Genomic DNA, 72,089 nt, shown 5'->3' on the forward strand with positions numbered 1-72,089 from the left:
TCGCAAACGTCATACTTATTTCGATTCGATTTGTGTAGCCCCATTATGAAAATTTATGTGCCTACAGCGTTTTTAATGAATATTTGAAAAGGATACTACAAAATTTGTGGTGGCATTTGGTAAGCAATGCACTCATTAAGTTAAGCAGCAGATTATAGTTTAGAGGTTTTTGAATTGAACACTAAACTAAACTCGATAGTCGTAGATTGGGACTGATGACACGTCACAGTTCAGGTGGAAAAAAAGAAGATTTTTTAATTAGTTTATTTTTTCATGCGGTTAAGGAATTTTATTCTGTTGTTGTTTGTTATTTGTAATTGTAATTCTTTAGTGTTGTAACATCAATTTGTGCAGCAATGAATGGGCTCTAAAATTTGCGATTAAAGTTTAGTTTTCATAGAACCTTTAAGTCGATAGCGTGGTTTCGGTTTTGCTTATAGGAAATCCTCTATTTCTCGTGAAACATTTGAAAACTGGACACTGGCCGAAAATGATTAAGGAATTTTTCGAGGATCGTGAAATATTTTTGACTGGAGGATCGGGTGTGTTTACCTAATTGAATGATACTCATTAAAACAAACAGAAGGATATCTTGTGTCAGAGATTTTGAAGATAAACTTAAATTTCAAGCCAAGAGACTTTGAACGAACTACGATTCCCAATTGAAATGAGCTGAAAAATATGCTATTTATTGGCCTGTTATATTCAAATATCCTAACTAGACTTTTGTGGCTTATGTAGAGAATGATCCCTACGAAATAATTTTAGGAAAAATCAAAAACAATACTGGTTCTTTGTTCATTTCTATGGTGGACACTAAACACCTCAGGGTGGCAATTGTGTTAACTATCTTGAATATTCATTTAGGTAGTTTTTGTAGTTCTTCAACTATAGTAACATGGTTAATGAGTTTGATCAGTAACCCGTTTTCGTAGAAAATATTAAAATTCCCAGAACAGACGAAGAAATAGAAAAAACGACCCCTTAATGTTGATGATCTCCTCAAACAAATGAAGGATCATTATTAGCAAATCTGCACTTGGAATTTCCGAAATTTATATAAAAAAGCTGCAGTATACACTCAGAAAAATACTTATCGTAAATGTGGAATAATAACATAATTCACGTTAGTTCATGATATTTACTCACGTTTAATTAGAAATTCGTAAGTGGTTAGAAAATTAACTTTGTACAAATAAAACGAACTATTTATGAGTATAGACGAAATAGCTAAAAACTCAGGTGGTGTTAGTAATTTTACTTAAACTTATTTCGTTGGAGTGAGCAAGCACTTTACCAAACATGGGTAAAGCATAGTATCGTCGACAATACCTCCTCTGAAATGTATAACTCAATGAACTACTCAAAGAAATTTGGAATTTTAGTTCAATATAGATAACTAAAATGTTAATAATTTGTATTACTTCAGTTGACAATAACATGTTCGGAAGTAGGCATAATTTAATAACTGTTAGTTAGTGTTGAACTAAAATTGAATTTTTTTTGTCAACTCCAAAAATATATTTTATTATACCCTCCACCGTAGGAAGGGGGTATACCAATTACGTCGTCCCGTCGAAGTTTTGATCTGAGACCCAACAAAGTATAGAAATTCTTGATCGTCTTATCATTTTGAGTTGATTTAGCCATGTCCGTCTGTCTGTTCGTCCATCTGTCAGTCTGTCTGTCTTTATTTTTAGTATTTTATTATCCCCCCACGGTAGGATGGGGGTATACTTATTACGTCGTCCCGTCGAAGTTTTGATCTGAGACCCAACGAAGTGTAGATATTCTTGACCGTCTTGACATTTTGAGTCGTTTTAGCCATGTCCGTCTGTCTGTCCGTCCGTCCGTCTGTCTGTCCATCTGTCTGTCCGTCCGTCCGTCTGTCCGTCCGTCTGTCCGTCCGTCCTTCCGTCTGTTCGTCCATCTGTCTGTCCGTCTGTCCGTCAGTCTGTCCGTCCGTCCGTCTGTCCGTCCGTCTGTCCGTCCGTCTGTCCCTCCGTCTGTCCCTCCGTCTGTCCGTCCGTCTGTCCGTCCGTCCTTCCGTCTGTTCGTCCATCTGTCTGTCCGTCTGTCCGTCAGTCTGTCCCTCCGTCTGTCCCTCCGTCTGTCCGTCCGTCTATCCGTCCGTCCTTCCGTCTGTTCGTCCATCTGTCTGTCCGTCTGTCCGTCAGTCTGTCCGTCCGTCTGTCCGTCCGTCTGTCCGTCCGTCTGTCCGTCCGTCTGTCCGTCCGTCTGTCCGTCCGTCTGTCCATCCGTCTGTCCGTCTGTCCGTCCGTCCGTCTGTCCGTCCGTCTGTCCGTCCGTCTGTCCGTCCGTCTGTCCGTCGTCTGTCCGTCCGTCCGTCCGTCCGTCTGTCCGTCCGTCTGTCCGTCCGTCTGTTCGTCCGTCTGTCCGTCCGTCTGTCAGTCCATCTATCCGTCTATCCGTCTGTCTGTCTGTCCGTCTGTCGAAAGCACGTAAACTTTCAAAGTAGTAAAGCTTGGACAATGAAATTTTGCATAAATACTTGCTATTAGTGCAGGTTGGTTGTGATTGTAAATGGGCGAAATCGGTCCATGTCTTGTTATTGCTGCCATATAAACTGATCTCGGATCTTGACTTCTTGAATATTAAGAGGGCATAATTTGTATGCGATTTGGCTGAAATTTCGAACCAAGTGATTTATTTTGACTTCTAATAACTCTGCCAAGTATGGTTCAAATCGGTTCATAAACTGATATAACTCCCATATTAACCAATTTCGGATCTTTACTTCTTGAGCCGCTAGAGGGCGCAAGTAGTATCTGATTTGGCTGAAATTTTGCTTGAAGTGGTTTGGTTTGACCACCAAACACTGCGCCAAATATGACTCAAAACGGTGCATAACCTGATAAAACTCCCATATAAACCGATTTCGGCTCTTGACTTCTTGAGCCGCTAGAGGGCGCAAGTATTATCCGATTTGACTGAAATTTAGCATGAAGTGGTTTGGTTTGACCACCAAACACTGCGCCAAGTATGGCTCAAATCGGTGCATAACCTGCTATAACTGCAATATAAACCGATTTCGGCTCTTGACTTCTTAAGCCAAATCGGTCCATGTTTTGGTATAGCTGCCATATAAACCGATCTCGGATCTTGACTTCTTGAATATCTAGAGGGAACCATTTTTAAGCGATTTGGTTGAAAGTGATTTATTTTGACTTCCAATAACTCTGCAATGTATGGTTAAAATCGGTTCATAATACCTTGAGCCGTTAGAGGGCGCAATTAGTATCCGATTTGTCTGAAATGTAGCATGAAGTGTTTTGGTTTGACCATCAACAACGGTACCAAGTATGGTTTAAATCGGTTCATAACCTGATGTAGCTCCCATATAAACCGATCTCGGATTTTGACTTCTGGAGCCGCTAGAGGGCGTAATTATTATCCAATTTGGCTGCTATTTTGCACGAAGTGCTTTTTTTAACTTTAAACAACTGCGCCAAGTATGGCCTAAATTGGTTCATAACCTGATATAGCTCCCATATAATCCGATCCGGGATTTTGAATTCGTGAGCCTCTAGGGAGCGCAATTTTTACCCGATTTGGCTGACATTTTGCACGAAGTATTTTGGTACGACCATGAACATCTAAGCTAAGTATGGCCCAAATTGGTTCACAACTAGATATAGCTCCGATGTAAACCGATTATAGTTTTTCAGGCTCTAGAGGGATCTATTCTTCTCCTATTTGGCTGAAACTTTGCAAAACGACATCTTGTATGACCTTTAACATAAGTGTTATGGACTGAATCGGTCCCAATTTTATTTTAAAGTATGAAATAATTTTGGGCGCCCCGGTTGGTAACGTGTTTGGATTACCAGTGCAGAGGTCGTGGGTTTGATTCCCGCCAGAAGCCTTGGTCTGTCGCTACTGTGCTATCACAATGGACTTAAAATTGTCTAAGTGAGTCTGTAAAGGACTGCCACTCTTACCTAACCTATGAAATAATTAAAAATCATTGTTGGTTCCAGACTCGAACTTGGGACCTTTGAATCGAGAAGCAGAATGACATATTCTGTGTCACAGAAGCTTCAACACATTTTTTGGCTAAATATTATGTTAAGTTTTTTTCACTTCCACTGCTGACAACATTGTGTCCATAGAATATGTCAAACCTAACAAGTAAAAGCGTGCTAAGTTCGGCCGTACCGAACCTTAGGAACCCACCACCATGGATTCTGCTAAAAATTTATACAAAATAAATTTAGTTGAAGGGCATAATTTTTCAAATCAGCAAAAATTAAAGCTTCTAGGAACCGAAAAATGATGATCGAGAGACCGCTTTAAATAGGAGCTGTATATGGTTATAGACTGATTTGGTCCGTATTTGGCACAAATGTTGGAAGTCATAACAGAACACCGCATGCAAAATTTCAGCCAAATCGGACAAAAATTGCGGCTTGTAAGAACTCAAGAAATCGAATCGGGATATCGATTTATATGAGAGCTATATCAGGTTATAGACCAATTTGGACCTACTAGGCACAGTTATCGGAAGTCATAACAGAACATTACATGCAAAATTTCAAGCCAAATCGGGCAAAAATTGCGGCTTGTAAGTGCTCAAGAAGTCAAATCGGGAGATTGGTTTATATGGGAGCTATATCAGTTAATAGACCCATACGGACCGCACTTGGCAAAGTTATTGAAAGTAATAACGAACACCACACACAAAATTGCAGCCAAATCGGACAAACATTGCGGCTTCCAGGGGCTCAAGAAGTCAAATCGGGAGATCACTTTATATGGGAGCTATATCTAACTCTGGACCGATATGATCCATTTGCAATCCCCTATGACCTACATCTATAATAGGTATTTGTGCATATTTTCAAGCGGATAGCTTCACCGTTATGGTGATTTCAAGAACGATGATCAGAACGTCGAGACGATCAAGAATATTTGTACTTTATGTGGTCTTAAAAGGAATATTTCGAGGTGTTACAAACGGAATAACTAAATTAGCATAACCCCATCCTATGGTGGTGGGTATATTTGGTCTGTAAAAGGTTTTCGGTTTTTCGGTGCTAAAGGGTTTTTAGTTACATTCAATAATACTACGTTTATGGCTAAAGTCTGATATGTTGAACCGAAACGTTACACGGTTACAATAAAAGCAAAACTTTGTTATAAAAGTATTTTGTTTGTAGCAGAAATTTCCCAAACGTTTTATTTTTTGCGTGTGTGTGTCGGCGTCAAAGGCGGATATGCTTATAGCCTCCAAAACCGTGTCCACCCTCAAAATCTACCTGCGGGAAAAGAATTAGCACAGCTAATTGTGACTTCCATCCAGCAAAGTTTCAAATCATGGCATGGTGAAAAACGTACGATCTGTCACTCCACTCGACTGATGCAATTGCATTAAGAAAGCTCTCTCTCTCTCTCTCTCTCTTGTCCCAAATCGAAGCAGGGCAAAATAATTCACTACTCCATAGAATATGGCGTGACACAATAAAAATACCCCCTTAATATATTCTATGGTAATGGATATTCAAATCATATTCCAAGGATTTCTTTACATTCATCGGCTAGTTTCTAAAATAACAATCATTTTTAATAAGAAACAAAATTATTCATTACAGGCGTCGTGGGAAAGGCTCTAGTTGAAAAACTATTACGATCGTGCAATGTGCGCAAAATATATTTGCTGCTCCGACCCAAGAAAGGTTTAACCATAGAGGAACGTTTGGACAAACTTAAAAAAGATCTGGTGAGTATGAGTTTTTATATGGAACAAGTAAAAGCGTTTTAAGTTCGACTGGGCCTAATTTTTTAATCTTAATAGGCAGAATCTCAAATAAATAGATTCTGCGAAACGAACCTTCTTCGGTGCTTGCCTTCTTGCATAGCTTGAGTCAATCAAGGAAACTACCTACTCGTTACCGCCTAGAAGAATTTTGAAAATTTTATCATTTCTTGATATAACTTTATACGGTCCATCGGGAGTTGCAAAGGTTTCTTGACAGCATCGCACCGCAAAAACTCTATTGACACGAATTCAGTTGATCACCCCCGTATTCTCTGTTGCTAGAATGATGTCTAGTGACTAATGGCTTAAGGTGAGAACAGAATTAAAGAGCGTCATGGTGAAAAATGCAACTCTGCAAATAAATGTTAAACAATCAACCCGTTAGGGTTTAACAATTTTTAACTTAGACGACTAAAAAAACACATACACATGTGGCAGCACAGAATGACTCTCGGTTTCAAGCGTTCAATGTGGAATTTTCAAACTTGTTTTGGAATTTTTTTATTTTTTGACGCTTCAACAGAAATGTTATCAAGCACTATTTTTTCTCGATTAATATGTAAAATTTTGTTTACTTTATAAATTTTCTTTGGAAAAAATGCGATTTTCGATTTTTGACATTTTATAGGGCTATGTTTATTTAGCACAATTTATGCATTTATTTGGGCTCCCATGCTTTGAATGACTCGTTTTTATGGCAAACGGGTCGAATTTTAAAGGAAAAAATGAGTCGATCGATTCGTTTGCTCAAAACGGCTTTGATCTGAACATAGCATAAGGTTAGGCTAGGTTGAAAAGAAGGTGCGGATATTAGTCCGCCCACGCCACTATGAACATACATCTAAGCACGTCTGTCTGTCTGTATGTCTGTCTGTTCGTCTGTCTGTCCGGCTGTCTGCCTGTCCGCCTGTGTGTCTGTCCGTCTGTCTGTCCTTTTGTCTGTCCGTCCGTCTGTATGTCCGTCTGTCTGTCAGTCTGTCCGTCAGTCTGTCCGTCTGTCTGTCCGTCCGTCCGTCCGTCTGTCCATCTGTCTGTCCGTCTGTGTGTCCGTCCGTCTGTCCGTCTGTATGTCCGTCTGTGTGTCCGTCTGTCTGTCCGTCTGTCTGTCCGTCTGTCTGTCTGTCCGTCTGTCTGTCCGTCTGTCTGTCCGTCTGTCTGTCCGTCTGTCTGTCCGTCTGTCTGTCCGTCTGTCTGTCCGTCTGTCTGTCCGTCTGTCTGTCCGTCTGTCTGTCCGTCTGTCTGTCCGTCTGTCTGTCCGTCTGTCTGTCCGTCTGTCTGTCCGTCTGTCTGTCCGTCTGTCTGTCCGTCTGTCTGTCCGTCTGTCTGTCCGTCTGTCTGTCCGCCTGTCTGTCCGTCTGTCTGTCCGTCAGTCTGTCCGTCTGTCTTTCCGTCTATCTGTCCGTCTGTCTGTCCGTTTGTCTGTCCGTCCATCCGCCTGTTGAAACATGCTACACTCTTTAGAAAGGAAGAAATTGAGCTGAACTTTCCACAGGTTATTTCTTTGTCCATAGGCAGTTTAAGTTCAAAGATGGGCTATATAAGACTACATCTTGATATAGCCCCCATATTAAGCCCCCGATTTAAGGTCTTAGGCCCATAAAAGCTACATTTATAATCTGATATTGCTGAAATTTGGGACAGTGAGTTATGTTAGGACCTTTTACATATTTTTTCACTTTTCACCCAGATCGGTTCAGATTTGGATATAGCTGCCATATAGTCCTTGCTTTCGAATTAAGGTCTTGGTCCCATAGAAGGCGCTTTTTTTGTGCGATTTCAATTTATTTAGGACCGTGAGTTGTGTTAGTCCGCTCGATATGCTTCCTGAAGATAGCCCAGAACTGCCCAGATTTGGATATAGCTGCCATATATACCGATCTCTCGGCTTAAGGTCTTGGGCCATTAGAAGGCGTATATTGTCCGATTTCGCCGAAATTTTTTTCAGTGAGTTGTGATAGGCCCTTCGACATAATTGTTCAATTTAGCCCAGATCAGTCCAAATTTAGATATAGCTGTCATATGGTCCGCGCTCTCGAATTAAAGTCTTGGTCTCATTGAAGGCGCTTTTTTTTTCCAATTTCATTGAAATTTAGGACCGTGAGTTGTTTAAGGCCCCTCGATATGCTTCCTCAAGATAGCCCAGAATTGTCCAGACTTGGATATAGCTGCTATATATACTGATCTCTCGGCTTAAGGTCTTGTGCCATTAGAAGGCGTATTTTGTCCGATTTCGCCGAAATTTTTTTCAGTGAGTTGTGATAGGCCCTTCGACATCATTGTTCAATTTAGCCCAGATCAGTCCAAATTTAGATATAGCTGCCATATGGTCCGTGCTCTCGAATTAAAGTCTTGGTCTCATTGAAGGCGCTTTTTTTTCCAATTTCATTGAAATTTAGGACCGTGAGTTGTTTAAGGCCCCTCGATATACTTCCTCAAGATATCCCAGAATTGTCCAGATTTGGATATAGCTGCCATATATACTGATCCCTCGACTTAAGATCTTGGGCCATTTAAAGGCATATTTTTGTCCGTTATCGCCGAAATTTAGGACAGTGAGTTGTGTTAGGTCCTTCGAGACATGATGGTGCAATTTGGCCCAGATCGGTCCAGATTTAGATATAGCTGCCATATAGTCCGATCTCTCGACTTAAGGTCTTGGGCCATTAGAAGACGCATTGATTGCCAGATTTCATCTTAATTTGATACAGTGAGTGAGTATTAGGCATTTCGACATCATTTTTCAATTTGGCCCAGATCAGTTCAGATTTTGATAGAGCTGCCATATATTCCCATCTCTCGACTTAAGGTCTTGGTTCCATAGAAGGCCCTTTTTTTTTGTTAAATTTCATTGAAATTTAGGACCCTGAGTTGTGTTAGGCCTCTCGATATGCTTCCTGAAGATGGCCCAGATCGGTACAGATCTCTCGACATAAGGTCTTGGCTCTATAAATGGCGCGTATTTGATCCGATTTCGCTGAAATTTGACACAGTGACTAATGTTAGGCTTTTCGACATCCGTGTCCAATATGGTTCAGATTGCTGTATATTTGGATATAGCAGCCAGAAAAACCAATATCGAACAGAAAATCGAACAGTGACTTTTATATGTTAGACCTCTCAAAGTCCTTGCCGAATTTGGTCCAAATCGGACCGACCTTGGGTCTTGACTTCTAGAGGGCGTATTTCTTATCCTATTTGGGTGAAATTTTACATGAGGTATTCTGGTATGACTCGTAACAACTGGTCCAAGTATAAACCGATCTCCCGAATAGACTCCTTAAGTTTCTAGAGGGAGCATTGATATGTGAGAAGTTTGCCCCTGTTGCTTAATGAGATGACCATTTGCAAATTTGCAATAAGAAGACTGATGGCCTTCATTATAGTTTGAAATTGATTTAACTTTCTTTGTTGTTTTCACTTTGCAGATATTTCGTCGATTACATTCGGAGAAACCCCATGAATTTGCCAGCAAAGTTGTGCCCATACCGGGTGATGTGTTGCTACCCATGTTGGGTATTTCCTGGGAAGATAGAAAACAAATGGAAAATGTCTCCTTGGTTTTTCATAGTGCGGCTACAGTGCGTTTCGACGAACCCCTTGACTATGCCATTAAAGTCAATGTGGGTGGAACGCATGAAGCGTTAAAATTGGCTGAAACTTTGAAAAATCTCACAGTCTTCATGCATATCTCTACATTCTTTAGTAACCCGTATTTAGATTTTATTGAGCCAAAAATATACCAACCTCCTCTGGATTGGCGTCTCTGTTTGAAGATAAGTGAAACCACAACATATATGGACGAAACCCTGCTGTGTGCCATAACCCAAAAGTGAAGTATTATGAAAGAGAACAAAAGCGTATCAACTTATTGAAAATTTCCCATCACCTTAGGTTAATTACGGGTTTTCCCAACACTTATTCTTTCGCCAAATGTGTGGCTGAGTCTTTGGTCAACGATTATCGTCATAAATTACCAGTGGCCATATATCGACCATCGATAGGTGAGTTTTGTTAAGAAAACTTTTTGAGAAGAGCATTAATCTGAAACCCTATAAGTTCAAGTTTCATTAACATTTGAGTTTTTGTTTCAAGTTATTTTTGCTTTTGATGAACCAGAACCTGGTTTTCCTTCATCCCTAACTGGGGCCATGGGCTTGTTTGCCTTGTATGGGGCAGGTTTATTGAAAACCATCTACATGCCCAAGAATCAACGATTAGATTTGGCACCTCGAGACCTTGCTATCAAAACTCTGCTGTACTACAGCGTCAAAACACCTATGATCTATGCACAAAATCGTCAAACGGATATACCAATTTTTCATTTAACATCTTATACGCACTCAACTATCACATTTCCCGAATACATCGCAATTTCGGACAAAACTGGAATTTTTATTAAATATGCATTTGAAAAAAATTTCTTGTTACCTGGTGCGTTTATAACCGACAACGACTTTTTGTTTCACTTTATCGTGAGTATTTTTTACAAAGAATTTCTTAAATTTTTAACCCTCTTGTGTTATTTTTCATAGTTTTTCACTAAGCAAATCCTACCCGCCCTTCTTGTGGATATGCTTTTGATAGTAAGCGGCCGCAAACCCCAATTGATGGGTGTGCAACGTAAATTATACCACTCACTGCATTTGATGAGACCATTTACTGTCAAGAATTTTCGCAGCAGCGGCACAACTTATGCTGATGAGTTTGTAAAGTTATTCAAAGGGTAAGTGTATATATTGGGTTGCCCAAAAAGTAATTGCGGATTTTTTAAAAGAAAGTAAATGCATTTTTAAAAAAACTTAGAATGAATTTTCTAAAGCAAGCTAAACGTAACAGCTGATAACTGACAGAAGAAGGAATGCAATTACAGAGTCACAAGCTGTGAACAAATTTGTCAACGCCGACTATATGAAAAATCCGCAATTACTTTTTGGGCAACCCAATAGTAAAAAGTAATTATGAGTAACCAGTAAGGAAAGGCAAAAGTCGGGCGGGGCTGACTTTATAATACTCTACACCTACACTTTATGTTTAAAATGGAAGCTATATCTAATGGACCCCAACGGATGTTCTCGGATGGGTTGTTTTACAATTCGAGCAAATGTGTTCAAACCGAAACACTGATGCAATCCTTAGACCAGTACCGGGTGGACCCGGTCTTTGGAGACTGGATAAACCATATGCTAAGCAACAGATGGATAAATTGTGTGTCCCATGTCGTAAATATAAAGAAGAAACTGGCGCTAGGCTTGCCACGGGGGGGCATTTTATCATCACTCCTATGGGTGACCACCATATATGACCTTTTACGAATGCTAACTGAGGAGGGATTTGAACCAGTCTGCCACGCAGACGATGTTATAAGGGCTTACCCCTTAGAAGGATTATAACATCCGAACGAGCTATGCAGAAGGGCCGAAAGGGTCTTGCAAAGGCATATGACTGGGCTAGAGCCAGAGGTCTCAATGTTAACCCACAGAAGACTGAAATATGCCTGTTCACGAGGAAGACGAAAGTGGGCCAATTTAACGCACCACGTTTTCCCAACAAGACGATTTCGATATCTGACAAGGTAAAATACTTAGATGTGATCTTGGACAGGAAACTGAACTGGAAGTGTCACATTCAGGAGCGTGCTGAGAAGGCTCACAGATGTTGGGCACTATGCAGACGGGACGTAGGTTCTAAATGGGGACTGAATCCGAGGATAGTCCACTGGCTCTACAGGAGCGTGATTAGCCCAATACTTACTTACGCCTCAGTAGTTTGGACTGCTGTGGAAGAAAAAGTGCAACATAAGGACCATACAACAGGTTCAGAGAACATGTTGTCTTGGCATAGGCGAAGCGATCAGGACCACGTCCACTAGGGCACTGGAGACTATTCTAGATGTCCGACCCATTGACAAACAGATTAAGTGTGAGGCAGCCACTGCGGCTATGAGACTTAAGGCGATGGGAGAATGGATTGAGGATGGAAGAAGCTCATACCATCGCGGTATAATTGAGGCGACGATAGGAAACCTGGAAGGAAGGGAAGAGGTTTTCGATCGGATACCTGAGATGAACCTTGAAGTCGAGGTCGAGTGCACTGCTGCCACCGGCGAAGTATTGGATTGACGGAACCCTAGTATTGCCATCTGAAAGATCATGTTACACCGATGGATCAAAGCCAGAGGACAGAGTGGGCCTGGGGGTCTACATTGAGCGACTGAGATCTATTTTAGGCTGCCTGACCATAATACGGCGGAGATCCGGGCGATCACGGAATGCTTGAAGTGGTGTGGTGCTAACGCAAGGACGTCGAGTGTGAAAATCTTTACCGACAGTAAAACTGGCATAAAGGCAATAACAACCAGGACGGTAAGGTCACGAACAGTCTTGCAGTGTAAGAAGGAAATTAACGCCTTCTCTGAGGTTGACAAAATCCGCATCGTTTGGTTGCCGGGCCTTAACGAAGTAAAGGGAAATGAAAGGGCAGACGACTTGGCGGTGACATCCAGATGACTACCATCAATAAACTTGGTCAACCCAAAGCCTTTCACGTCGACGCAGTCCGAGTTAAATGGCCGACGAATGCGCATGCAACATGTTGGAACGGCGAAACGGTCGGTAGAACCGCGAAAATCCTATGGGGGGATCCAGATCATGAGAAGACGAGGCTATTACTGAAAGGAAGCAAGAAGGAGGTCAGTATAGCTATTGGTATCATAACTGGACACATAGGACTACGAGTTCACTTATGTAAAATCGGTGCGGCAAGTGATAGCATGTGTAGGACATGCGGGGAAGATGATGAGACGTTGGAGCATTTGCTTTGTCATTGCCCGGCTTTCGAACCTAACAGATACCGGCACTTAGGTGGGGACACAATACCAGACATGAACCAACTTAGGGGAGTGGTATTGAGAACAATTAAAGGTTTTGAAAGTAGCACGGAATTCCTTACTTAAAATTTTCTTTTTAGAGGTTACTAAAAGTTTTTAGGGCGCATAACAATATTGGATTAGCTTAGATGGATGTCCATAGTGGCATGGGGCGGATTAATATCTGCACCCACTTTTCAACCAAACCTACCCTGCTAATACTTTCATGCTTGATATAGGGAACATGTTATTCGGTGTTTGAACTTGTTTTTTTTTTTTATGAATGTAGAATTTAACGTAGTGCATATGAATATTCTTCTTAATTTTAAATTACCATATAAAATCACATCTTTCCTCTGCGTGAATGCTCCAAAACGGTCTATAACCAATATATTGCTTCCATATAGAACCAATCTCCCGATTAGTATTTTTTGGTGACAAGAAGTTACCATTTTTGGCTGATTTAGCTGAAATTTTGTTCATAAATGTCCATCAACGCATCTCATTTGTGTCAATTTGTAGTAGAGTTCATGGTGATAGTTTCCCAAGAATCGGCAAGTTTTTTTACTTGTTGTTATTCAAAAACTTTACATTTATTTCCCTTTTTCTCTCTCACACATTTTAGCACTGATTTTCAAATGGATGCTTTCGAGTTGGGAAACGATTACAAAAACACTGTGTTTCTCTGTGAAAACATGGCGTATAAAGTGCGTGAGATTCTATTGAAGGAAGATCCCTCCACAATACCGAGAGCTAGAAAAATAATGAAAGTGTAAGTATGTTATGTAGGTGAAAATATAAAGAATGTCTGCGGCCCTTCCTTAAAACAATTATTGCTAAGGCTCGTCTCAGTCTTGGGAAGTTTAAAAAATAATACCGCAAACAACCGCAATGAAATTCCTATATTGTGTTTTTCCTTATTCAGAGGACTGAAAGGTTGTCTTCGACTTTGACCACTCTGTCCACTCTTTGTTCATGTTGAGGTTTTCATTCAGATCCAATTGTAAACAGCCAATAGAGGGCGCTAAATTAAATGTTATTGTTATACGTTTGGAGAGGCTTAACGCCTATAACAGTGATCATCATGTGGTAGTTGTCTTTAAATGACTATCTGACTACCCCTTAAATATTCATCCATTAGGCTAGAAATAAATTTGAGTCGAAAAAAATCGATTGATGTGTGAGTTATATCCCTGCTGTAACTGTGGTGGCCACCGTGAAGCTTATTTTTGCATCTTTGTCTATGCAAAATGCAAATTTTGCCCATGAACTTTCCACTAAGGAACAGGGGCTAACTTCTCATTTATCAATGAGTGGAGTCCAATTCAAGTTTAAGCTCAATGATAAGGGGCCTCCTTTTTATAGCCGAGTCCGAACGGCGAGCAGCAGTGCGACACCTCTTTGGAGAGAAGTTTTACATGGCATAGTACCTCACAAATGTTGCCAGCATTAGGAGGGGAAAACCGCCGCTGACATTTCAGCTTCATAGGCGTTCAGCTTCATAGGCGGACATAATGACACCGTACGAATTGTCATAATTTTTGAAGAGAGCAGCCTACATTGTCTATTGCACCTGAATTAATTGAATCACACAGTATCCTGTTGAGTCATTATGATTGAGCGGCTGTTTTGGGGTTAGGTGGTTCTCCACATATTGGGTTGCCCAAAAAGTAATTGCGGATTTTTCATATAGTCGGCGTTGACAAATTTTTTCACAGCTTGTGCCTCTGTAATTGCATTCTTTCTTCTGTCAGTTACCAGCTGTTGCTTTTAGCTTGCTTTAGAAAATAAGTGTAAAAAAGTATATTTGATTAAAGTTCATTCTAAGTATTATTAAAAAAGCATTTACTTTCTTTTAAAAAATCCGCAATTACTTTTTGGGCAACCCAATATATAGCCAGAATAAAGATATCAGATTCGCAGGTCACAACCTCACATAATATTTTTATCCCATATTGTCGTGAAAGGTCTTTACAGTCATTTGGTGGGGGCGTTTATAGGAAGGTTTTGCACCATACCACTTTTGTCATTTGAGCACAAATTAGAATATTGCAACCCACTCAAAAATGTCAATCGTTTGGTCCCCCTTGTCAATTAACTTATTTGAGGTACTTTTAGAAGATAAAGCACTACCGGGATACTGGGACACACATTGTAATGTCATACTCATAATCTACTCACCATGATGGGCTAATATGCCCATTTGGGGGACTTTTTGGGGATGGGATAACAGCAAATTACTTGGACCTCATTTTTAATGTCATATTCGTAATCTACTGCCGAATAGCTTTCATTTGAGTCCCATATTGATATGTACGTCTAATATGTCTATTTGGGGGAGTTTTGGGAATAGGGTGGCCCCCTGATTATTTGGACCCAAATTTTTAATGCCATATTCGTATTCTACTCTGCAAAACCTTTCATTTGAGTCCCATATTGTCCCGATCGGTCTAATTTTATTTTTGCGTGGTACTTTTGGGCTAATGGGGAGGGTGCGCCCACCTTGCAATATCAAAAAATTATATGGCCTTTTGCATCTTCTAGACCTAGTCCGAAATCTACTCCCGAATAGCTTAGAGCTTGATATCAAATTTGTATTCTACTCCCGAATACCTTTAATTTGAGTACCTTTTATTTTTGGAAGTACTTTTGGGGTAAGGGGGATGGTCCGCTTCCTACTGCGATATCAAAAAACTATATAGCCCATTGCGTTTTTGAGTCTATACCCAGAGAAAAGTTGATAGTAAAGCAAGACCGTATGGTACAAAAATAATACCGGATGGTATGGATGAAACATGATTAGTACCGTTTGGTACCACCGTATCGCAGAGGTTAGTATGTCCGCCTATGACGCTGAACTCCTGGGTTCGAATTCTGGCGAGACCATCAGAAAAAATATTCAGCGCTGGTTATCCCTCCTAATGCTGGCAACATTTGTGAGGTACTATGCCAAGTAAAACTTCTCCCCAAAGAGGTGTCGCACTGGTGCACGCCGTTCGAATTCAGCTTTAATAAGGAGGGCCCTTATCATTGAGCTTTAGCTTGAATCGGACTGCACTCATTAATATGTGAAAAGTTTGCCCCGGTTCCTTAGTGGAATGTTCATGGGCAAAATTTGCAATCTACCGTTTGGTATTAGCCTTATTGCCGAACTGATATTGGTTTTAATACCAATATGTTATTTTAATACCAAGACCTCTGCGACTAAGATGGGATGCGTCCACAGGGATCTGGGTCTGAGTCGTGTGGGTCTGGCTGGGCAGTTAAACAGGTGACGTGTATAGTGCGGTCCCTGGTTACAATCGGGATATACATCTTGCACGTCTATGGACCCCGTTAACCCCAGAATCAGCGAGCACGAATCCCATTACGCTCATCTGCGAGTACCACTGCTTGCGCCGGGAAATTGGCACGCAGTTGGGGTATTCGACCGGCTGGTATAAAGCGAGCGGCTGCTGCATTCATAATGTCTCGGAATTTCCTCTCGGCCAAAAGCACATATGAGGGGGGTGGCAGTTCACTGAAGCGGCGATTGGTATACTCTCTGAAGCCACAGTCCAATCGGCCTTCTTATGAATGATAAACGTCCGGCGCTCAGAGGTTATGAAGTCGGGTGGTCGGTCGATGGTGAGAATTATGGAGAGGTAGTCTGACTCCAAAGAGAAGCGGCTTGCCAGGATACGTCACTCAAGAGATCAGGGGATGCTATGGAGATGTCTGGCGAGCTGCTGAACCTCCTCGTAATCCTAGGGGGGGGGGGGGGCATCCTCATTCACCGTGCTAAACATGGAGCTTTCAATCTGCTCTGCCAAAGCTATGCCACGCTGGTCGTTACCTAGGGGAGAATGCCTTGACGTGTGATGCGCATTAAACTCCCCTAGAACCAGACGATTATGGCCAGATAGCAACCCACTTATGTCGGGGTTGTAAGCCTGGCCATTAATCGGGACACAGTTACCAACCGGCGGTATGTACACGTTGTATAGCTCTATCTCGGCAGTACCGGACCTGACTGCTATCCCCATGCATTCCATGTAGGAGTCACTAGTGCCATGCGCAGGCGAGATAGGTCTATAGTAGTAGTAGTAGTAGTAGTAGTAGTATTTATTTTCATAATTCTTTATGTATACAATGTGTGGTAAGATTTTGTACAATATATAAATAAATACTTAATATTAATCTCTAAGACATGACATATTGTCGTTAGTCTGCATATGGGGTTTTGCTATTGTTATACATATATATACAGATAATATTCAGTTTAATAGTTGAATTCATTTATCAGATTTAGCCTGTATCTCATAGCCATTTTGGTGTATTTTGCAAGCCGTGTCCATTCTACAACTGCGCCATCAAGAAGACTTATTACTTCGTTTTCTGTTAATATTTCCTTGTTAAAATATATTTTCCTAATTTCTTTTAACACCGGGCACCGGCCTATGAAGTGTTCCACGTTTTCTATCTCCATTGTGTTGCAGAGCGAACATATTTCGGATCCATTGTTCCTGTATATATTACCATATAGAATCGTTGTTTCTGTTCTGATCTGTAGTATGCATCTTATGTCTTCGATCTTATATGATGTTTTTAAATAGTTTGCTCCTTTCATAGGATCTAAATTTCTGTATATCCTACTTGTGCTCTGCTTTCTCGACATATATATATTATAATTCTTTACTCTTAGTGCTTGTAGCAGTTTAGTTCCGTTTTCTTTCCAAGTTGTTTTGTTCAGATTGTTTATTGACCACTCAATATCATGTTCCGCTCCCATTTCATTTAGGCGTTTTACCCAGGATAATTTGTTCTGCAGTATTTTCTTTGAAAGAAGAAATGGTAGACGAGATTCGTCGTACTCAAATAGAGTTTTAAACACATATCTTATGTTTAAATCTAGTGTAAATATATGTCCATTTTCGATGGAAGTTTCTAGCATTATGGCGTATGTTGGTATGCAATCTGGGAGATTAAGCATTCTCTTGATGAAATATGTCTGCAGCTTGTCAACTTCCTCAAAGTGTTTGTAACCCCATACTTGCGCAGCGTATGATTGTATTGATCTGCTAACGGCTAGAAAGAGTTTCCACTTAGATTGAAGTGGTACATCCTGTTTTTTTAGAAAGTCGTTCCATGTGCTATTTATACTAGTTTTTGCTGCTTGATTCCTTTTTTCAACATGCTTGCTAAAGCTCATGGATGGTGTTAATGTTATATAATGTGATAGGTCTATATTGCACGGAATGTTGTATTACGAAGACCAATCCCCCACCTCCATTCCTTGAGCGATCCTTACGCAGCACATTGTAACCGTGACAACTGTGCAAGCTGCAAGTGTTGGTCAGCTTTGTCTCCTGGATCGCTGCGCTCAATATGCTCTTCAGACTCATAAAGTCCACAATCTCATCGATCTTGACACGAAGTCCGTTGCAGTTTAACTGCAAGAACGATAAACTTCCCGGCACTGGCCTGGCAATATTTGGGCTGCGATGCTGCCGTACGGGAGAGGTCGGGGGGGTCACATAGTCCGACGACGAGGACCCGGAACGGGACGGCGACGACGCTTGTGACCCACTGCTGGCTATGTTCTCCGATCTGTCTATAACTAGATTTAGAAACCGAATTTTACCATAATCTATGGTGGTGGGTTCCCAAGATTCGAACTTAGCACGCTTTTACTTGTTTTTCTACCAGTATATACTGAACAACCAAATTTACAAACCCACAACAAATACAAATCGATTTTTATACCCTCCACCTTAGGATGGGGACTATACTAATTTCGTCGTTCCGTTTGTAACACCTCCAAATATGCGTCTAAGACCCCATAAAGGATATATATTCTTGATCGTCATGACATTTTAAGTCGATCTAGCTATGTCTGTCCGTCTGTCGAAAGCACGCTAACTTTCGAAGGAGCAGAGCTAGACGCTTGAAATTTTGCACAAATATTTCTTATTAGTGCAGTTTTGGTTGGGATAGTAAATGGGCCAAATCGCTCCATGTTTTATAATAGCTGCCATATAAACCGATCTTGGTTCTAGACTTCTTGAGCACCTAGAGGGCGCAATTCTTATGCGATTTGGCTGAAATTTTGCACATAGTGTTTGGTAGCACTTGCAACAACATCCGACCTAGGATCTTGACTTTTTTAGCCACTAGGGGGGGGGGGGGGATGGTATATAAGATTCGGTCCGGCACGCTCTTACATGTTGTATAAAAGATTAGAAATCTGGTTTTTGAGGTGTTTGAATGGGGTGATGTCTAGATTGTACCCAAGTTTGCATTAGTGCTGCCCAAGTAATTCTGAGTGCCCTATAAAAAACGCTTATATATAGTGTTTAATATTGTCAAATCCAAACAGCGGTGATTTGGTAGGATTTTTTGCAGTTTTTTTATGTACATATTACTTTTGAATTTATCGTTAAAATTTTTAATTTTTTTTCTTTTCAGAAAAATATATATCTACAGAGCTATGCAAATATATTTGGCCTATAAAATATATTTCGGTTTCATTAACCCAATGTTAAGTAATTGGTCGCTATATTGAGATAATAAAATGTGCTACATAAGTCTTTTTGTAATTAATATGACAAAAAAATAAAATTTTGTAAAAAAATAAAATTTTGTAAAAGGTAACTGAGTTGGTCGAGAGCTTAACCCTAGGATGGGCAACGATTTTTTTCTACGTTGCTCAGCGGACGTAGTCTAACAACTTTGAAAGAGCTATAAAATGTAAAAATATTTTTTTTTTAATTTTATTTTTAGTTAAAAAAATCTTTTTATATTAACTAATGTTTTAATTTTAATTGTTTAAAACGCTCGGAGGGATTAGGGTTATTTAAGTTTGCATGTCACATGTTCTCCATTCTTAAAAAACTTTACTTGAGCCTGATATTCTCATGGGGATTTTGGGAGTGACAAGGCCCCAAGAAGTTGGTTGGTAGTTCTGACCCCAGAAACCTGGTCCCGAAAGTGGGTATCAATTCCACCCAGCGACTTGAAAATATATATCGAATTCGTTTTCTACTCTAAAATACTTTTAATTTGAGCCCCATATGACAATGGTCAGCAAATAAGTCCCATTGGGGATGTTATGGGGGTGGGGTGGCCCTATAAACATTTTTTCCCGTATATTGATACCGGATTTATGCTCTATTTCCAAATACCTTTCCGTTAAGCAATATATTGCCATGGCCGGTAAACATGAGTGGCCGACAAAAGGGGTGTTTTAGAGTGGTTCCCCAGACACATAGCCCTGAAACAATATCAGTAAAATAGACTATCAAATACCTTTCAAGGGCTCACCCTTATTGCAAAGTCAGCAAATATGTCCTGTTTGGGGGGGTGGGTCCCAAAAACTATCAACATCGAGCTCTACTCTCTTTGAGCCCCAAATTGTCGTGGTGAAAAAAAAAAAATGTTTTATTTAGGGGTGGGGCGTACCCCGGACAGTTGGTCCCAAAGGTTAATATCAGATTCGTGCTCTACTCCCAAATATCTTTCATTTGAGCCCAATATTTCCTTAGTAGGCAAACATGTTCGTTTTGGGGGATGGAGTTGCCACTTAGCATCTGGGCCCTGAAAATATATATCAGATTCGTGTTTTACTCTAAAATGCCTATTATTTGAGCCCCATATTGCCAGAAATTTTTTTACGTTACCAACAAGCAGGGGATGTCCCCTATATATGCAGTGCATTGCGTTGGCAATTAGGAAAGTTAATGGTTGGAGGGGGTGAAAAGGGAGTAGTGTTTATTGATATAAGTCTTAAATTACTGAACGTCAATGTCAGTGGGAAAGACTTTAGCCGGAAGTCGATTCCACATACGAATGGTTTGGGCGAAAAATGAATTTTCTCGGTAATGCATGGTCCGGTCGACTGGTCAATTGATTACCAACGGGTGTGAATTCCTGGCAAGCATGGTATTCCTGGTGAACATCCTAATGTTAGGGATAAGAAGACGAATATCACTGGAACATGAAAATAACGATAGAGCAATACAACGCTACCCACATTCCGACGATGTCGATCAACACCATCGCTCTCCGTTGAACCCGGTCAAGTAGCTCCAAGGATGATTTTGGTCCCGATAGTGGGTATAAATTTTGTGCTCTACTACCCAATACCTTTTATTTGAGCCCCATATTGCCATGGTCGGTAAATATATCCTCTTAGCCCCGAAAAAAATATCTGCATAGTGCTCTACTGTCTAATATTGGGTTGCCCAAAAAGTAATTGCGGATTTTTTAAAAGAAAGAATATGCATTTTTAATAAAACTTAGAATGAACTTTAATCAAATATACTTTTTTTACACTTTTTTTCTAAAGCAAGCTAAAAGTAACAGCTGATAACTGACAGAAGAAAGAATGCAATTACAGAGTCACAAGCTGTGAAAAAATTTGTCAACGCTAACTATATGAAAAATCCGCAATTACTTTTTGGGCAACCCAATATTTCTTATTTAAGCCCCAGATTACCATTGGTTTGAGGAGGCCAAGCATTTGGCTCTAAAATTTGATATCAAATTCGTTTTCTAATCACAAATACTTTTCATTTGAACCCCTTATTGCAATAGTCACCAAATATGCCCGGTTTGGTGGGGGGGTAGGTGGTGATTTGGATGATGGTGCCGCCACTGAGTGACGTAAAAATGCAAATTTTGCCCATGAACATTCCACTAAGGAACAGGGGCAAACTTCTCACATATCAATTAGTGCAGTCCGATTCAAGTTTAAGCTCAATCATAAGGGGCCTTCTTTTTATAGCTGATTCCGAACGACGTGCCGCAGTGCGACACCTCATTGAAGATAAGTTTTACATGGCATAGTACCTCACAAACGTTGCCAGCATTAGAAGGAGAAAAACACCGCTGACAATTTTTTCTGATGGTCTCGCCAGGATTTGAACCCACGCGTTCAGCGTCATAGGCGGACATGCTAACTTCTGCGCTACGATGGCCTCGAGGTGAGTGACGTAGCCCTGAAAATATATGTTAGGGGGTGTTCTACTCACAAATACTTTTTATTTGAGCCCCATTATGCAATGGTCAGCAAATACGTACTATTTGTGGTGTTATGGAGGTGGGGTGGCCCCATCGATACTTTTCCTCAAATGTTGAAATCAGATTCGTGCTCTACTCCTAAAGACCTTTCATTTGATCGCCATATTTCTATGGTCGGTAAATTTGTTATCTTTGGGGTGTTTTGGTGGAGGGGCGGCCCTCAAGCACTTGGTCCTACATTTAGATATCAGATTCGTTTTCTTCTCTCAAATACCATGTATTTGAGTCCCATATGGCCGTGGTCGATAAATATGTCCGATTTAGAGGACCAAATACTTTATCCCACAATTGGATATCAGATACGTTTTCTACTCTTACATACCTTTCATTTGAGTCTCATATTGTCGTGATTGGTCTATATATAGTAGCATAGAAAAGTCTACATACCCCACTGAAAAAAACAGGTTTAACAAATCGAATTTTTTGTGTCAACATTTGTCCCAGAAAAGCCCCAAACTGAATATGAAAAAATCTAAAACTGGGGCTTTATGAAATAAGGTCCCAATGCAGAAAAGTCCTAAACTGAAGATGAAAAAAATCTAAAACTGGGGCTTTTCTCACAATGAAATAAGACCCCAAAAGTAAAAATGAAAAAAAAGACCGCAACAAAATGAAAACACACCCAAAATTAAACTGCAGTTAGGTCCAAAATTTTGGGGCATTTTTTCACATAAAATATATTCCTAATTTTAAAAAGAAATAATGTCCCAATAAGTGTGTGATTGACTTATGTCCGTCAAATCTTTCGAAAAGTGATACCTTCTCTGTTTTATTATAAATATTTATAAAAAGAAATAAAGTCTCAAAAATTGGGGTTGGGTGTTTATTTCATATTTAAATTTCGGGTCTTATCTCACATGCATATAAACCCAATTTTTCAAATGAAACAAAGCCACAAAAAACGAAATAGAGTCCAATTATCGCTGTTTTTGTTTCATGTATAAAAATTTGGGGTTTTATTTCATTTTCCGTTTGGGGCTTTATTGCATTGGGGCCTTATTTCATACCGCCACTATAAGAGGGCAAAAAAAATTTCGCGTAAATCGCATCTCCGAGATCTGGTGTTTCCGAAAATTAGGGCAAGGGGCAGGGTCAACACCCTTCCGATTTCAACAAATATAGTAACCCTTTAACCAAGGGAACAGTATGCGTCATGTGCGAAAATTTCAAGAAATTCGCTTAAGCCGTTTTTGAGTCTATACGGAACAGACAAACAAGCACAAATTGATTTTTATACCCTCCACCATAGGATGGGGATTTACTACAATAATTTCGTCATTCAGTTTGTAACATCTCGAAATATTCGTCTTAAATCCCATAAAGTATATATATTCTTGAACGTCATGACATTTTAAGACGATCTGGCCATGTCCGTCTGTCTGTCGAAAGCATGCTAATTTCTTATTAGTGTAGGTCAGTTGGGATTGCAAATGGGCTATATCAGTCCACGTTTTGATATAGCTGCCAAATAAACCGATCTGGGATCTTGACTACTTGAGCCGCTAAAGTGCACAATTCTTATCCGAGTTTGCTGAAATTTAGCATGAAGTGTTTTATTATGACTTCCAACCACTGTGCTGAGTATAGTTGAAATCGGTGCATAACCTGATATAGCCGCCATATAAACCCATCTGAGATCTTGACTTCTTGAGCCACTATCCGATTATTATATATAGCTGCCATATTAATCGATCTGGGTCTTGACTTCTTGAGCCACTATCCGATTATTATCCGATTTGGCTGAAATTTTGCATGATGTGTTTTGTTATGACTTTTAACAACTCTGCTAAGAATAGTTCAAATCGGTCCATAACCTGATGTAGCTGCCATATAAATTGATCTGGGGTCTTGACTTCTTGAGCCACTAGAGGGCGCAATTATTATCCGATTTAGCTGAAATTTTGCCCGAGGTGTTTTGTTCTGACTTTCAACTGATGTGTTAAGTATGGTTCAAATCGGTCCATATCCTGGTATAGCTGCCTTATAAACCGATCTGGGGTCTTGACTTCTTGAGCCACTAGCGGCCACAATTATTATCCGATTTGGCTGAAATTCTGCATGACGTTTTTTGTTATGACTTTCAACAACTGTGGTAAGAATAGGTAAAATCGGTCCGTAACCTGATATAGCTGCCATATAAACCGATCTTCGGTCTTGACTTCTTAGGCCATTAGAGGGCGCAATTAGTATCCGATTTAGCGTAAATTTTGCACGAGATGTTTTGTTATGACTTTCAACTGATGTTGTAAGTACGTTTCAAATCGGTCCATATCTTGGTATAGCTGCCATATAAAACGATCTGGGGTATTGACTTCTTGAGCCACTAGAGGGCGCAGTTAGTATCCGATTTGGCTGAAATTTTGTTCAATGCGTTCTCTCATGACCTTTAACAAACGTGTCGAATATGGTCTGAATCGATCAATAGCCTAATATAGCTCTCCTATCTCCCTATTTTACTTCTTAAGCCCCTAAAGTGCGCAATTCTTACTACAATAGATTTGGATGACATTTTACACAATGACTTTCACTATGGTCTCTAATATTCAATTCAATTATAGTCCGAAATGATATATACATAGATTGATATTGTTCCAATCGTTTATGATTTGTTTGCCTAAAAAGAGATACTTGGAAAGAGCTCGACAACTGTGATCCATGGTGGAGGGTATATAAGATTCGGCCAGGCCGAACTTAGCACGCGTTATTATATTTTATCTTATTTAAGTTTTTTTTCTTTTAAGAAAGTCTATGATTCACCTTGATGGTTACAATATTAAAGGCCCACATTCACGAACTATATTATTCTGATCCTTGATCATCTTTGTCAATTAGTAAATAATTTTCTTATACCGCAATTATGTAAATATATTTTTACAAATTTTTGTGATGGCTTGTTAAAAGAATATTTAAAGACAAATGTCTTTTGATATATAAAGGGATTGTAATAATTTCGGGTGATGGATTTTCGGAAGGAAGGTAAATAAAACCAAAATTGTAATATGTTGCCATATCGGCAATGTGAATTACATTGAGATTTAGTTTGACTTCAGTATAACGTTTTACTCTTCATTTCAAGATCAAATCGTTGCAAACACTTAAATTTATTTAAATAATTTGTGGCATTTTGTTTAGGATTTTGCTTTAAGTACTCTTTGTCTCAAAAATCCATCACCCCTTTGTTCAGTGAACTTTAAACTGAAGAGCCCATCATGCATACAAATGTGGCGCCCAACAGCGTGCGGTGTATGTCGGTGTAGCTCATCAACGAAACTGTGTCAATTGGGAAACATTCAACACATGAGCAATGGGTGCACTTTATATCTGCATTTTGTGATGTTGTTGTTGCTGTTGCTGCTGCATAGCAAATGATATATTAAGGTATTTCCGTCATCAACTCTCTATTAAAAAAAAATAACAAAGAAAGGCCAACAAATGAATGCACAATGCAGCCATAAGACCGACCTATCGTTGTTAGAAGTGGCAAGAATTCTGTCATTGCTTGTTTTCTTAATTAAAAATGTCCATTTAAATAAATCATGTCTACGCATTCTGAAATGTTTTCAAACAAACCAAAGAACAACCAGTGGAAGAAGGGTAAGGTGAGTGTCATTTATTTTGACAAAATTAAATTAATTTTTTATATTATGAAATGATGAAATTGAAAATAATGCATATGCTTTAAGGATTGCATTCATTTGTACAATAATGTTATTTTTATTAGTTTTTCAAAATGAGAATTTTTAATTTTGTAATAAATTATATACAATGTGGGGATCGTGCCGCTTACTCTGTTAAGCGAGAATACAAGAATGTGAATAAACTATGATTAAAACTCCCCGATCGATATGGGATAACTGTGGGCACCACACAGGCTGGAACTTTGAACTCCGACTTGTGTGGTGTGCATCGTTAATACGGGAAATTTAGTTGAAAGCTTCCGGATGCCTTCACAGGTTGCGGATAGTGGAAAGCTTCGTATTTATGCGGAGTAGCTGAAAATGCAGTATTGAGTGCCTACGATACTCGAAATGACAAGGCGAGTTATTGGCACCTTCAAATAATGGCCAACATTAGCGTCTGTTCCCAGGTAAGTGGTGGCCAGAAGCGTGTATCAGATCTTGAAGCAAGCGGCTTGCGACAACTAGGGATATATGTATAGTGCCACATAACCCATGCAGTTGGGGGGCTGGGTCAGTAATCCGCATATAGAAAACTAAAATGGATTACTGTCAGAAACAAAGGAATGAAAAAACGAACTCTCCTAACGTTGACAATCAACGCAAACGAAACAAGTAAAAAGGCATTAAGTTTGGCCGGGCCGAACTTTGGATACCCACCACCTCGGGTGTATACGTAAATCCTATTTCGTCACAATCCGGTGAAAATTGGATAATTTAAGCACCCAAATTCGGCATGGACATTGAGTGGTCAAATATATATGTCACTATTCAATTTTGTAGAACAAAATATTGTTTTTTTTTTTGACAGATATATCCAGTTATAAGCCGATCTGAACCATATTAAGGTCGTATATCGTGAGGCTCAGAAATGCTGAATGTTTTAAATTTCAGCGAAATCGGGTAATAAATAAAGTTTTATGGGCTTCAGTCCCCTTATCGGCAGATCGGCCTATATGGCAGCTATTTAAATATAGTCTGATCTGAACCATATTTAGGTCGGATGTTGGAAAGGTCTTAACCTACTCACTGTTTCAAATTTCAGGTAAATCGGGTAATAAAAAAAGCTTGTATTGGCTTCAGACCCCTTATCCGCAAATCGGTCTACATGCCAGTTATATCTCGTCGGGTCGGGTATCAGGAGGCTAAAAATAACTCACTGTTTCAAATTTTTGCGAAATCGGTTAAAAAATAAAGCTTTTGTGGGTTTCAGATATGACAGCAGTATCTAAATATAGTCCTATTTGTACCATATTTGGGTCGGATGTTGGGAGGCTTAAAATTGCGCACTATTCCAAATTTCAGCGAAATCGGACAAAAAGTTAAGTTTTTATGGCCTTCAGACCCATTATCGGGAGATCGGTCTATATTACAGCTATATCTAAATATAGTCCGATCCGAACCATATTTACGTCAGATGTCAGGAGGGAGGGAAAATAACCCACTGTTTTAAATTTTACCGAAATCGGGTAATAAATAAAGTTTTTATAAGCTTCAGACCCTTTATCGGGAGATCGGCATGTATGGCAGCTATATCTAAATATAGTCCGATCTTAACCATATTTGGGTGAGTTGTTGGGAAGCCTTAAACTACTCACTGTTTTAAATTTCAGCAAAATCAGATGAAAATCATAGTTTTTATGGGCATTCGACCCTTTATCAGAAAATCGGTCTGTTTAGCAGCTATATCCAAATAGGGTCCGATTTGGCCCGTTCAAGAAGTTAACCAGTGTGCATCAAAAAGACGTATCTGTGTCAAATTTCAGATCAATATCTCAATTTGTAAAGGATTTAGAGTGATTACAACAGACGGACGGACAGACGGACGGACGGCCAAACGGACGGACAGACGGACAGATACACGGACATAGTTAGTTAGAATTTTACGACGATCTGAAATATATATACTTTGTAGGGTCGGAAATTGATATTTCGAGTATTGCAAGCGGAATGACTAAATGAATAAACCCCCTATAAGTGCAGTACGCTCTGGCGGAGGTATTGGTGGTCTTACAGGTGCAGTTGGAAAAGTATCGATGGCGCTATCGATACTATCGACATTTTATTTTTTATCTGAGTATCGATTGAAATTTTTCCTATCGATACTATCAAATTACAAATTTTGCTTATGAACATTACACTAAGGAACAGGGGCAAACGATACTATCGGCAATGTTAATAAACTATTCGACACGGCATATATCCTTTAAGGTACATTGCGCCTATAGAGGGCGCAATTTTGATCCGATTGGGCTAACATTAAGTACAATGATTTCTCTCTGCCAAATGACTATATTTATATTGATTTTATTCGGTCTGTTTGTAACACCTCGAAATATTAATCTACAATCCCATAAAGCATTTATATTCTAGATCGTCTCGACATTCTGAGTCGATCTAGCCATGTCCGTCCGTCCGTCCGTGTGTCGAAATCACGGTAGCTGTCGAACGCGTAAAGCTAGCCGCTGGAAATTTTGCACAGATATTGAATATTGATGTAGATCGTTGGGGATTGCAAATGGGTCACATCGGTTCAGATTTGGATAAATTACCCATATAAACCGATTTCCCGATTTGACTTCGTGAGCTCCTGGCAGCCTCAATTTTCATCTGATTTGGCTGAAATTTTGAGTATAGTGTTCTGTCATGACTTTCATCAACTATGCCAAGTACGGTTTAGATCGGTCCGTAACCTGATACAGCTCCCATATAAAGTGATCTCCCGATTAGACTTCTTGAGCCCCTGGAAGCCGCAACTTTCGTTCAAGATCCAGATATAGCGATAATATAAACCGGTTTTTGGTGGGTTTCCATGATTCGGTCCGGCCGAACTTAGCACGCTTTTAGTTTTTTTTGCTTTATGCGTTCTTCGCAAGTCCTTCATTGAAGTGCATGCATGCAAATAAACATGACGACAATGTTGTAATCACGAAGTTCAATTGTGGTGCATTACATGTACAAATTTATAAGTAATTATTTATGCAATGTTTCTATAACCTCCACAAATAATACTAACATCGTCATTTGGTTAGTCATACCTCACAATAATGAAATAACACATGGTATAAATTGTAAATATTCTTGATCCTCATGTCATGTATGATCAATTAGCATAGTTTTCAACAGTACAATACCTTACGAACAACTAACGCTATTCATTTTAAATTTCAATCTTACCGTTTGATATCTTGATAACCTGGAGTATTTAGTTTATTATATCCACCACCATAGGTTTATACCCCTATCCTATTGTGGTAGGTGTAATAAATTAATCTAATCATTCCGCTTGTAACACTTCGAAATACTTTTCTAAGACTCCATAAAGAATGTCTCGTCGTTCTGAATCGATCTAGCCATGAACGTCTGTCCGTCTGTCGAAATCACGTAAAGCTAGTCGCTTGGAATTTTTCACAGATACTTAGTATTGATGTAGGTCATTGGGTAGTACACATGGGCCATATCGGTTCAGATTTAAATATAGCTCCCATATAAACTGATATTCCAATTTGACTACTTGAGCCCTTGGAAGCCGAAATTTTTGTCCGATATGGCTGAAAATTTGCACGTAGTGTTCAAAAGACGTTCAAGACGCAATTTTTGCCCGATTTGGCTGAAATTTCGCATGTGGTGTTCCGTTATGACTTCTAACAATTAGTATGGTCCCAATCAGTCTATAAACTGATAAAGCACCCATATAAACCGGTATACCGGTTTGATTTCTTGAGCCCTTACAAGCCGCAATTTCCGTTCGATTTATTTGAAATTTTGCACATAGTGTTCCGTAATGACTTCCAACAATTGTTCCAAATATGTTCCGAATCGATCTATAACCTGATATTGCTCCCATATAAACCAATATCCCAATTTGACTGCTTTAGCCCTTACAAGCCGCAACTTTGGCCCGATTTGGCTGAAATTTTTCCGTTCTCTCATCATCCTTCTTCGGTTCCCAGAAGCTTTATTTTTTGCTGATTTGACAAAAGTTTCGTATGTAGAAAAAAATTATCCCTTTCAACAAAATTTGTTTTGTATAAATTTTTAGCAGAATGTATGGTGGAGGATTTCCAAGATTCAGGCCTGGCCGAACTTAGCCCGCTTTTACTTTTTATACCCTCCACCATAGGATGGGGGTATTCTAATTTCGTCATTCACTTTGTAACTCCTTGAAATATTCGTCGAAGACCCCATAAAGTATACATATTCTTGATCGTTATGACATTTTAAGTCGATTTAGCCATGTCCGTCCGTCTGTCGAAATCATGCCAACTTTCGAAGGAGTACAGCCAGCCGCTTGAAATTTAGCACAAATACTTCTTATTTGTGTAGGTCGTTTGGAATTGTAAATGGGCCAAATTGGTCCATGTTTTGATATAGCTGCCATATAATCCGATTTTGGGTCTTGACCCACTATAGGGCACAATTCTTATCCGATTTAGCTGAAATTTTGCACGTGGTGTTTTGGAATCTCCCAATTTGACACTCTGAGCCACTGGAGGGCTCAATTTTTACTCGATTTGCTTGACATTTTCGATGGGGTGTTTTTCTATGACTTTTAACAGCCATGACAAATACGGTCCATATAACCGGGCCGATAACTTGATGTAGCTAACATATATGTATTGAAAAAGTCATTCAAAGATCTTGACGGGTGCGACCCATGTTGGCGGGTATATAAGATTCGAGCCGGGCCGGTCGAACTTAGCACCCTTTTACTTCTTAATTGTTTTGTTTTTTTGCTTTTTCAAATTTCATTGAAATTGGATTATAAATGCGCCTTTTATGGGGCCAAGACTTAAGATCGAAATATCCGCCTACATGGCAGTTATATCCAAATATGGACCAATTTGGGTCAAGTTTCAGAAAAATGTCGAAGAGCCTAACACAACTCACTGTCTCCAATTTCGGCGACATCCGACAATAAATGCGCTTTTTATGGGCCCAAAACCTTAAATCGAGAGATCGGTCTATATGGCAGCTATACGCAAATCTTGATCGATCTAGGCCAAATTACAGAAATATGTCCAGGGGCTCAACTTAACTCACTCCCAAATTTCGCCGACATCGGACAATAAATGCGCCTTTGATGGCCTCAAAACTTTAAATCAAGAGATCGGTCAATATGGCAGCTATATCCAAATCTGGACCGATCTGTGCCATATTGCAGATGGATGTCGAGGGGCTTAACCTAACTCACTGTCCCAAATTTTGGCGACATCGGACAAGCAATGCTCCTTTTATATGGCCAAAACCTCAAATTGAGAGATCGGTCTATATATCAGCTATATCCAAATTTTGATAGATCTGGGCCAAATTGAACAAGCATGTCAAATTTCAGCAAAATCGGATAATAAATGTGGCTTTAATGGGCCTAAAGTCCTAAATTTTCAGATCGGTCTATATAGCAGCTATATCCAAATCTTGGCAGATCTGGGCCAAATTGAACAAGGATGTCGAAGGGCCTTATATAACTCATTGTCCCAAATTTCGGCGACATCGGACAAAAAAATGCGCCTTTTATCGGCCCAAAACCTTAAATCGAGAGATCGGTCTATATGGCAGCTATATTAAAATCTGAACCGATCTGAGCCAAATTGACGAAGGATGTCGAGTGGCCTTACACAACTCGTAGTGCCAAATTTCAGCAAAATCGGATAATAAATGTGGCTTTTATGGGCTTAAGACCCTAAATCGGTAGATCGGTCTATATGGCAGCAATATCCAAATCTGGACCAAATTGAAGAAGGATATTGAAGTGCCTAACACAACTTGTTGTCCCAAATTTCTACAATATCGGATAATAAATGTGGCTTTTATGGGCCTAAGACCCCAAATCGGCGGATCGGTCTACATGGGGGCTATGTCAAGATAAAGTCTTATATAGCCCACCTTCGAAGTTAACCTGCTTATGGACAAAAAAACGAATCTGTGCAAAATTCCAGCTCAATGTGTCTATTTTTAAAGACTGTAGCGTGATTTCAACAGACAGACGAGCAGACGGACGGACATGGCTAGATCGTCTTAGATTTTCACGCTGATCAAGAATATATGTACTTCATAGGGTCGGAAATGGATATTTCGATGTGTTGCAAACGGAATGACAAAATGAATATACCCCCATTCTTTAGTGGTGGTTATAAAAAAGAAAGCAACAAGTACTGGGTAAATTTCTGTTTCTTGACTCCTGCTGTAGTCTGGGGAACACTTCACGCACTTCAAAAGTTGCAGTCACTCCGTTTTATGAGCCGTTTTTACATCTATGGTATTAATTTCATTTAACAAAAGCCAAAGTTCAGACATACGTCAAACTAAAACGTTGCATTTGTATAAATACATATTTAATTTTGTTAGCAGACACAATTAATGTTACAAATGTTTTTTCCCTCATTTGTATTAAATATTTGAATATTTAATTTATAAATTTTATAAATAAAAACGAAACACTTTGAATCACAGACTATACAAGCAATGTTGTGGCTTAAACCTAAGTTTTAAATTATTTCAGTTCTTTTTGAGCCTCTAAACTGGAAACGTGAAATCTTTAAGAATCGGAGTGATAATTTCATGACATATTAAATTTATTTAATAATCGTTGTATAAGATGATTGCGGAATTTTTTGAAAATCGTGAAATATTTCTAACTGGCGGATCGGGTGTGTATTTACTCGTATTGAAGTGGTTGTTGTTGAACTAAATTTGTTTATATCAAGACCACAGGGGATTACAATTTAGTGCATCCACTTGCAATGACCATAAGGAAAAGAGCTAACCCCATTATTTAGCATACCGATCTCTTCAGAATCACTTCCAGATTGATGTAGCTTTGTCCATCTGTCCCTGCTAAAAAGCCCAAAAATACTTAACACCATTGAAATGTGGGCGATTGATCAAGTTGAACAAAGCCGATCCATTCTTGACATATTTAGAGATCCGAACACAAATGAACGAACATTACCTGCCAAATCAGTAAATTTTTTTGTTTCCAAAGGCCGCGCAGGATAGCTGACATGAAGTGTTAGCAAGTCAAATGAGCAAATGTTGTTGTGTGAAAAAATTTTTATTGATTCAAAAGAAAAAAAAAGGAGTTGAATAAGTCAAGTTGTCAGAATCCATTCTTTTTCCTCGATATGATATCTTTCTGCCTTGACTATTGTTCTGAATTGGTCAACAAATCAGTGGCAATCTGCACGAATGTAGTCTGGCAATATTTTGGCCCATTTCCCTATAACCACTTTCTTCAGCGTATGCAAACTGTGATATTTTTATACCCTCCACCATAAGATGGGGGTATACCAATTTCGTCATCCTGTTTGTAACTCCTAAAAATATTCGTCTAAGACCCCATAAAGTATATATATTCTTGATCGTCATGACATTTTAAGTCGAATTAGCCATGTCCGTCCCTCCGTCCGTCCATCTTTCTGTTGAATGCACGCTAACTTTCGAAGGAGTAAAGCTAGCCACTAGAAATTTTGCACAAATACTTCTTATTAGGGTAGGTCGGTTGGGATTGTAAATGGGCCAAATCGGCTATATATATAGCTGTCACCGATCTTGGGTCTTGACTTCTTGAGCCTCTAGAGGGCACAATTCGTATCCGATTTGGCTGAAATTTTGCATGAGGTGTTTTATTATGACTTCCAACAACTGTGCTGAGTATGGTTGAAGTCGGTCCATAACCTTATATAGCTGCCATATAAACCGATCTTGGGTCTTGACTTCTTGAGCCTCTAGAGGGCGCAATTCTCGTCCAATTTGACTGAAATTTTGCACGTAGTGTTTTGGTATCACTGCCAACAACTGTGTTAAGTACGATTCAAATCGGTTCATAATCTGGTATAGCTGCCATATAAACCGATCTTGGATCATGACTTCTTGATCCAATGGAGCGCGCAATTCTCATCCGATTTGGCTGAAACTTTGCATGAGGTGTTTTGTTATGACTTTCAATAAGTGTGCTAAATATGGCGCAAATCGGTACATAACCTTATATAGCTGCTATACAAACTGATATGGGATCTTGACTTCTTGAGCCTCTAGAGCGCGTAATTATCATCCGATTTGGCAGAAATTTTGTATAACGGCTTCTCTCATAACCTTCAACATACGTGTATAATATGGTCTGAATCGATTAATAGCTTGATACAGCTCCCATATAAACCTATCTCCCGTTTTTGCTTCTTGAGCCCATACAATAGGCAATTCTTATCCTAATGAACTGAAATATTACACAATGACTTCTACAGTGTTCAGCATTCATTTATGGTCCGAATCGGACTATAACTTGATATAGCTCCAATAGCAAAACCGTTCCAATTCAATATTCTTTATTTGCCTAGAAACAGATACCACGCATAGAACTCGACAAATGGGATCCACGATGGAGGGTATATAAGATTCGGCCCGGCCGAACTTAGCACGCTCTTACTTGCTAGTCCTTGCCTGGCCTTGTTAAATGGCGCAAACAGAATAATCAATCTTATTGGCATGTGTTGAATTGGACAGCCACTGTTTGGACGAAATAAAGAGCGAAACATGATTTTTTATTCATTCATGGTTTGCTTACCTACGGCTTCAAAGTAGCTTCCGAAATGTTTTTCCAATAATAAGTCGCATTTAATTTGACGCCCGACTTGGTGAAATCTGTCACAGCTGTCCACACTATCACTTGACATGGAAAATTTTTCAGTAAGCCAAAATTGCGTACATGCACTCGTTTAAGCAAAACACGATCATTTTAAGAGTTTACGAAAATTTCTAATATTTTTTGAGTAGCTGTGAGATCGAGTGCCTTTTGAAACTCTTAAGACTTTACCTTTGGTTTCGTTCTTTATTACCACCATCATAGGATGGTTGGACTAAATCAAATTCTGATTTTTCAAGTTTCAAAAATGCTATACAATATCATATAACAACACAAATCAATGCAATTCTGTCCTGAATTTGTTAAGCTTTGACTTTTGAATAGTTGATAAACGTTCTCATTTTAGATAATGAAAACAAAATAAAAAAAAAAAAACAAGTAAATGCGTGATAAGTTTTGCCGGGCTGAACTTTGGATACCCACCACCTCGGGTATATATGTAAACCACCTTTCATTCCGTATCTCGACCGATCTGGACCAAATTTACGAAGGAAGTCGAAGGGCTTGACACAACTCACTGTCCCAAATTTCATCAAAATCGGATACTAAATGTGGCTCTTTTGGGCCTAAGACCCTAAACCGGAGGATCGGTCTATATGGCACCTATATCCAAATCTGGACCGATCTGAGCCAAATTGACGAAGGATATCGAAGGGCCTAACACAACTCACTGTCCCAAATTTCAGCAAAATCGAATAATAAATGTGGGTTTTATGGGCCTAAGACCCTAAATCGGAGGATCGGTCTATAAGGCAGCTATATCCAAATCTGAACCGATCTGAGCCAAATTGACGAAGAATGTCGAAGGGCCTAACACAACTCACTGTCCTAAATTTCAGCAAAATCGGATAATAAATGAGGCTTTTATGAGCCAAAGGCCCTAAATCGGCGGATCGGTCTATATGGGGGCTATATCAAGATATAGTCCGATTTAGCCCATCTTCGAACATAACCTGCTTATGGACAAAAAAACAATCTTTGCAAAGTTTCAGCTCAATATCTCTATTTTTGAAGACTGTAGCGTTATTTCAACAAACAGACAGACAGACGGACGGACATGTCTAGATCGTTTTAGATTTTTACGCTGATCAAGAATATATATACTTTATAGGTTCGGATAGGGATATTTCGATGTGTTGCAAACGGAATGACAAAATGAATATACCCCATCCTTCGGTGGTGGCTATAACAAGTAAATGCATGATAAGTTCGGGCGTGCCGAATCTTGGTAACCCACCACTATGGATTCTGTTAAAGTTGAGGGCTATATCTGGTTATAGACCGATTTGGAAATTGGGGCTTCCAGGGGCTCAAGAAGTCAAATTGGGAAATCGGTTTATATGGGAGCTACATCAGGTTCTTGACCGGTTTCGACCGTACTGGGCACGGTTGTTGGGAGTCATAACAAAACACCCAGAACACACAATTACGGCTTCCAGGGGGAGATCGGCTTCCAGTCAAATCGGGAGATCGGTTTATATGGGAGATATATTCAAATCTGAACCGATATGGCCCATTTGCAATCCCCAAGGACCTACATATCTGTGTATGTGCAAAATTTCATGCGGCTTGTTCTACGCATTCGATCGCTATCGTGATTTAGAAAGACGCACTGACGGACATGGCTAGATCGACATAAAATGTCATGACGATCAAGAATATATATACTTTATGGAATCTGAGACGAATATTTCGAGAATTTACAAATATAATGACAAAATTAGTATACCCCCATCATATGGTGGAGGGTATAAAAACAAGTAGAAGCGTGCTAAGTTCGGCCGGGCCGAATCTTTCATACCCTTCACCACTTATCGCATTTGTCAAGTTCTTTAAATGGTTTTTTGAATAGAAAAACACCAGTCAAAGAAAAAAACCACCTCCAAAATTTCAGGCAAATCGAGTAATAATTGCGCCCTCCAGAGGCTCAAAAATTCAAACCGGGAGATCGGTTTACATGGCAGCTATATCAGGTTATATACCAATTTAGACCATACTTAGTTGTTGGATGCAAAATTTCAACCATATTGGATAAGAATTTCGTCCTCTAGAAGACCAAGAAGTCTAATCAGAAGATCGGTTTATATGGCGGCTATACCAGGATATAGACTGATTTAGACCCTACTTCACACAGTTGTTGGAAGCCAAAATAAAACGCTTCATGCAAAATTTCGGCGAAATCGGCTAAGAATTGCGCCCTCTAGAGGCTCAAGAAGTCTATTCGGGGGATCGGTTTATATGGAGTCTATATCGGGTTATGGACTGATATAGACTATACTTGGCACAGCCAAATCGGATAAGAATTGAGCCCTCAAGAAACTCTGGAAGTCAAGACCAAAAGTCGGTTTATATGGCAGCTATATCAGGCTATGAACCGATTTAGATAAAAATTGCGCCCTCTAGTGGCTAAAGGAATCAAGATCCAAGATCGGTTTATATGACAGCTATATCAAAACATGAACCGATTCGGCCCATTTACAATGCTAACCGACCTACACTAATAACACTAATAAGAAGTATCATAATAGAACACTATATGCAAAATTTCAGCCAAATCCGATAAAAATCGCGGCTTGTAGAGGGCTCAAGAAGTCAAATCGGGAGATCGGTTTATATGGCAGCTGTATTATGTTCTTGTCCGATTTGAACCGCACTTGGTACAGTTATTGGGAGTCAGAACAGAATACTATGTGCAAAATTTTAGCCAAATTGGATGAAAATTAAGTCTTCCAGGAACTCAAAAAGTCAAATCGGGAGATCGGTTTATATGGGAGCTATATCAGGTTCTCAACCGATTTGAACCGTACTTAACACAATCGTTGAAAGTCAAAACACAACACTATGTGCAAAATTGTGGCTTCCATGGAATCGTAGAAAATCGTTCCTGCCTTTAAAGTATAGCAGGCAGTACGACATTCGGTCACGTCTTTTAGGGCTCAAATTCACCGCCCAGTCTATCTTTCCCTCTGTTATCATGTCCTCAACCACTGACAGTGACTCGGTTCTATATTGTATCAGAGGGACATCGATACCATCCAGGTTAAATCACCGACCGGGCGTATCCGTGAACCCGGGGAAGTGAGTAGTAGCCAGTAGCTCGAGTATATAAAAGCTAAATTTCGTCCAGGTTTCTTCATATTTTAGAATGCTTCCAAAGTTTCCGGTTGATTGAAGAGTAATCTGCGTAAACTTCAATCCCTCTATCGACTCGAAGACCCAGACACACGATTTCACACCGCTCTTGTACTTGTTAAAGGACTCCCTGTACAGGTCGCATGTTGGGGGCCAACGTAGCGCAGAGGTTAGCATGTCCGCCTATGACGCCCGGGTTCGAATCCTGGCGTGACTATCAGAAAAAAAATTTCAGCGGTGGTTTTCCCCTCCTAATGCTGGCAACATTTGTGAGGTACTATGCCATGTAAAACTTCTCTCCAAAGAGGTGTCGCACTTCGGCACGCCGTTCGGCACTTCGGCACGCCGTTTGCATTTGTACAGGTCGCAGTCCGTACGCGGCTTGGTTTTGTTTGCCCTATTATAGAACCTGTTCGTAGTCTGTGTAAGACTACCAGACCAGTTTCATCAAACTGGTTGCGATCTCTTATCTGGATATGTCAGAAGGCAGTTCTTCCCATAATTACTCATCATGGTTTCTGTCGGCAGATTTGCTGGCAATTCAAGCTCCAAGCTCCTTCAAGCCAGGTGCCTGCCGTCCGAAGCTTTGTTTCAACGCTCTTCGCTTAGAGGTTCCAGTTGGTTTTTCTAGGGTTCCTATGTGGTGGGTTGCTGCTCGGAGACAACATAGATAGAAGAGATATATCTATAGTCCGAAAATGAGTTCTCCTCGGACACTATCCAATCCCAATCAAAATTACATCTATCACCTCTGACCTATTACCATAACAATACCAATATTACAAATACACAGTCCGGAATTCAGAATAAACTGATTTGTGAGGCACTATGCCATGTAAAAACTTTTCCCCTATGAGGCTCCAGACTTATTATTGTGATGAGAGAAGTTTGCCCCAGTTCCTTAATGGAATTTTCATGGACAAATTTGCAATTTACATTAACGGAATGTTAGTTTACCCCCATTCTATGGTGGAGGGTATAAAAACTTTAAAATTATAGACAAAAATTGTTCAGTACAGGTGAAATGTAGAATACAGTCGACAACGCCCGACTTTTGGCTTTATTTACTTTGTTTCAGGTGTTGTTGGTAAAGCACTAGTTGAAAAGCTTCTGCGCTCCTGCAATGTGCGAAAAATATACATCCTATTAAGAACCAAGAGAAATGCAACCATCGAGGAACGTATAAAACAGATGAAAATGGATAAGGTAAGAATAAAATGTATGTACAACTAACTGGACCGGTGTGCTTCGCTACACCAAGTTTTAGCCTAGAAAGTATTTTTTTTTTGCTTTTATAATATTTATTGAAATTAGTAAAGTGTACTCTGCCAACAAGGTCCTTTCATTGCTGTCTTATTCTTTCCTTATCGGCCTTCATATTTTATTTTCAACTCCTTTATTTTGGGTATGATCAGAAAGAGGGTGATCCCCCCTCTGACAGCTCATTTCATTTGAGTACAATATATTCTCGGCTGTCCAAACAAAAACATTTGAATCTTTTATTGTCGCGATCTACATGTCCTGCTGAACGGCAGGACGTGACCCAGATACTTGAATCCTTACATAAACATTAGATTCGAACTCTACTCTACAAACTCTTTAATTCCCATATTATCCCGATGGAACTTCATGTACTATTGAAGGGTTTTTTGTGGGTGAGCCGGTGCCAGACTCTGTCCCAAATATGTATACCAGATTCGTAGTCAACTCCCAAAGATCTTTTATTTGATACCTAATTTTGACTTTGGACATTCATGACCGTTTTGGGGGTTTTTGAGGTTGGGGAGGCCCCGTAGATCAGTTGGATCAAATTCTTATAACAAATGTGTACTCAACTTCCTAACACCTTTCATTTGATACCCATATTGTAACAATCGGCATATACGTCCTGTTGTGAGGTTTTAGGGGGCTTGGGGCGCCTCCGACACCAAGGAATACATTTTTATACCCTCCACCATAGGATGGAAGTCATTCGTTTGTAACTACTCGAAATATTCGTCTGAGACCCCATAAAGTATATATATTCTTGATCGTCATGACATTTAAATAGGAGGCCACCGTAGCGCAAAGGTTAGCATGTCCGCCTATGACGCCTGGGTTCGTAACCTGGCAAGATCATCAGAAAAATTTTCAGCGGTGGTTTTTCCCGCCTAATGCTGGCAACATTTGTGAGGTACTATGCCATCTAAAATATCTCTCCAAAGAGGTGTCGCACTGCGGCACGCCGTTCGGACTCGGCTATAAAAAGGGGGTCCCTTATCATTGAGCTTAAACTTGAATCGGACTGCACTCATTAAATGTGAGAAGTTTGCCTCTGTTCCTTAGTGGAATGTTTATGGAAAAAATTTGCAATTTTGCATGACATTTTATGCCGATCTAGCCATGTCCGTCCGTCCGTCTGTCCGTCGAAAGCACGCTAACTTTCGAAGGAGTAAGGCTAGCCACTTACAATTTTTCTTATTAGTGTAGGTCAGTTGGGATTGTATATCGGTCCATGATGTAGCTGCTATATAAACCGATCTTGACTTCTTGGGCCATTAGAGGGCGCAATTCTAATCCGATTTGGCTGAAATTTTACACGAGTTGTTTTGTTATAACTTTCAATAACTGTGCTAAGTATGGTTGAAATCGGTAAATAACCTGATAGAGCTGTCATATAAACCGATCTGGGGTCTTGAATTTTTGAGGCTCTAGAGGGCGCAATTCTTATCCGATTTGGCTGAATTTTTGCATGAGGTCTTTCGTTATGACTTTCAACAACTGTGCCAAGTATGGTTCAAATCGGTTCATAATCTGATATAGCTGTCATATCAACCGATCTTGAATCTTGCCTTTTTTAGCCACAAGAGGGCGCAATTATTAACCAATTTGGCTGAAATTTTGCTGACGTATTTTGTTATGACTTCCAATAACTATGCCAAACATGGTGCATATCGGTCCATAACCTGATATAAATAGCTGCCATTGAAAACCGACACCAAAGCTACACGCATTGAAGAGGTGCAAAATGCCTTGAAGATATATACAATAGAGTCACGACCTTAATCTCACTGATGTGGTGAATAGAGCGACTCCAACGTTCCGACAGGAATGCCTTAAAGTCACTCGTGGAGCGATTTTGGTTCGGTCGTACTTGACTTTAGCCCGTCCCTAATTGTTTGAACTTTACTTGACTAGAATAAGAAATTATCTGTACAAAGTTTGGGTAAGATGGCAACCCTAAATACAAAAAAATATATCAGACTCACATTCCGTTCGAAATATTTTCATTTGGTACAAATATTTCTAGGGGTTGGGGTGGCCACTCTGTTACCTATTCTTACTCACTATTCCATTCCAAATATTTTCATTTGGTACCAATATTTCCAGGTGCTGGGGTGGCCACTCTGTTACCTATTCTTAGTCTTTACCAAATTTGGGCCCAATTTTGTCTTAATTGGTTCAGAGGATTTTTGAAGTAAGACGATAACCCTGAATTTAATCGGTCCACGCTTTTACTTGTTATTTATAAAAATATTTTTAAGAATTAGTGTTAGGGGGAGATACTTCCCCTTAAGATATTGAGAAACTATATAGCCTTTTTTATACACACCACCGAAGGATGGGGGTACATTAATTATTTTATCATTCTATTTACGACACATCAAAATATACCGTTCCGACCCTATAAAGTATGTATTCTCGATCGTCGTAAAAATCTAAGACCATCTAGCCATGTCCGTCCGTCTGTCTGTTGAAATCACGCTAAACTCTTAAGGAATAGAGATATTGAGCTGCAACTTTGCACAGATTGTTGTTTTGTCCATGGGAAGGTAATGTTCGGAGATGAACCATATCGGGCTATATCTTGATATAGCTCCCGAATAGACCGATCCGCCGATTTAGGGTCTTAAGCCCATAAAAGCCACATTTATTATTCGATTTTACTGAAATTTGGGACAGTGAGTTGTGTTAGGCCCTTCGATATCCTTCGTCAATTTGGCTCAGATCGGTCCAGATTTGGATATAGCTGCCATATAGACCGATCCTCCGATTTAGAGTCTTAGGCCCAAAAGAGCCACAATTAGTATCCGATTTTGATGAAATTTGGGACAGTGAGTTGTGTCAAGCCCTTCGACTTTCTTTGTCAGTTTGGTCCAGATCGGTCAAGATTCGGAATGAAAGGTGGTTTATATATATACCCGAGGTGGTGGGTACCGAAAGTTCGGACCGGCCGAACTTAACGCCTTTTTACTTGTTTATACAAACCACCGAAGGATGGGGGTATATTAATTTCTTGTCATTCCGTTTACAATACATCAAAATATCCCTTTCCGACCCTATAAAGTATGTGTTTTCGATCGTCGTAAAAATCTAAGACCATCTAGCCATGTCTGTCCGTCTGTCTGTTGAAATCACGCTACAGTCTTAAGGAATAGAGATATTGAGCTGTAACTTCGCACAGATACTTGTTTTGTCCATGGGCAGTTTATATTCGGAGATGCACCATATCGGGATATATCTTGATATAGCCCCCATATAGACCGATCTGCCGATTTAAAGTCTTAGGCCCATAAAAGGCGCATTTATTGTCCGATGTCACCAAAATTTGGTACAGTGAATCAGGCCCCTCGACATCTTTCTGCAATATGGCACAGATCGGTCCAGATTTGGATATAGCTACTTTATATAGACCGATCACTCGATTTAAGGTATTGGCCCCATAAAAGGCGCATTTATAGTACGATTTCGCCGTCATCTGGGACAGTGAGTTGTGTTAAGCCCTTCGAGAGCCCCCTTTAATTTGGCCCAGATCGGTTTAGATTTGGATATAGCTGCCATATAGACCGATCACTCGATAATCCGATATCGCTGAAATTTGACACAGTGGCTTATGTTAGGCTTTTGGACATCCGTGTCGTATATGGTTCAGATCGATCTATATTTGGATATGGCTATCAAAAAAGCCAATATTTTGTCCTTCAAAATTGAACAATGACTATTGATTATTAGACCCCTCAATATCCGTGTCGAATTTGGTTCAAATTAGACCATATTTCGATATAGCTGCTATGGGTGCATAAATAATGCACATTTACATATATACATGAGGTGATGGTTATCCAAGGTTCGGCCCGGCCGTATTTAATGCCTTTTTACTTGCTGCCTTTCAGTCAATATATAAAATTGTCGAGAAAATTCGTTCATGGTCTAAACGCAACAACACAAAAAACTTTTGCTTTTAGATATATGAGATCTAAGTCTTCCATTCCCTCTTTTAGATATTCCGGCGTCTAAATTCGGAAAAACCCAACGAATTCCTTCAAAAAGTTGTTCCCGTTCCCGGTGATGTAACACTGCCTATGCTGGGCATAACCAATGAATATCTCAAATTAATGGAAAATGTCTCCATCATATATCACAGTGCGGCAACTGTGCGTTTCAATGAGACCATTAAGGATGCCATTAGGCTCAATGTTGGCGGAACTTATGAGGCCTTGAAATTTGGGCAAATGTTAAAATATCTCGATACGTTCATCTATATTTCGACATTTTTTAGCAATCCATATTTGGAGTATGTTGAGCCCAAGATGTATGAAGCGCCTATGAATTGGAAATTTTGTTTAGACTTGTGCCAGCGCAACGATATACCCGATGAGACCATGAACATCATAACAAATAAGTAAGTGAGGGTAGAAATGGACAACAATAAGTTTGCATCTGAACTTTTTCATTGATATTGCAGATTAATTGTGGGCTTTCCCAATACCTACACGTTTACCAAAAATTTAGCTGAGTCTCTGGTCAATGATTATAGAGACAAATTACCAGTGGCTTTATATCGGCCTTCGATTGGTAAGACTATTTTATTTTTTTGTCAAGTTCAAATTTAGATTTGGTTTTTCTAATTATTTTTTGGGTTTTTTTGCTGCAGTAATTCAAGCCTTTGACGATCCGGAGCCTGGTTTCCCCACATCCCTTTCCGGTGCCATGGCCCTCTTTACACTCACAGGAGCTGGCATTCTTAAAACCGTTCACATGGCAAACGACATACAAATAGATATGGCCCCATTGGATATAACCACAAAAAGTTTGTTGTACTACACTGTGCGCACCTTTAATATGTACACTCATGCTGTGGAGAGACCAAATGAGGTGCCAATTTACCATGTTTCCTCTTGCAATCATACCGAAATTAAGTTACATCAATTAATTGATATAATGACCAATTTTAAAATCTGGCAAAAGGTTGCTTTGGAAAAAAGTCTCTTGCTTCCTGGTATGTACTATACTGAGAGTACACTAGTATACCGATTATTGGTAAGAATCTTATGCTTCGTTTTTACAATTTAATTGATTTTTATACCCCCCATCATAGGAAGGGGGTATAATTATTTTGTCTTTCTGTTTGTAACATCACGAAATATGCGTCTAAGACCCCATAAAGTATATATATTCTTGACGTCGCGACATTTTATGTCGGTCTAGCCATGTCCGTCCGTCTGTCCGTCCGTCTGCCTGTCGAAAGCACTCTAACTTCCGAAGGAGTAAAGCTAGCCGCTTGAAATTTTGCACAAATACTTCTTATTAGTGTATGTCAGTTGGTATTGTAAATGGGCCATATCGGTCCATGTTTTCATATAGCTGCCATATAAACCGATCTTGGGTCTTGACTTCTTGAGCCTCTAGAGTGCGCAATTCTTATCCGAATAGAATAAAATTTTGCACGACGTGTTTTGTTATGATATCCAATAACTGTGCCAAGTATGGTTCAAATTGGTCCATAACCTGGTAGAGCTGTCATATAAAACAATCTTGGGTCTTGACTTCTTGAGCCTCTAGAGGGCGCAATTCTTATCCGATTGGAATGAATTTTTGCACGAAGTAATTTGTTATGATATCCAACAACTGTGCCAAGTATGATTCAAATCGGTTCATAACCTGATATAGCTGTCATATAAACAGATCTGGGGACTTGACTTCTTGAGCCTTTAGAGGGCGCAATTCTTATCCGATTTGAATGAATTTTTGCACGAAGTAATTTGTTATGATATTCAACAACTGTGCCATGTATGATTCAGATCCGTTCATAACCTGATATAGCTGTCATACAAACCGATCTGGGATCTTGACTTCTTGAGCCTCTAGAGGTCGAATTATTACGCGATTTGCCTGAAATTTTGTACGACGGATCCTCTCATGACCATCAACATACGTGTTTATTATGGTCTGAATCGGTCTATAGCCCTATACAGCTCCCATATAAATCGATCTCTCTATTTTACTTCTTGAGCCCCCTAAGGGCGCAATTCTTATTCGAATTGGCTGACAATTTACACAGGTCTCTAACATATAATTTAATTGTGGTCCAAACCGGATCATATCTTGATATCGCTCTAATAGCAGAGCAAAACTTTTCTTATATCCTGTTTTGCCTAAGAAGAGATGCCGGGAAAAGAACTCGACAAATGCACTCCATGGTGAAGGGTATATAAGATTCGGCTCGGCCGAACTTAGCACGCTTTTACTTGTTGTTAATAATGTGAGGACCAACATACATACATGCTAACCCTTTTTCCTCGAATCTCCTAAATAGAGGGTAATTTTTTAGCCGTTATCTTTTTGGCAACACTGGTTTAAACAGCTCACGCGTGTTTTGTTTCACTGTCAAACAACTTCAAATTCAATCATGAATCGTCTTACAAACGAACAATGCTTGAAAATGCGTGCTGTGTTTAGAAAGTTCAGTGTGCGCTTCTTCCATTTCACAACGAAGCTCATTTTTTGGCTCAATGAGTACGTAAATATGCAGAATCGTTAATTTTGGAGTGAAGATCAGCCAGAAGCATTGCAAGAGCTATCAATGCATCCAGAAAAAGTCACAGTTTGGTGCGGTTTATGGGCTGGTGACATCATTGGAGCGTACTTCCTCAAAGATTATGCGAATCGCAACGTACCTGTGAATGGTGACCGCTGCCGTGAGATGATATTCAACTTTTTTTTTTGCCCAAAATGAAAGAGCTTGACTTGCATGACATGTGATTTCAACAAGACGCGGTTTATGGGCTGGTGATATCATTGGAGCGTACTTCTTCAAAGATGATGCTAATCGTAACGTAAATGTGAATGTTGAGCGCTGCCGTGCGGTGATATCCAACTTTTTTTTGCTCAAAATAAAAGAGCTTGACTTGCATGACATGTGGTTTCAACAAGACGGAGCCACACGCGTAACAATGGACTTATTGAGAGGCGAGTTCGATGAACACTTTATTTCAAGTTCAGGACCGGTTAATTGGCCGTCTAGATCGTGGGACTTAGCGCCTTTAGACTATTTTTTGTGGACCAATGTTAAAGCTCATGTCTATAGAGACAAGCACGCTGCAATTGACGCATTGGAAGACAACATTGAAGCATTTATTCGTGAGATATCGGCCGAAATGTTGGAATAAGTATGCCAAAATTGGACCATTTGAGGTGCAGTCACGGTCAACATTTGTATGATATAAACTTTAAATATTAAATTATATGGACCTTACTATCTATTCCAATACAGATTTCATGAATTTTTCTGAATTCTTAAAAAATCACCCTTTATGTGGAGAGGATTTGCTAGATTTTCAACCACATTCTATGCTATTACAAGAAAAAAGTACCACGGTTTGGGTTTGCATGTAATACAAGACATGAACTAACTCTCTGGGGGTTACAATGAAGGAGGATTAAGGCAGAGTTATGTTATGACATTTTGTAATATATTTTCTTTATTTTACTCTCAGGTTTACACTTTGCATATATTTCCTGCACTTTTGGTGGATACATTGCTTAGAATCAGTGGTCAGCAGCCTGCCTTGATGAAAATACAGCGAAAAATATTTGTAACAATGGAAGTTTTGAAGCCATTCATGTTCAACAACTATCGAAGTGATGGCATTACATATGCTCAGGAAATGTTAAAAGAACTTCACTGGTAAGAATCATAGACTACGATAAGGATTTAAAAACTCTTCAATAAATATTGTCACTTCAAATTGACATTCTACTAAATTTCCCATGACACATGCCTTTCGCAATAGGGCGAGCGTTTCGTTTATAAAAGTATGGTGCTAACGAATTGCTAACGAATCACGTTAAAGTACAACGATTTAGCAGTTTAAACATACCGAACCACTGTCAAACCGCCAAAAATTAAAGTTTCTATGAACCGACTAAGGATAATTGAGAGACCGGTTTACATGGAAGCTGTATGAAGGTATGACTGATTTTGACAGTACTTGGCACAGTAGTTGGAAATCGCAATAGAGCACTATCTGCAAATCGAACGATAATTGCGGCTTGTAAGGGCTCAAGAAGTCAAATCGGGAAATTGGTTTATATGGGAGGTATATCTGGTTGTAGACCGATTTGCACCGTACTTAGCACAGCTGTTGGAAGTTATAACGAAACAACACGCAAAATTTCAGACACATCGTTCGAAAATTGCGACTTGTATGGGCTCCAAAAGTCAATCAGGAGATCGGTTTATATGGAAGCTACATAAGGTTATACACCAATTCGGGCTGTACTTGGCGCAGTAGTTGGTAGTCATAACAGAACGTTATCTGCAGAATTTCAGCCAAATCGGATAGAAATTGCTGCTTGCAAGGGCTCACGAAGTCAAATCGGGAGATCGGTTTATATGGGAGCTATATCAGGTTATACACCAATTTGGGTTGTACTTGGCGCAGTAGTTGGTAGTCATAACAGAAAGCTAAATTTCAGCCAAATCGGACAAAAATTGAGGCTTTTAAGGGCTCAATACGTCTCATCGGGAGATCGGTTTTGAATGGGCTACATCGGCAGGTTTAGAGGTTACTTCATAGTTTTTAGAGCGCACAACTATGAAGTAACCTCCAAAAAGAAATTTTAAATTTAGAAATTCCGTACATAATTCCGTTACATAATCCTTAATTGTTTTCAATGCCACTCCCCTAAGTTGGTTCATGTCTGATATTGTGTCTCCACCTAAGTACCGGTATCTGTTGGACGCGAAAGCCGGGCAATGACAAAGGAAATACACCAACGTCTCAAAGGAAATGCTCCAACGCCTCATCATCCAACGTCAACACTATGCACTTAATGAATGAAATAGTTGGCGGGGAGTTAAAGCAAGTAATGGAAAGACGGTGCAGTATTTTTGCTTACGTTATGTGATGGGTCCCATATGTTTTAAGGTAAAATATAAATTTTTATACCCTCCACTATAGGATAGGGGTATACTAATTTCGTCATTGTGTTTGTAACACCTCGAAAAATTCATCTAAGTCCCCATAAAGTATATATATTCTTGATCGTCATGTCATTTTAAGTCGATATAGCCGATAGTCAGTCGAAAGCACGCTAACTTTCAAGCTAGCCGCTTGAAATTTTGCACAAATACTTTTTATTAGTGTAGGTCGGTTGGGTTTGTAAATGCGCTATATCGGTCCACGTTTTGATATAGCTGCCATATGAACCGATCTGGGATCTTGACGTCTTGAGCCTCTAGAGGGCGCAATTCTCATCCGATTTAGCTAAAATTTTGCTTGTGGTAGTTTGGTATCACTTCAATAACTGTGCTAAGTAAGGTTTAAATCGGTTCATAGCCTGTTATAGCTGCCATATAAACCGATCTTGGGTCTTTACTTCTTCAGCTTTTAGGGGCGCAACTCTCATCCGATTTCGCTGAAATTTAGAATGATGTGTTATATTATGACTTCCAATATCTTAGCTAAGTATGGCGCAAATCGGTACATAACCTGATATAGCTGCCATATAAACCGATCTGGGATCTTGACTTCTTGAGCCTCTAGAGGTCGGAATTATTATCCGATTTGTCCGAAGTTGTGTACGACGGATCCTATCATGACCATAAACATACGTGCTTATTATGGTCTGATTCTGCCTATAGCCTGATACAGCTCCCATATAAATTGATCTCTCTATTTTACTTCTAGAGCCCCCAAAGGGCGCAATTCTTATTCGAATTGGCTGACATTTGACACAGGTCTCCAAAGTATAATTTAATTTTGATTCGAACCGGACCATATCTTGATATCGCTCTAATAGCAGAGCAAATCCTTTTTTTTTGCCAAAGAAGAATTGCCGGGAAAGAAACTCGACAAATGTGATCCATGGTGGAGGGTATATAAGAGTCGGCCCGGCCGAACTTAGCACGCTTTTACTTGTTTTAAATTTGTCTCCAAGCAATTAGGAGTTAATTTCTCACTCCCTCTCTGAATTGATACTTCTTAGGTACTTTTTAAAGATGGTTCGTAGAAAATTCATGACTTAAAAGAACAAAATACATTACTATTGGCATTCTATCATTCATGTTTCGCTAAATAGTTTCATATCATCGGTTGTTATTGGTACAAATCGAAAAATATATTCTATGTTGTTGCTTGTAACGTTAACTCAAAAATCCCTACACATAAGTGAATGTATGTTTTCTTAGACTTTTGTAATCAAGTCAGGCGTGTAGCATAGAGGGAGAGCGTACGCTCGGGAAGTTGGCTGTTCAAATCCCAGTCGGGTTGAATCATTGCAAGAAATCTTTGATCATTACGATCGACAAGAAAGAGAAATAAGTAAAGAAATATAAACAAGTACGCAAAATTTGGGACAGTGTTGTATTAGGCTCTTCGACATCGTTCGTCAATTTGGCCCAGATCGGTCCAGACTTGGATGTAGCTGTCATATAGACCGATCTCTAGGTTTAAGGTTTTGGGTCCATAAAAGGTGCGTTTATTGTCGGATTTCGCCGTAATTTGGGACAGTGAGTTGTGTTACGCCCTTCGACAGCCCTCTGAAATTTTGTCCCAGATCGGTTCAGATTTGGATATAGCTGCCATATAGACCGATCTCTCGATTTAAAGTCTTGACCCCATAAAAGGAACATTCATAATCTGATTTCGCTGAAACTTGGGACAGTGACTTATGTTAGATTTTTCGACATGCGTGTCGTATATGGTTCAGATCGGTCTATATTTGGACATGGCTACCAAAAAGACCAATGTTTTGTCCTACAAAATTGAACAATGACTTGTACTTATTAGACCTCTCAATATCCGTGTCGAATTTGGTCCAAATCGGAACATATTTCGGATGTTGACTAAAGGTGGTTTACATATATACCCGAGGTGGTGGGTATTCAAAGTTCGGCCTGGCCGAACCTAACGCCTTTTTACTTGTTACTTGTTGAAATATGCCATATGAAAGGTACTGGCAAGTTGAGTATGACAACAATGTGGAGTATATTTGAAGTCAAGATACACCCATATAAGACAAAGAAGTTTAGATTATAAGTATAAGTAAATTTTTATTCTGAGTATTGTATAAGGCGTAGCGGAGGGTGCTTGTGTGGGATAGTAGTAATAATTTCCCTTAATTTCAAAATTACCCTTTTCCACTTTCAGCACCGACTTTGATATGGACCCAATTCAAAGAGCGGCCAATTATTACTCAAATGTTGGCATCTGTCTCGATTTGGCCACAAAGTCCCGAGATGTTCTATTCAATGAAGATCCTTCAACAATACCTCGTGCAAAAATTCTACTTAAAATGTAAGCACGATTTGGTCATAGTCAGTTGATTGTTCAATAAATTTAATAATTTATACTTATTTACTTATTACAGAAAGGAATTATTATATCGCTTACTTCAACTATTTGTGGCATACAAAATATATTATGGCGTTTTCGATCCCATAATCAAGGAATGGAGCACTAGGGAGTATTTGGAAAAGCTATTCAATGACACTCTGTCACGAAAGTGATTTATAATTGGCAATAATATATGAAAATAAACTATGGTTAATTGAGAAATGGTTGATGCTAATTTGGAAAGCATATTTTTTTATAGTATTATCAATATATTTTCTATGCAAGTAAAATTCAAATCAATGGAACTTGGCTTACCCTTTCGAAATCGAAACTTAAAGACATATGCCTAAGTGTCATCATTTTATCTAAGAAAATTCATCGGAATGCTATACCTGTACCCTAGACTGCAGCACGCTGTAAAGAAGATTTGTTTTTGCAACTAGGTAAACGTATACACTCTATTTATATCCTTTTGATATCAATAATCAAAATACGAAATATCATGGCGATCCATTAACGATGACCCGTGCCAACACGACGATTATCGTTGCATGTAATACAGGGTGCGCGAAAGAAACTTAGTTATATGAAAGGTCAATAATAACAAAAGTTCTTCAGTTATTGTTTGAATTCCTTTTTATACCCACCTCCGATGGATGGCGGTATATTTGTTTTGTCATTCCGTTTGCAACACATCGAAATGTTCTTTTCCGGCCCTATAAAGTGTATATATTCTTGATCAGCGTAAAAATCTAAGACGATCTAGCCATGTCCGTCCGTCCGTCCGTCTGTCTGTCTGTCGAAAGCACGCTAACTTTCGAAGGAGTAAAGCTAGCTGCTTGAAATTTGTAAAATAATGCAAATCGGTCCACGTTTTAATATAGCTGCCATATAAACCGATCTTGGGTCTTGACTTCTTGAGCCTCTAAAGGGCGTAATTTTTTTCCGATTTGACTGAAATTTTGCTCGTGGTGTTTTGGTATCACTTCCAATAACTGCACTGAGTATGGTTCAAATCGGTCCATGCTTTGATATAGCTGCCATATAAACCGATCTTGGGTCTTGACGTTTTGAGCCTCTAGAGGGCGCAATTCTCATCCGATTTGACTGAAATTTTGCACGTAGTGTTTTGGTGTCACTTCCAACAACTGTGTTAAGTATGATTCAAATCGGTTCATAATCTGATATAGCTGTCATATAAACCGATCTGGTATCTTGACTTCTAGAGCCAATAGAGCGGGAAAGTCTCATCCGATTTGGCTGAGGTGTTTTGTTATGTCTTCTAATAACTGTGGTATGTATGGCGCAAATCGGAACATAACCTGATATATTGGGTTGCCCAAAAAGTAATTGCGGATTTTTTAAAAGAAATACATGCATTTTTAATAAAACTTAGAATGAACTTTAATCAAATATACTTTTTTTACACTTTTTTTTCTAAAGCAAGCTAAAAGTAACAGCTAATAACTGACGGAAGAAAGAATGCAATTACAGAGTCACAAGCTGTGAAAAAATTTGTCAACGCCGACTATATGAGAAATCCGCAATTACTTTTTGGGCAACCTAATAGCTGCCATATAAACCGATCTGGGATCTTGACTTCTTGAGCCTCTGAGGACGCAATTCTCATCCGATTTGGCAGAAATTTTGTACAACGGCTTCTCTTATGACCGTCAACATACGTGTCTAATATACAATACGACTGGAGACTCAGGAAGTCATCGGAATCTTGGAATGAATAGACTGATCGAAGGTTTATCATAACGGAATTTATGGTCATGGAAACCTTGAGGAGCTTCAAACCATTTAAGTCGCTCGGACCTGATGGAATATTTCCGACGTTCCTTCAAAAGGAGGCCGACTATCTGGCGCCTCATCTGGCCACTATTTTTACAGCGTGCCTAGCACTTGCATAAACTCCGAAAGCCTGACAGGAGGCAAGGGTGGTATTTTTACCCAAGCCCGTCAAGGCAATTTATGCGACACCAAAGGCCTACAGACCTATAAGCCTTACGTCCTTTATACTAAAAAACCATGGAACGTATTGTGGATACCATGATAAAGAGTAGGACATCCAGCGAACTGCTCAAATACAAACAGCATGCCTATGTCAAGGGAAGGTCGGTGAAGACTGCCCTGCATGAGGTTGTGCATAAAATAGAATATTCCTTCGATGCTAAGATGTTTTGCATAGACATGAAGGGGGCGTTCAACAATGTGCGGACCTACACATTGATCCAATCCTCAGACCAGTACCGGGTGGACCGGGTCCTTAACAGGTGCATAAATTGCGGAACCCATGACATAAATATAAGGGAGAAAGTGGCACAGGGCACTCCACATTTTATCACCACTCCTTTGGGTGACCACTATAAATAACCTATTACGGATGCTGACTGAGGAGGGATTTGAACCCGTCTGCTATATAGACAATGTTATAATACTTCTTAGGGGTAAGGATCCGAACCAGCTATGCGGAAGGGCCGAAAGGGTCTTGCATATGGCATATGACTGGTCTAGACCCAGGGGTCTCAATGTTAACCCAGAGAAGACTGAAATATACCTGTTCACGAGGAAGACGAAGGTGGGCCAATTTGACGCACCTCGATTCCTCAACAAAACGATTTCGATATCTGACAAAGTCAAATATTTAGGAGTGATTTTGAATATGAAACTTAATAAGAAGTGTCACATTCGGGAGCATACTAAGAATGCTCACAGATGTTGGGCACTATGTAGACAGGCCGTAGGCTCGAAATGGGGCCTGAATCCGAGGATAGTGCACTGGCACTACAGGAGTCTGATTAGACCAATACTTACTTACGCCTCTGTAGTTTGGAGGACATAAGGACCATGCAAGTGCAACATAAGCACAACAGGTTCAGAGAACATGTTGTGTTGGCATAGGAGGAGCGATAAGGACCACGCCCACTAGGACACTGAAGATTATTCTACGTATCCGACCCATTGACATACAGATAAAGTGTAAGGCAGTCACTGTGGCTATGAGACTTAAGGCGATGGGAGATGCTCATACAGTCGCGGTATAATCGAGACGACGATAGGAAAACTGGAAGGAAGGGAAAAGGTTTCCGATCGGATACTTGAGATGAACCTTAAAGTCGAGTGCGAGGCACTTCTGCCAACGGCACAGTTTTGGATTGACTGAACCTTAGTATTGCCATCTGGAAGGTCATGTTACATGTATGAATCAAAGCTAGAGGACAGAATGGGTCTAGAGGTCTACATTGAGAACCCAGGGACTGAGATATGTTTTAGACTGCCTGACTATAATACGATCCTGCAGGCAGAGATCCGGGCGATCACAGAATGCATGAAGTGGTGTGGTGCTGACGTCGAGTATAAACATCTTTACCGACAGTAAAATTGGCATAAGGGCAATAACAATCAGGACGGTAAGGTCACGAACAGTCTTGCAGTACACTGCAGATTAAAGCCTTCTCTGAGAATGGCAAAATCCGCATCGTTTAGGTGCCGGGCCATAACGGAGTAAGGAGGAATGGAAGGGCAGACTATTTAGCGGTGAAGGCCAGAGGACTGCCTACAATAAACTTGGTTAACCAGAAGCCTTTCGGTTTGACGCAGTCCGAGTTAAGGGAGTGGGCGACCAATGCGCATGCAACAATGTGGAACCGCGAAATGGTCGGTAGGACGGCGAAAATCCTATGGGGTGATCCAGATCGTGAGAAGACGAGGCTATTACTGAAAGGAAGCAAGAAGGAGGTCGGTATAGCTATTGGTATCATAACGGGACACATAGGACTACGAGCTCACTTATGTAAAATCGGTGCGGCAAGTGATAGCATGTGTAGGGCATGTGGGGAAGATGATGAGACGTTGGAGCATTTCGTTTGTCCTTGCCCGGCTTTCGTGGGGACACAATACCAGACATGAACCAACTTAGTGGCCTTGCATGGAAAACAATTTAGGATTTTGTAAGTAGCACAGAATTCCTAACTTAAAATGTTCTTTTTTAGGATTACTTCATAGTTTTTATACCCACCACCGAAGGATGGGGGTATATTCATTTTGTCATTCCGTTTGCAACACATCGAAATATCCATTTCCGACCCTATAAAGTATATATATTCTTGATCAGCGTGAAAATCTAAGGACGATCTAGACATGTCCGTCTGTCTGTCCGTCTGTCCGTCTGTCTGTTGAAATCACGCTACAGTCTTTAAAAATTGAGATATTGAGCTGAAATTTTGCACAGATTCCTTTTTTGTCCATAAGCAGGTTAAGTTCGAAGATGGGCTATATCGGACTATATCTTGATATAGCCCCCATATAGACCGATCCGCCGATTTAGGGTCTTAGGCCCATAAAAGCCACATTTATTATCCGATTTTGCTAAAATTTGCGACAGTGAGTTGCGTTGGGCCCTTCGACATCCTTCGTCAATTTGGCTCAGATCGGTCCAAATTTGGATATAGCTGCCATATAGACCGATCCTCAGATTTAGGGTCTTAGGCCCATAAAAGCCACATTTTACATCCGATTTGGATGAAATTTGGCACAGTAAGTTGTGTTAGGCCCTTCAACATTCTTCGTCAATTTGGCCCAGATCGGTCCAAATTTGGATATAGCTGCCATATAGACCGATCCTCCGATTTATGGTCTTAGGCCCATAAAAGCCACATTTATCATCCGATTTTGCTGAAATTTGGGACAGTGAGTTGCGTTGAGCCCTTCGACATCCTTCGTCAATTTGGCCCAGATCGGTCTAAATTTGGATATAGCTGCCATATAGACCGATCCTCCGATTTATGGTCTTACGCCCATAAAAGCCACATTTATTATTCGATTTTGCTGAAATTTGGGACAGTGAGTTGCGTTGAGCCCTTCGACATCCCTCGTCAATTTGGTTCAGATCGGTCCAAATTTGGATATAGCTGCCATATAGACCGATACTCCGATTTATGGTCTTAGGCCCATAAAAGCCACATTTATTATCCGATTTTGCTGAAATTTGGGACAGTGAGTTGCGTTGAGCCCTTCGATATCCTTCGTCAATTTGGCCCAGATCGGTCTAAATTTGGATATAGCTGCCATATAGACCGATCCTCCGATTTATGGTCTTAGGCCCATAAAAGCCACATTTATTATCCGATTTTGCTGAAATTTGGGACAGTGATTTGCCTTAGGCCCTTCGATATCTTTCTTCTATTTGGCCCTGATCGGTTCAGATTTGGATATAGCTGCCATATAGACCGATCTCTCGATTTAAAGTTTTGGGCTCATAAAAAGCGCATTTATTGTCCGATGTCGCCGTAATTTGGGACAATGACTTGTGTTGGGCCCTTCGATATTTGTCTTCAATTTGGCTCAGATCGGTCCAGATTTGGATATAGCTGCCATATAGACCGATCTCTCGGTTGAACAATGACTTGTATTTATAAGCATTAGGTCTAAATCGGATGATATCTATAGAGCTGCTATCGGGCTTAAGGTATGCATTTTTCATTGGATTTTGACGAAATGTGGTTCACATATATACCCGAGGTGGTGGGTATCCAAAGTTCGGCCCGGCCGAACTTAACGCCTTCTTACTTGTTAAAGTTCAAACTAAGCCGATTACTGGCTTAGTTGCATGTCCATAGTAGCATGGGGGGGGGGGGGGGGGGGGGGGGGGGGGGGGGGGGGGGGGGGGGGGGGGGGGATTAATATCTGCACCCTCTTTTAAACCCAACCTAACCTTATAGAGCTAAGCTTAAACATAGTCTAAAGGTTTACCTGTTCCCCTTTAGCATTTATTGTTTGCAAATAACTCTCTATAGCCAGGCCGCCATATAGGCGGAACAGTTTAAATACAACAGATGTGAGCGTAGATGACGTTTGAAAGGATAGAGGATAAGGTAGGAGACCAAGAATAATAGTCGTTGGAGATGTGCTCGTATTGTCCGATTTAAATTCCCTTTTGTTTTTCAAATCAACAGAAGTGTACGGAATAAAGGATATCTGCATGGAAACAAAAACAACAAAAAGAATAAAAAGAAGCAATTTTAGCATAAATGGAATATGCTTCACTTTAATTCCTTTTTGTTCCAAATAGTCGTTGTTGTAGACTAGGCTTTTGCAAACGATTTGGTTTTGATTTGTTCAAAGCGAACTTTCACATTTGACTAAATCGCCCAAATTAATCGGAACGCTGATTACAACCTGAGCCTAACCTACCAATCGAAGTCTAAACACAAAATTGAAATTATTTACAAAGTTTATAGGTTATTTTGCTGTCATATAATGCCATGGTGATTAACACCAAACGATTTAAGGCACTTGCATATTTTTGTAAATGCGCAAGTAAAACCTTTGACCTTAAAGTGATGGTGTATTAAGTTGCTTACCTGAGGCGCACCCACAGTACGAATGACCGCAGAATGTTTTTAGAAGTTTTTCAATACGAAAATCTGGAATGATATCATAAAGTAAATTTCATCTTGGGCTTTAAACTTCCAAGGTACAAAACAATCCTGGTTCCTCCCACAATTGGGAGGAGAATTGGTGGACATTGCTAGACAGACTTAGAATATCATGACAATCTAGAATATTTATGCCTCATTTCACAATCAGTATGACTAAGTATTTACAGTGCCAATAGTTTGCATGCGTTAAGAGACCTCTTGTCTTGAGTTGGTGCACACAAAATCAACATTGTCGTCGGTCAGGTGTTTCCCAAATTACGAAAACGTTTATAAAAAACGTTTTAAGTTCGGCCGGGCCGAACTTTGAATACCCACCACCTAGGGTACATATCGAAACCCCCTTTCGTCACATTCAGGTGAAAATTGGATAACTTAAGCACCCAAATTCGGCATGGACATTGAGTGGTCCAATATATATGTCATTATTGAATTTGTACAACAAAATATTGGTCTTTTTGGCAGATATATCCGATTATATACCGATCTGAAGCATATTAAGGTCGGATATCGTGGGACTTGCTGTTTAAAATTTCAGCGAAATCGGGTAATAAATAAAGCTTTTATGGCCTTAAGACCCTTTATAGGGAGATCGGTCTATATGGCAGCTATATCTAAATATGAACCGATCTAGTCCATATTTAGGTCAGATGTCAGGAGGCTTAAAATATCCCACTGTTTAAATATTTCAGCGAAATCGGGTAATAAATAATAAATAAAAATAAATAATAATAAATAAATAAAGCTGTTATGGCCTTAAGACCCTTTATTGGCAGATCGGGCTATATGGCAGCTATATCTAAATATAGTCCGATCTGAAACATATTAGGTTCAGATGTCAGGAGGCTTTAAATAACCCATTGTTCCAAATTTCAGCGAAATCGGCTCATAAATAATGCTTTTATGGGCTTCAGTCCCGTTATCGGGAGATCGGTCTATATGGCAGATATATCTTAATATTCACCGATCTAATCCATATTTCGATCAGATATCGGGAGGCTTAAAATAACTAACTTTTGCAAATTTCAGCGAAATCGGGTAATAAATAAAGCTTTTATGGCCTTAAGACCCTTTATCGGAAGACCGGTCTATATGGCAGCTATATCTAAATATAGTCCAATTTGAACCATATTCAGATCAAATGTCGAGGGGCTTAAAATAACCCACTGTTGCAAATTTCAGTGAAATCGGGTAATCAATAAAGCTTTTATAGACTTCAGACCCTTTATCGGCAGATCGGTTTATATGGCAGTTATATCTAAATACAGTCCGATTTAAACCATATTTGAGTAAGATGTCGGGAAGCTTTAAACTACTCACTGTTTCAAATTTCAGCAAAATCGGATGAAAATCAAAGTTTTTATGTACATTAGACCCTTTATCGGAAAATCGGTCTATATAGCAGCTATATCCAAATATGGTCCGATTTGACCCGTTCAAGATCTTAACCAGCGTGCATCAAAAAGACGTATCTGTGCCAAATTTAAGCTCAATATCTAAACTTTTGGAGGTTTTATAGTGATTATAACAGACGGACGAAAAGAATTTTACGACGATCCGATATATATATATACTATGTAGGGTCGGAAATTGATATTTGGATGTGTTGCAAACGGAATTAATAAATAAATATACCCCCTATCCTATGGTGGTGGGTATAAAATCAAGTAAATTTGTGCTAAATTCGGCCGGGTCGAATCTTATATACCCCCCACCATGGATCGCATATATCAAGTTCTTTGCCCGGTATGGGCTCTATGGGCAAAGGATATGAGATAAGAATTGCTATAATATTGGAGCTACATCAAATTATGAACCGATTCAGGCCATACTTGGCTTGGATGCTGGATAGCACTATGGATGTCATTGGGCAAAATTTCAACCAATTTGCATAAAAATTGTGCCTTATAGAGGCTCAAGAAGTAAAATCGGGTGATCGGTTTATAAGGGGGCTACATCAGATTATAGACCGGTTCACACCATATTTAGCGCACATGTTAGAGTTAAAAGAAAACAGTCGCTTTGCAAATTTCAGCCAAATTGAATAAGAATTATGCTCTCTAGAGGCACAAGAAATAAAATCTTGAGGTCGGCCATATAAAGTTATAGACCGTCATGAATAGCACGTATGATAAAGATAAGAAAAAAAGTTGCTGTTCAAAATTTTTGTAACATCGGATATGAATTATGCCGTCTAGAGGCTGAAGTATTTATATCGGATGGTATGGTTTTGAACTGATTTGGATCATATTTGAGACAGTTATTGAAAGTCAAAACAAAACACATCATGCGAAATTTCAACCAAATCGTATAAGTATTGCGCCCCCTAGAGGTTCACGAAGCTAAGATCCAAGGTTGGTTAATATGGCAGCTATATTAGGTTATGAACCGATTTTTACCATACTTAGCACGGTAGTTGAAAATCATAACAACACATCTCATATGAAATTTCAAACAAATCGGAAGAGAATTGCGCCCTCTAGAGGCTCAAGATGTCAAGATCCATGATCGGTTTATATAGCAGCTATATCAGAACATGGACCGATATAGTCCATTAACAATCCCAACTGATAAGAAGTATTTGTGCAAAATTTCAAGCCCCTAGCTTTACTCTTGAGAAAGTTAGAGTGCTCTCGCCAGACGGACAGTCGGACATGACTTAATCGATTCGGAATGTCAAGAGGATCTTGAATATATATACTTTGTTGGGTCTTTGATCAATATTTCGTTGTGTTACAAATGGAATGACGAGATTAGTATATCCTCTTCCTATGGTGGAGGGACTTAAAAATTGTTAAATCCTATCTCACGTGATCTATTCATGTGCATTAGAATTTCCCTAAACAACCAAACGTTTCATACCTACTACCATAGGATGGGCGGTATACTAATCTAGTCGTTCCGTTTGTTACACATCGAAATATTCGTTCAAGACCCCATAAAGTATATATATTCTTGATCGTCTCGTCGTTCTGAATCGATCTAGCCATGTCCGTCCGTCTGTCGAAATCACGATAAAGGTCGAACGTGTAAAGCTAGCCGCTTGAAATTTTGCACAGATACTTAATATCGATGTAGGTCGTAGGGGTCATATCGGTTCAGATTTAGATATAGCTTCCATATAAACCACCACCAGGAGGCCACCGTAGCGCAGAGGTTAGCATGTCCGCCTATGACGCTGAACGCCTGGGTTCGAATGTTGGCGAGACCATCAAAAAAAATTTTCAGCGGTGGTTTTCCCCTCCTAATGCTGGCAACATTTGTGAGGTACTATGCCATGTAAAACTTGTCTCCAAAGAGGTGTCGCACTGCGGCACGCCGTTCGGACTCGGCTATAAAAAGGAGGCCCCCTATCATTGAGCTTAAACTTCAATCGGACTGCACTCATTGATATGTGAGAAGTTTGCCCCTGTTCCTTAGCGAAATGTTCATGGGCAAAATTTGCAAATTTTGCACATAGACCGAACTACCGATTTAGGGTCTTAAGCCATAAAGGCCGTATTTTCCTATTTCGCTGTAATTTAGAGCAGTGAGTTGGACTACATTCCCCTTTGTCGGAATCAAATTTGGTCCAGATCGGACCCCACTTTGACAAAATTTCGAACATGGAGATGCACCAGGCCACCCTATTACTGAGCCGCGAGTGGTCCTTATCGTGGCAATTTTGTATATAGCTGCCAAAAAGACCGATCTGCAGGTCTGGGTTATTAAGCCATAAAAACCTCACTTATTACCTGATTTTCTTGAAGTTTTTAACTGTGACTTTTATAAATTTCTAGGTACTAAATATGTCCATGGTGGCCGGTATCTTAAGTTCGGCACGGCAGATGCGTTTTTACTTGATATACCCACCACCGAAGGATGGAAGTATACTCATTTTGCCATTGCAACACATCGAAACAGTGTAATGAACGTAAAAATCTAAGACGATCATGCCATGTCCGGCCGTTTGTCCGTCTGTCTGTTGAAATCACGCTACAGTCTTTAAAAATTGAGATGAGTTTTGGGCCCATAAAATCCACATTTATTATCCGATTTTGCTGAAATTTGGGACAGTGAGTTGCGTTAGGCCCTTCGACGTTCTTCCTCAAATTGGCCGAGATCGGTCCAAATTTGGATATAGCCCCCATATAGACCGATTGGCCGATTTAGAGTCTTAGGCCCATAAAAGCCACATTTATTTATTATCCGATTTTGGACTGCGAGTTGTGTAAAGACCTTCGATATTCTTCCTCAATTTGTTCCAGATCTGTTCGGATTTGAATACAGCTGCCATAAAGACCTATCTCTCGATTTAAGGTTTTGGGCCCATAAATGGCGCATTTATTGTCCGATGTCGCCGAAATTTGGGGCAGTGAGTCGTGTTAAGCCCCTCGACATATTTCAGCAATTTGGCCTAGATCGATCTAGATTTGGATGTAGCTGCCATATAGACCTATCTCTCGATTTTTGGGCCCTTAATAGGTGCATTTATTGTCCTATGTCGCCGAAATTTGGAACAGTGAGTTGTGTTGGGCACTTTGGCTCAGATCGGTCCAGGTTTGGATATAGCTGCCATAAAGACCTATATTTCGATTAAAAGTCTTGGCCCCACAAAATGCTAGTTTATAATCCGATTTTACTGTGACTTATGACTTATGTTAGAGTTTTCGACATCTGTGTCGTATTTGTTTCAGATCGGTTTATCTTTAGATATAGCTACTAACAAGTAAAAAGGCGTTAAGTTCGGCCTGGCCCTCCCATATTGTCCCGATCGGTTCACTTTAATTTTTGGTGGTACTTTGGGGGCATTTTTGGAATTGGGACGGCTCCCTAGGTACTCTACTCCCAAATACCTATTATATAAGTTCCATATTGTCCCGATCGGTCCACTTTTGATATTGGACGCTACTTTCGGTGTGGCTTTGGGCCTGGGGCGGCCTCCGAGATACTTGGGCCCAATTTTTAGTACAATATTCGTATTTCACCCCCAAACACCTTTCATTTGAGTCCCATATTGTCCCTACTTGGTAAGTATGTGCTGCTGGGCAGTTTTAGGGGGTGGTAAGGCCCCTCAAACAATAAGGAATACATTTTTGCGTCAGATTTTTACTCTATTCTTAAATATCTTTAATTTGATACCCATAGGGGGTAAAAGTCTCCTGTTGGGTGGTGTTTTTGGGGATGGGGGTCCACCCCAACTCTTAGGGTGACATCTTTATGCCAAGTTCGTACTCTACTACTAACTACTTTTCATTTGATATCCATATTGTTTCAATCGGTAAACATGTCCGTTCGGGTGGGTTCTGTACAAAATTTCAAGAGCCTAGTTCTAACTCCTTCGAAAGTTAGCTTGCTTTCCTCATACGGACTGTACGGACAGACAGACGGTCAGACGGAGTAGTCTCGAGGAAACATTAAGCTATATAATTTTTGATATCGGAAGGGAGGCGAACCTGCCCCTTATCCAAAAAGTACCACCAAAAAATAAAAGTGGACCGATCGGGACAATATGGGACTCAAATGAAAGTTATTCAGGAGTAGAATAAGCATTTGATACTAAAAATTGGGTCCAAGTACTTAGGGGATCGCCCGACCCTAAAAACGCCCCAAAAGTGGACCCATCGGTTCATTATTGGTTTTAAATAAAAGCAATTCGAGAGATGAGTACGAATTTGGCATTAAAAATTGCGTCTCTAGGTACCTAGACCCCGTCCCTAAAACCCCCTCAAATGGGAATTGTGGACGATCATGACAATATCAGACTCAAACGAAAGGTATTCGAGCATAGACTACGAATTTAGTCTGGAAGGAGCCTATGGCCCATAAAATTGTTTGATATCCCCTCATTCCAAAAGCGCCAATCGAAAATCAAAGTGGATCTATGGGGACAATATGTGAGTAAAATTCAAAAAAATGTAGTCCAAGTACTTAGAGGCCGTCCTGGCCTCAAAACCCCCTCAAATTGGCATTTTGGACAATCATGACAATATGAGACGCAAATGCGAGGTATTTGAGTATATGTCCCACAATTTAATACCAATTTCGTGTTTTTTTGGTGTAGCAACGTTTAACTTAAATCAGTGCACCCATCTCCGAGATCTGGCGTTTTTGAAAAGGAGGGTAAGTAATGGGGAAAGTCCACCCCACTTGGGATACCCATCTCCGAGATCTGGCGTTTTGTTTTGTGTACCAACTACAGGTCGTAATTTTCATATGGTCGTCTTTAAATTTGGCACTAAATTTTTTGGTGTAGAGACGAAACCTATTGAAGTTGGAAAAAAATCGATTCAGTTTTCGATATAGCTCGCACCGCTCATTTGTTAACCGATTCTATCGAAATATGTTTATAACTCTCAATATTACTATAGCTGCCATTTTGTATATCGCCCGATTTGCACTTCAAGAGTCACTGCAAGCGCATCTATTGGCCAATCTGGCCAAAATTTCAACTTGCAACGGTTTCTTCGACGACTACCACAGCATCTATGAAGTTTGGTCGAGATCGGTTCAGATTTAGATATAGCTCCCATATATATATTCGTCCGATATTAAGAAATATTGCATTCAAGTGCTCATTCTCTCGAAATATGGCAGGAAGGATTTTCTTAAGACTCTCGACATTACTAGTAAATTTCATATCAATCGGCTCAGATTTAGATATAGCTGCCATATATAAGTATTTTCACTTCTAGATCCACTGCAAGCGCATTTATTGACAAATCTTGCCAAAAATTTCCAGAACGTTTTCCTTGTCGACTACCACAATATACACCAAACTTCAGGTCGAAATCGACTCAGATTTAGATATAGCGCCCATATATACAGTTTGAACATATTTGCTCCATATTTGATTCGGATTGTTTAATAACTCATCTGAAAACATCCGGCGAAGTCAATCAAACTTCGTTCAGAATTAGATATAGCTCGCACATTGTACTTATAGGGTGGGTGTAGGGTATTATAAAGTCGGCTTCGTCTGACTTTTGCCTTTTCTTACTGGTTTTATAGTATATGCAAAAGAAACAAATCGGGCGGAAGATTATGCAATTATAAATACTTTGCCTGCTAGCTTCCATGCCAAATTGGATATAAATTATTTAAAATAATTCAAACATTTTTGCCTTTATTGTTTGCTATAATATAAATAAATCCAAATTAGCAATTAAAAAAAAGTTTAGTTTCATTTCGGCCCTTGAATAGAAAACGTAGGCGTTGCAGGGAAAAATGATTCCAGAATTTTTCAAGGATCGTGAAATTTTTTTAACCGGCGGATCGGGTGTGTATGACAAAACTTTTTCAATTTCTTATAAAAAATTATCACCGACTACCTTTTCAGGGGTCGTGGGAAAGGCTGTGATTGAAAAATTGCTACGTTCCTGCAATGTACATAAAATATATATCCTATTAAGATCAAAACCTAAGGTGTCCATTGAAAAGCGTTTGGAAGATATAAAAAAGGAAAAGGTAAAAGCAATGTGAAAGCAATTCGATGTTAATATAAGTAAAATAGGACTTTAGTTTGTTGGGGCCAAATTTTGTAGCCAGCGCTCCACCTGGATTTTTGATGGACCTTAAATTCAGGTTGACCTTTTTGATAACATCGTATGATAAATGAAAAACAAGTAAACGCGTTTTAAGTTAATCTGGGGCAATTCTTATATACCCTCGTTTAAATGGGTTGCATTTATCAAATCGGGGCAGCGTTGCCACTACAAACAATTTTTGCGGTCAAAATTTTTCAAAAAACCCACCAAATACCCTCCCAGCCGACCAAAATTCTTAACTAAACCAAAATGCAAGCAATCTTCTTCTAACATTTATTATTAACTGGCCGAACTCTCTAATATCTTTTAAGTGTGGGGACACTTCGCTCTGAATGTGAATATCGAGTTCGTGCCATTGCAGCATACGTCCGCCTATGACGGGGTCATTTGTCAACCGATAGTCACGAAAGTTGTCATACGATATATAAATCTCTCACGTTTTTGTTCCATTTATCAAAATCGGTTCAGATTTCTACTTAGCTTCCATATACGTATATACTGCTTATTTGCACACACTGAGCCATAGTTATTACGATTTTGAAGACATTTGCTCGAAATTTGATACGGATTGTTTTATAACCCATCTGAAAACCTCCACCGAAGTCCACTAGATCCGGTTCAGAATAAAATGTAGTTCCAAATATCCACTTATAGGACTTTTCTTACTTGTTTTGTGCGAATCTTGTTAGCAAGTTCATGGTCTACGACCGAAGTATTTCCATGCCCACAGCTCCAAAGTAATTTCCAAAATATTTTCCCTATAGTAAGTCCCATTTACTTTGACACCAGGCTAGAAGAAAACGATTGGAGAGCGGCCATCGGCGGTCACAGCTACCCTTACCATCATTTCAGATGGAAAATTACTTCGGATGGTCATTCGTAGGCACAAGTAAGAGCGCTCGGTTGAGTAAACATGATCATTGCTTTACCTTTCACCATAGGATGGGGCTTTATTAATTTTGTCATTGCGTTTGCAGCACATTGGTATATTGATCTGAGACCCAACGGAATATATATTCCTGATTGTTTTGACATTCTAAGTTGATTAAACCATGTCCGTCCGTCTCTCCTTCCGTCTGTCTGTCTTTCGAAAGCACGCAAACTTTTTAACGCCTAAAGTAAACAAATACTTCCTTTGACAGTAGGTAGATTGGATTGGAAATGGACCATATTGATCAATGTTTCAATATAGCTTCGCGACTTCTTGAGCACCTAGAGGACGTAATTCTTATCCGTTTTGCCTCAAATTTTTGCATGAGTTGTTTTGTTTGAACTTCCAACCACTCTGCCAAGTATGGTCTAAATCGGTTTATAACCAGTGGACACACATTTACTTATTTCTCTTTTTCACACCCTCTATCATAGAATGGGGAAGAAATAATTTAGTCATTCGGTTTCTAACACATCAAAATATTGATCTAAGACCTATTTAAGTGTAAACTATTCTTGATTGCCTTGACATTCTGAATCGATTGAGCCCTTTCCGTTTGTCTGCCGAAAGCATGCTACCTTTCGAAAGACTAAAGCTAGGCGCTTGAAATTTTGCACAAATACTTCTTATTAGGTCGGTTGGAATGCAAATATCGGTCCATATCGGTCCATATGTTTTGATATAGCTGCCGTATAAACCGATCACGGATCATGACTTCTTTGGACCCTAAAGAGAGCAGTTCTTATCCGATTTGGCTCAAATTTTGTAAAAGGTGTTTATTCTTGTTTTGACTTCTAATAACTGTGCCAAGTATGGTCCAAAACGGTTCTTACCTAGATTAGGTCCCGTATAAACCGATCTCCCGATTTGACTTCTTGAGTCTCTTTAGGACGTAACGCTTATCGGATTTTTGGTATTGTAAAGGGCCAAATCGGTCCATGTTTTGATATTGCTGCCAAATAAACCGATCTTGGGCCTTGACTTATTCAGCTTTTAGAGGGCGCTATTCTTATCCGAGTTGGATATAATTTTGCACGTGGGGTTTTGTTATCACTTACAACAACTGTGCTAAGTATGGTTCAAATGGGTCCATAACATGATATAGCTGCCATATAATCCGATCTTGGACCTTGACTTCATGAGCCTCTAGAGGGCGCTATTCTTAGCCCATTTGGATATAATTTAGCACTTGGTGTTTTGGTATCACTTCCAACAATTGTGTCAAGTATGGTTCAAATCGGTTCATTACCTGGTATAGCTGTTATATAAACCCATCTTTGGTCTTGACTTCTTGAGCCGTTAGAGAGCGCATTTCTAGTCCGATTTGACTGAAATTTTGCAAGTATTGTTGTGGTATCACATCCAACAACTGTGCTAAGTATGGTTCAAATCGGTTCATAACCTGGGTTAGCTAAACCACATAAACCAATCTTGTATCTTGACTTCTTGAGCCTCTAGAGGGCGCAATTCTCACCCGATTTGGATGAAATTTTGCATAAGGTGTTTCGTTATGACTTTCAGTAACTATGCTATGCAAATCGTTACGTAATCTGATATAGTTGCCATATAAACCGATCTGGGATCTTGACTTTTTAGGCCTCTAGAGGTACAATTATCATCCCATTTGGCAGAACTTTTGTACAACGGCTTCTCCCATAACCTTTAACATACTTGTACAATATGGTCTGAATCGATCTACAGCTTGATACAATTCCCATATATACCGATCTCCCGATTTTTCTGCTCTTGAGCCCCTACAAGGCGCAATTCTTTTCCGAATAGACTGAAATATTATGCAATGACTTCTGCAATGTTCAGCATTAAATTCATTTATGGTCCGAATCGGACTTTAACTTGATATAGCTCCAATAGCATAACAGTTCTTATTCATTATTCTTGGTTTGCCTAAAAGAGATACCGCGCAAAAAACTCGACAAATGCGATCCATGGTGGAGGGTTTATAAGATTCGGCCCTGCCGAACCTAGCACGCTTTTACTTGTTTATGATTTCTAACAGTCATGGTAAGTTCAGTCCACATAGGTCCATAACTTGATAAAGCTCTTATATATTTGAAAAAAGTCATTCAAAGAACTTATCCCATGCGATCCATGGTGGAGGGTATATAAGATTCGGTCTGACTGAACTTTCACTTGTTTCATTTATCTTCTCTGTTCAATAATTTAAAAATTCATCTCTAGATTTTCCGACGCCTACATGCTGAAAAGCCTCAAGAGTTCGATGACAAAGTGGTTGCCATTCCCGGAGATGTAGAACTGCCCATGTTGGGCATAACCGATGAATATCTCAAACTTATGGAAAATGTTTCCATTGTATATCATAGTGCGGCCACAATACGTTTCAATGAGCCCATCAAAAAGGCCATTCGTATTAATGTGGGTGGCACTTTAGAGGCTTTGAAATTCGCCGAGAAACTGGAGCATCTTGTCACATTTATTTACATCTCAACATTCTTCAGTAATCCATATTTGGAATTTGTTGACACCAAAATTTATGAATCACCGCTGAATTGGAAATTATGCCTAGACCTTTCTAGACGCGAAGATATAGATGAGGAGACCATAAATATCATAACAAGCAAGTACGTCATGTCAAAAAAAAGATGAAGTTAAGGTTCTTCAATGTGTGTGTGTTTTTTGGGTTTTCTCCACAGATTAATTGTTGGTTTTCCCAATACCTATTGTTTTACTAAAAATCTTACAGAATCAATGGTCAACGATCATAGGCATAAATTGCCTATTGCTGTATATCGACCCTCAATTGGTAAGTTGGTGTGTACTATCTTACCCAATGTTATATAGCGGAGCAATGTTACGCCTTTAGCTTTAAAAGGATTAGGATGACTTTTCTGAGCCTCTACAGAGAATGGAATTGGAAAATCAGTTTCTTTAGGAGCTTTATCAGGCTATTGATCGATTCGCAGTATACTTGATATGGATGTTAAAAATCATAAATTCGTAAAAATGATGGATTAACAGCAGCAGTAGCCCAATCAAACCTCCTATTGGTTACTGGCAATGCCCAACTAGCCACTGTTATAAGACATACGCAGATATCTTTATTCGTTCCAAAACGTTTGTGACTTCGTCGGACAAACAAACGCACTTATCTGGAATTTAAAGACAATCAAGAATATGTATATTTTATATGGTCACAGATCAATATTTCTAGATGTAGTAGACAATTAGAGATTCTGAAATTGTGTTGTGTGAGTGATCCATAGTTCAAGGCTTCTTTTTGGAAAAAGGCTATGCTCCAATTCATGACATATTCATTCATTAGGTCTAAGAAATTTAAGTTTGAATTATGCATTTATCTAAAATTTTTGTTCACCCAATAGTTATTCAATCCATGGAGGATCCTGAATATGGCTTCCCCACCACTTTAGTTGGTGCCATGGCCTTGTTTGCTTTGCCGGGAGCTGGAATTTTCAAAGTAATCCATTGTTCTAAAGACATTTGCTTGGACATGGCACCTTTGGATTTTACTACGAAATCATTGTTGTACTACACAATGAAGACATTTGCGTTCTACTCAAATCCAGCTGAGGAACGACCCAAAGAGATGCCAGTTTTCATTGTGTCTTCATATAAACACTTCAATGTAACGTTAAGGCAATATTGTGATATGATTGAAATATTCAATATCTGGCATCAGAAACCTTTGGAAAAGAGTCTGTTGTTGCCTGGCGTTAACTATACCGACAATGTTGTTTGGTATCATATTTTGGTAAGAAACTTTATAATGGCAACAAATAACAATATCGGACAGTATTGTTATATTCTGCCGTATCGAATCTTGCATGTACCCTAGATGGCATTTGTAATTTTGTTTTTTTCATCTTGCAGTTCTACATACAGCATCTTATTCCATCGCTTCTTGTGGATTTCTTACTAAAAGTCAGTGGCAATCAACCTGTTTTCATGAAAATACAGAGAAAACTTTATCTTACAATGGAGGTGGTGAAACCGTTTATGTTCAATAACTATCGAAGTAATGGCATTACATATGCGAAAGAGATGTTGGAACAACTTCATGGGTAAGTTTGTTAAACAAATTGAAAATAAAAGAAAAATCCATTAACTTTTGATTTCCACCATCACGGATATATTACGAATGTACATTTCAAAGAAATCAAATAACAAATGCAACATCTTAAAGTATTTGCGGAAGATTAGATAGGTCTTTATATTAATTACTTTACTTTAATTGGCAGTGAAAGAACATTTGTTCCATTAGTCGAACTTACAATAGTAATCCAAACGCCTCGATCTTCTTCTGCGCTCCTTCTATAATCTCTGGCATGAAGTTTTGATCTTTACATCGGGCTCTTGGTCGTCCCGGTTTGCGTGTACCATCCTGATCGCCTTTAAAAGACTTCATCGTTGGAGCTTTTTCATTCATTCGTACAACATGACATAGCCGTTGTATTTTGATGCGTGTAACTATGCTGTTGTCGTCATACAGCTCGTGGTTCATACGTCGCCTATATTCTCCATTAACGAAAACTGGTCCATATATTTTACGAAGATTCTTTCTCTCAAACACTCCAAGCACTGCCTCGTCTGTCATATATAACAACATGGGTAGTATCAGTGTCTTGTATAGTATGATCTTCTCGAGAGGTGACCTTGTTTTTAAACTGCTTACTCAATCCAAAGTAGCATTTGTTTGTCAATATTATTCTTCGATGTATTTCAAAACTGGTGTCATTGGTTTCCATTATGGCGGTGCCCAAGTACATAGAGTTGCTAACTATCTCAAAGTTGTGGTACCCAAGTTTCTCCATTTTCTTTATCTGCTCCGTTGTGCAAGACGTTTTGGGAGTTGATACCATCCATTTCGTTTTATCCCCATTTACTGGCATACCCATTTTCACTGATCCCTTTCGATTCTTTGAAAGGCTGTAGTTACTACTTCCGGTGACCGACCTATGATATCGATGTTGTTGGCATAGGCGAGTAGTATGTGTTCTTTTGTGATTAGTGTGCCATATCTATTCACATCTGCATCTCGTATAATCTTCTCCAACAGGATATTAAGAGATCATACGATAGGCTGTCTCCTTGTCTAAAATCTCGTTTGGTATTAAATGGTTCGGGGAGATTCTTTCCTATTCTTACTTAGGAACGCGTATTAGCAAGTGTCATCCTGCAGAGTCTTATTAAATTTGCAGGGATACCAAACTCAGACATGGCTTGAAATACCTTTGAATGTATAAGGCTATCGAAAGCGTCTTTGTAGTCAACAAAGAGATGGTAGATGTTAATTTGTCCTTCTCGGGTCTTTTCCAGGATTTGGCGCAGTGTAAATATGTGGTCTAGGGTGGATTTACCAGGTCTAAAACTGCATTGATAGGGCCCAATTATCTCATTGACTTTAGGTTTGAATCTTCACACAGTAAGCTCGAGAGTCCCTTGTGTGCGATGGGGAGGAGACTTATTCCTTTGTAGTTGGCACATTCTGTCTTGAATCTTTTCTTATGTACGGGACATAGTATGTTGATGATCCAATCATCAGGTATGCGTTCTTCTAGCCAGATCGCGCAGACTAGCTGATGCATACGCCTTATCAGCGTGTCTTCTGCGGTATTTTATAGTTCAGCGGGCAGCCCGTCGGCACCTGCTAGCTTGTTGTTCTTCAGTAAGGTCACAGCTACTTGGATCTCGTTCTGACTAGGAGGTTAAAAATTCTATTCCATTATCAGGGATTGGTTCTGCCGTATCCTCTTCGCCGACATCTCCGGACACTTGCAGTTGTGTAAAATATTTTTTCCATATCCTCACCATGCTATTTGTGTCAGTTCCAGATTTCCTTCTCTGTCTCTGTAGGAGGATGTGCCTGTATCAAAGTCATCGGTTTAATGTTTTATTCTTCGGTTGAATTTTCGGACTTCATTCTGACTAATGTACATCTCAATTTGTTGACACTTACATCTTACCATGTACTTGTTCTTTCTGTGGAATAGACTTTTCTCCTCACCCCTTTTCTCCCTATACTTCTTCTTTATCTGGCACATTGCTACTGATGGTAGAGTTGCTCTATATGTCGCATTCTTGGCTTTAGTAGCATCTCGACACTCTTGCTCGTACCATGAGTTTCTTGCGGGAGACTTCCTGTACCCAAGTACGAATTTCGCGGCATTTTCCATGGAGTGGGCAATGGTCTCCCACTGCGCCATTATATCATCGGAACAAGGAGTGCTTTCATCAAGCTGTTGGACCAGTCGAGCAGAGTATGCCGTTGTCATCTGTTGTGTTTGCAGTTTTTCAATGTCCAACTTCCGAGCGGTGTCAGATCATATTTTCCTCGTCATGCTCAAAAGGCTGTGAACCTTTGCTGCAACAAGGTAATGATCCCAAATCTATATTCGCTCCACGGATCGATCGTCTAATTCGCTGGATGAATGGCTTCCACCTATAACAGGATGATCAATTTAGTTTCTTGTGTTTTGAACGGGTGGCCGTGTGAATCCTTCGATGTTTAAATCTGGTGCTGCTAACTACCATGTTCTTTGCCGCGGCGAAATGTATTAGCTTCAATTCACTATGGGATGTTATCTCATGGAGGCTAATCTTTCCGACTGTTAGACCAAAGATATCTTTCTTCCCTATCTTCGCATTAAAATCTCCCAGAATGTTTTTAATATCATGGGTCAGCGGTCATATTCTCTCTCTAGGCGCTCATAGAAAATATGCTTGGTCTGCTCGACCTTGTCTTACGTCGGGCATGGACATAATTCGGATATGGAAAAATTTGGCTTTCATGCAGATTTCGGCTAGCCTCTTATCCATCGGAGAAGTGCAGATTTTGGCTAGCCTCTTATCCATCGGAGTAGAGATGCTGTAGACAAGGTGTTTCAATCTCCGACTAACCACAAACCCACTGTCTAATTCATGCCTAGTGTCATGACAGCTATATATATTGTTGTGACGCCATTACCGGTCCATCGCACTTCCTGTAAGGCGGTAATATCTGCCTGTACTTCTCGGCTATTGCGAGAATGGCACCATTAGACCTGCAAGCCGAGGAGCGCCCAGCAATTTTCAAGCCAGAGTCAACTACAATGAACCTACCCAAGACTACAAAATGCAATAAGAGAAGAGGCGAGAAAGGTGCAGCTACGGTAGGAGAACGAAGCACTTGGGAGATGGATCGCGAAACTTATCCCAGATATCAGGAACTTTGTATATAGAAGACATGGGACTGTAAACTATTACATTACACACGGACAGCATTTCGTTCGGATTCGGATATTTTAGGAAATATTTGCCTTAAATAGGGAAGTGCAGTACTCCTCTTCGCTCTACGAAGATGAAGAACAATGTCTTGAAGAACTGTCTTCCACTTGACACGATGGGAGGAACCACGTGAGCCCCTTGAAGGCCAGATAGGCTCAATAGTAATGCTGTAGACA

The 72,089-nt window shown here is 39.7% G+C and overlaps 2 protein-coding genes across 2 annotated transcripts in view; both read left to right on the forward strand.

Moving 5' to 3' along the window:
• Nucleotides 1-394: 394 nt before the first annotated feature.
• On the forward strand, nt 395-50,001 carry LOC106091142 (uncharacterized). Its single transcript, XM_059367361.1, has 16 exons — nt 395-542; nt 5,613-5,740; nt 9,205-9,608; nt 9,671-9,780; nt 9,872-10,251; nt 10,312-10,502; nt 13,270-13,416; nt 19,092-19,185; nt 31,980-32,031; nt 38,233-38,360; nt 42,416-42,816; nt 42,880-42,989; nt 43,069-43,454; nt 45,911-46,101; nt 49,568-49,714; nt 49,788-50,001. Exons 1-16 carry the CDS (start codon nt 491-493, stop codon nt 49,924-49,926), a joined length of 3,060 nt encoding a protein of 1,019 aa, XP_059223344.1. The 5' UTR covers nt 395-490; the 3' UTR covers nt 49,927-50,001.
• A 13,344-nt stretch (nt 50,002-63,345) lies between these two features.
• The window catches only part of LOC106091135 (fatty acyl-CoA reductase wat-like), a 9,361-nt gene continuing 617 nt past the window's right edge, over nt 63,346-72,089 (forward strand). Inside the window, exons 1-6 of the mRNA XM_059367643.1 lie at nt 63,346-63,454; nt 63,515-63,642; nt 66,853-67,253; nt 67,326-67,435; nt 68,013-68,401; nt 68,521-68,711. Of these exons, the coding sequence (XP_059223626.1) occupies nt 63,403-63,454; nt 63,515-63,642; nt 66,853-67,253; nt 67,326-67,435; nt 68,013-68,401; nt 68,521-68,711 (1,271 nt within the window). The 5' untranslated portion in view covers nt 63,346-63,402. The remainder of the gene's footprint in view (nt 63,455-63,514; nt 63,643-66,852; nt 67,254-67,325; nt 67,436-68,012; nt 68,402-68,520; nt 68,712-72,089) is intronic.

The sequence above is a fragment of the Stomoxys calcitrans genome, chromosome 4 (assembly GCF_963082655.1).
Source record: "Stomoxys calcitrans chromosome 4, idStoCalc2.1, whole genome shotgun sequence".
Classification (NCBI taxonomy): domain Eukaryota; kingdom Metazoa; phylum Arthropoda; class Insecta; order Diptera; family Muscidae; genus Stomoxys; species Stomoxys calcitrans.

Coding starts and splice junctions, on each gene's coding strand:
- LOC106091142 (XM_059367361.1), top strand. CDS start 491: ATGATTAAGGAATTTTTCGAGGATCGTGAAATATTTTTGACTGGAGGA. Junction 13,417..19,091: donor GCTAGAAAAATAATGAAAGT/GTAAGTATGTTA, acceptor TTTTCTTTTCAG/AAAAATATATATCTACAGAG. Junction 32,032..38,232: donor ATTTCTAACTGGCGGATCGG/GTGTGTATTTAC, acceptor ACTTTGTTTCAG/GTGTTGTTGGTAAAGCACTA.